The sequence below is a fragment of the Hakea prostrata genome, chromosome 3, assembly GCF_041222555.1.
Source record: "Hakea prostrata isolate BN-2017 chromosome 3, UWA_Hpros_2, whole genome shotgun sequence".
NCBI lineage: Eukaryota > Viridiplantae > Streptophyta > Magnoliopsida > Proteales > Proteaceae > Hakea > Hakea prostrata.
The window spans coordinates 74,397,712-74,463,821 of NC_142602.1; the positions used below are offsets into that span (position 1 = coordinate 74,397,712).

A 66,110-nucleotide genomic window follows, 5' to 3' on the forward strand; every position below is an offset into this window, starting at 1 on the left:
TTTTGAAAATTTTGAATCTTTATTCTTTCTTTAATAGGGTATCTTTTAGTTATATTTTTAGGATTGACAATGGTTTTGCTGATTCTCTAGCGAGGGGTGCTTGTAGGTTTTCTTTAAATATGTCTTGGGTGATTCCACCTTTTTTTCATTGTGGATACTTCCCATTTGTATAGGTCTTTAGATCTTAACTCTTTCATTTAATATATTATTGACTTTATGTTTTGGCCAAAAAAACCTTCCCACTAAATGGAGAGTCAATTTTCATATTCACCTCATTGTCAAATTTGAGCCATTGACATTAAATTCTTATTACACATTCATGACTATTCATGGCCATTACCATGAGTGAGTTGAGGTTGAGTCACACCTTGAGTGTTGTCTTTAAAGTAATTGATGCACCCTACTACCAAGGGTTCTTCGCACCACCACCTCCAAGATAAAGCAACCTCCAACTAGAAGATGAAGTAGTTCTTCTAGTCCCTTCAAGGAGCCAAAAACTAAAGCACAATACTTAGACAAACTCAAAGGAAGAAACTTTTAAAATAATTAACAAATATTGCAAGTGTGAGGAGTGTTTCTATTCTACCCCACATGTAAAGAAGGGTTGGGTTTATATAGGCCAAACCACACCTTACACCTCTTGAGATTCTCAAGGCAATGAATTGGGTCATTGAATAACAATGACTCACCTCCTCAAAAGGGGGAGAATCAATTCTCCACTAATGGAGAATCAATGGGCTTGTCCCTCCTCCACTAATGTGAATAAACCATCTTGACCTAACCTCCCCACTACTTAGAGAATTAACTCTCATATTCACCTTTTTTGAATGAATTGGATTTAATCCATTCAATAACCTTAACCACACTCATTGTAATGGCCATGAATGGTCATGAAGTTAAACTAAGAATTGAAGGTCAAGAGTTAGAATTCATGTAAATTTCACCCTACATGTAAGCCCACCTCATCACCATGATCAAGACCTTTAAGACCAATGACTAATGTCATGAAAAGCTTCATAACCAAGGTCATGAAGGGCCTCCTTTACTCAGGATTCACATCCTCTGTAATTTCTTTCCCTGCAATTCCTTATAATTCCATCATAGGATTGTGCCATGTGGCATTTAAGTAATCAAACAGTTACCCAATTTAAACTAAATTTGAATTTTATTCAAATCCACCCATAAATTTGAATTTTATTTAAACTCTAGTTTGTTGGCTAACCGTTGGATTATTTAAATGCCACATGACACAATCCTATAAGGGAATTGTAGGGCAAGGAATTACAAGAGGATGTGGATCCCCTTTACTCATGGGTGCCTCATTACCGCCCTTATCTCATGGGTCCCACACACTAACAAAATAATTAAATAAAAAATACAAAAACTAATTTTGAAACTTAATATAGATTTTAATAAAAAACCTAACAAGTTCTGAGAAAGTTTCTACTAAAATGCGCCAAATGCATTGTAACTAAGCAATTAATGATCCTAGAGATTTGACTGGTTGTGTAGAACTCAATAGGACACCTGAAAGGCGAAAGCGTCTTAATTTCTTAATTTTCAGGTGGAGTAAGTGAGTTCCCCTTGGAATTTGTAGAGCAATCAATTGATGCCCTGACAGAGATGAGGGGACCCTCACAAATTATGGCGCACTTTAACACAATGATGAACCAGAACCAGAGAGTCCGGGCTTAATGTAAGCAGGAATCATATGTGAGCATTAAGTTTTTCTAAAAACACAAGAATCAAATTGCAGTATCAGCTTGTTTTCTTTATTGTCATCCGATTTCTTCTCCGATTTTCCATCCAGCTTCTTATCACCACCGACGTCTTTACATATTTGTCCTTCTTAGGCAAAGGGACGGTGACGGCGGTGGTCGCCCGTATGGGAGGGTTGAGGTGGTAGGTGCAAGTAGAAGATTGGTGAAGTTTGGCTGTGTGAGAATTAAAATGGGGGTAGATTGATCTTCATATCACAAATTTTAAATGCTTTAAATAAAAGTAAGGGCATTTGGGTAATTTCATAATCTATTTTAACATCAAGGTTAATCATGAGTAACTTGTAATTTACGAGTGGGTTCCATGTAATTTATGAGGCAATAGTGTGTCATCGAGAGTTTTGCCCCAAATATAACGGTTGTTGTGTAATTTGCTCTTAATGAATTTACATGTCTTTCCCTAATTAGCTCATATGTTTGGTCTATGTCAACGTCTTTTGCTTTAAATGTCAAGGGGTTGGCTAGTTTACAAAGATCAATATTTTGTAATATGACATCAATTGACAAAAAAAGGGTATCAATAGCTCAAATTCACTTGGCGTCATGAGCCAAGACTTATCGTATAAATAACATATAAAGTTAGTCCTTTGAAAATGTAGTCGAGGTGCATGAAATGTCATTTGATCCAAACCGATTCTAAAAATAAGAGAAGAAAAGAAAAATATCATCTAGTTTATAATTTCTAAAATAATATATAATATTTCTAGGGAGGATAACTAAAATAAGAAAGTTGTTGAGTGGAATCCAAAGAGGTGCAGGAGAATGTTTTGGAGTTTAAATGTGTCTGAATCACTGATAAATAGTGAGTACCATTGCCAACTAGTTAAGGAATGTGTGCAAAATCTCGAGAGCTTGAATTGAGTAGTTGTGGACCACAGGCTATTAAGAAATTCTTGTTTCCCTTATGATAGGGTTTTCTTTTGTATGAACATAGATACATCTCATTTGTTTGAGTCGGGGTAAAACAAATGTTTTTGCTATAATACTGCTTTTTCCTTCCTAGTGAAAGAGCCATCTCATGGGTATAACATTATTTTCTATTTGTAAAATTAGGATGCAAATTCATGATGGTACAATAATTGTTATTGTGCCTACCTTTCTTTTCAAATTTCAAAATTTTTTTTTTTTTTTAGTACCTTTTCTTTCTTGTTCTTTTCCTGGCACCCAACATTGCCATTTACCATGTTGCTCTACTTTTTCTTTAATTATACTTGCTTTGAATGAGGGTTTCACTCTGAGAATCCAGATCATCACCCCGTCAAGCTCGACGGTTTTACCACTACAAATTCTGTGGGACTCACAAGTAAAAAATAATAAAATATAAAAATAAAAAAAAAAAAACCCATCACCCAACCCCTAGACCCTGTAATTTATGGTGATAAAGCCGTCTGTGCTCTCCCGACGGGTTGCAGATCCATACTCTCACTCAGATATCTAGCTTAATTATTTTCAAATCTTGTATGTCCATTTGACATGCATTACGAGCGCACTGTATAAGCATAAACATTGACGTAATGATCAATAATGTTGGATTACCAAAAAAAAATGATCAATAATGTTTGAAAAAAAAAATACACATTATGACCAATAATCAAGCTCAAATTCAAAATTAAGTTGTGGTGCTTAAAAAATTAAGCTCTACCGTCAATCACTACTTCGACATTTATGCTATAATAGCACAACCGCAGTATATAAGCGCACAATGAATGCAACATGCTTCGAAGTTTATGAACTTGAACCATTGCTTTTCGGCCTAACCGGGTTTAGTTGTAAATTTAACTTTTTATTTTTATATTGTAAGGATTTAATAGTTTACAAATTCACAAAATAAAACCCCTCATTCTACCCAACTCTAAAATCCCCTATTTCGTTTTGCCCTAGCTGATGATTAGCATTTCTAGAGTTTGATTCTTCAGAATCGACGATTCTCCCTTACCCTAGTCGAAGGTTAGATCATGGTGATTCATCTTTTTTAAGAATCATCGGATTTGGTGATTTTCTGTTTGGGTTTGCAGCTCTACATTTGTTTTTCCATTTTTATTTTTAGGTTTCTTTGGTGTTTATTTACATTTTGATCTTTTGTATTTGGGTTCCCTCCAAACCCCCCCCCCCCTCTCTAAGTCAAGGATTCTCCCAATTTTGTGCTTAACTTCAACAATTTGTTTTTGTGATAACTCTCATTTCAGTAAGTCCCTTTGCTGGGATTCTTTCTTAATAGTAGACACATGGGATATATTGTGTTAAGTGGCTCTTTGGTTGGAACATAAATCTCTAATACTTGATGGGAAAGATTTAGCATACAATGTTTCTAAAAGTGGAGGTAACTTCTTTTTTTTCTTTCTTATCTTTGCTTTAAATGTATGTGAAACTGTATTCCATGGTCTCTTTTTAATTTTGAAGTAATGTGTTTCAGAAAGCATAAACAAGGAGCTGGAAGAGTGTAGGGAGTCTTCATCGCAAGAGTGACGGGTTTCATTTGATTATACACCGTCTGATTTTTTTGAGTACATGCTGAAATCTACACCGTTGGCTACATGCTCTAGAGGCTGTAGCAAATAAAAATCCGTGAATCCAGTGAATTTGATGTCTGTAGGAATGAGAGCGTATCAAACAGAAAATGTAGAAAAATAACCATACAAAAATCTACAGAGATAGATATAAGTGTCATCTATAGATACATAAAGAAGGTAGGAGATAAATGTAAATTCTTAATGCAGGACATCTCTCTAATGAAGGTTTGGACGTAAGTGCAAGGCATTTTAATTGCATTTTTCTGGGTAAGGGCGTGGAGTTGCATTCAATACTATAGAAAGTCGGTTTCGCCTCACAACAAAGCAAAGGAAGCCTATTTAGAGCTTTGTATGTAAGGGTGTATTTGCTTAAAAATCGTTAAACCGTACCATATCGAACCGTTTAAACCGTATCGTATCGAACCGTTTTGAAATTCGGTATAGTTTGTACCGTAATCGAATTTGGTAATTCGGTACGATACGGTAACGGTATATGGTGTCATACTGTCGGTAAATACCATATACCGTACCGTTAAACCAATTACCGTTTTTTGTACCGAATTCGGTACCGTATACCGTAAAATTCTTTACACTTTAAACGGATTAATTCAAAGTATCCATGAGGTGTGACTCTTCCCAATTGGATGCCAGTCCAACAGGTTTCTTGCAGTGAGGATTCTAATGAAGTGAATGTAGATTTGGCTTTACTCAAGGACAACTGTCATTTATCATGGCTTATCATATTAACCTGTATTATTCGTGTATGATTTTGTCCCTCTGATTTGATCTCTTGGTTGATGGCATGACGCCCACTGGTGTGATATAGTAAGGAGTATGAAGATCTCTCAATAAAAGCGAAGTCTAAGTTCAGCACATTCCTCCGCGGCCTTTCACAACCAATGTCACTGGGTGAGAATCTCACCGTGAGATGGCAAAAACATGGGGTGTTTGTGCTTGTAAAGTTGTCGACGAATATGCACAACATAGTGGAGGAGGAAGCGTCAGCTCTACATATGGTACTTGGGAGAACTGCGTGAGTGCTGCTTGACGTTCTATATATGTGTTTAGATCCAATGACTTGCTGCAAAGGGGAAGTGGTTTGCGGCAGAGATACGATAGATCCTCTGTACACTAGATATGATACTGCTGCTGATTGAACCATTTGAGGATAAAATGGTGGACTGACTATCATAATTTAATCAGAAGCACTGCAAATCCAAGGAGAGTGATGTAGCTGGATGCCTGATTCAACACTTTAGTTGAATGGTGGTAGTTCATCTTTTGTGCTCTCTTAATTGTAGTGATGATGCAAGGTGGTATCTTGTCTCTGAACTGGTTACACCCATCTTTTTTCAATTTGTGATTGATTCTATATATAGCAAGGGTGAAGTATCCTGGGTGGGTTTGCTTGTAATGCTTCTACAGTTGTGGGGATATTTATCGCCCATGCATCTTAAGGATAAAGGATGAACCCTATAGTTTTTGAAGTATTTTGTTGTAACTGTGTATACTTGTAACTATTGATTTCCCTATATACCACTTTATATCGATTTTCATACCGAACCATGCCGTTTTTTCCATACCGATTTTATGCCGGTTTCATACCATACCGTTTTTTAAAATACGGTTTTCATACCTTACCGTATAAATATGGTACGGTACGTTTATAGTTTGAGGTTTTCAAATTCAATACCGTACCATACCGTACCGAATTGACGCCTTTAACGCCCTTATTTGTATGTTTTGGAAAATCAGTGTGGACCTTGATACTATTCCATGGGAAATCTTTGTGGACCTTGAATCTGAAATAGCATCCATCACACCCCAGCTGAATTGTGTGCAACCTTGGTAGGGAATTGGTATGGTTCTTTGACTAAAAATTTGGAAAGACCCATGAATTCCTTCTACCTAACAATCGATAGTTTGAATCTCAGTTCAACATCCCCAATACTCTTACTAAACAATTGAAACTCTGGCACCATTGATGCCACCTTTCCTCGCCATATGAGGAGCTAAGCCATACTTCTATTCCTCTTAACCAACATTCTTTAGAAGAACATCTTCATTCCCCTCCCCCTCCCCCTCCCCCTCCCCCCTTGATAGGTACCCTCACTTCCAAAATGGTTACAATCTAGTTCTAGAATGTTGTCTTGAGGTGGTCCGACCATGCGTGATGCAGGCATGGAGAGGTCTTGACCAGAAGTGGTAGTGAAGTAGCTAAAATCTCTTTTACGAGCCAGATATGACAACAGGCAAGACCATACAAAATGGCTTGCATTGTCTAGGAGTTGCACCACATAAACTCAGAAATAGCCTGCCTGATGCAAGGATCCATGTAGCTAAAATTTCCTGATTTCCATGGCTATCCTCTTTTCTCCTTCATTTTCCCTGCTCTTACATCATTTTCCTGTGTGGATCTCAGTTACTCTTTGTTTCCAAAAAATCCCCGCAAGTACGTAACCAACCAGATACAGTTATAAGACTATGAGTTGTTAATATCAGAAGCCTTAATTACATGTGTTACCAATGTGGTATAACCAAATAGCCACAAAGAGCCAGCCAAGGCAGAAAGTTGTAAATGATGTTTAGTAAAAAGGACTGCATGAGGTCACTTTCAGGACCTACTCAGAGAGAATGGAAAAAAACGTTTGGGGAGACTATCTGCCTTCCTCAAGAGTACATCAGGAGGTCCTTCAAAATGGCATCAAACAGTATTTCTTGGAGTATATCCAACTTCCAACCATTAACACCCCAAGAAAGAAAATAATCATAACAATTTCCCTCTTGTTCCTGACTGAAAATTTTTGTAACTACAGGAAAGATCCACATTCCGGAAAGTCTCTAAACATTGATCAGCAAAAGATCCCATAGCTCATCATACCGTCTAGAGAAATGAAAAGCAATGGGACACTCCATCAACCAGTCTCCATTCTAACCATTGCGATGTTCAGACAGATGAGCTCATACACTTCAATAACTTTCCTGGACCAAAAATGGCCCAAATACCTTGAGAGGTTAATGCTTGCTGCCTAGATTATATAATCAGCAACATTCCAGTGATATATGCTTGCTGCACTGCACCAAATACCAATTGTAACACACATTTAGCATCAATGCTTCCACAACAATCACTGAAAATGTAACATAGGAGACAATGTGACAGAGGCCTTGGGATTTTTAGTATAAACAAGGATTAATTATAAAAACTAGGCTTCAAGAATAGATTTAGAACAAAACATAAGATCCCCAAAAGCAATGAAATGAACAAATGACAACCACCTCTCAGGAGATTTCATGTTTCTGGAGTCTTCCTTTTCCGATCTGTTGTAATGTCACCAAGGGACTGACCAAAAACAGACCTGCATCATGATCAGCAACATAAGGACCCATAATTAGGAGATGCCACACCTGAAAAGGCTACTAAATGTCCATTGAGATTGAAAAGATACCGTGATAAAGATAAAGTGGAGTAGAAGGCCACACCAAGCCTGTAAATATAACAGGAATCCTTCCCATCATGTCTACCAGTTGTTAATCATGTTAACTAATGACTTCATAGGCCGACCATTGCCTAGGTTTGGGTCCAACCTTCCCCATGCTTGACAGGCCTTATATAAAAAATGGTACATTTCTCATCAATACGGCGAACCTTGTATGGCCTTCTTCGATTTTAACAGTTCCTTGCAAGGTAGTTTTCTAGGGTTTTTTCAAATTTCATTCAAAACTCAACAATAGCACATGGAAAAATTCAAGTGATTTGAAATCTATATGGGTGACTATAAAATGATGTGGACGACTTGCAACCAAATCTAGGCCCAAGCTAAACTGCCATTAAGCAGTTATTAAGGGATTGAGGGAATCGATTACCAGGCATGTTGGATATATGGGCATATTAAGACCCACATGATGAGACTCCCTAATAATATGCCCATTGTAACTCTTAGATCCCTTAAACATGCTAAAACCAATGATCATGCTTTGGGATCTCAATCTCGATAGGGATCTCGGTCCCTCAAAAGACCAAGATCTAGCAAAAAATAAAATAATTATTTATTGAGTGGAAAAATATTTTGACTACGTGAGACAATAGATCGGCCTATGGAGTTCCACATATATTTATTCCACTACCATACAAGACATATACCATGTATGTCTGCTACATTTTAAGTTTAGGAAAATACAATTGTTTATGCCTGAAAATAAATAAATAAATTACTTTGCGGAAAAAAATCCCAACACTGTGCATTTGTAAATTGGCCCACGGTGTTCAACTTACTTAAATTCATACCCATCCAAAAACATTATAGCATGCATTTTGTAAAAATTAAGTTTGGAGAACAACGGTTATCTCTGAGATGAATATCTTCAAGAATCAAGCAAATCAATGGTTGATTAACGCGACACAAGCAATTTTCGGCAAAAATTACACAAGGTCCACCCCTAGATGTTCAAGATCAAAGCCAAAATAGGAACAATAAAAAAAACCATGAGAGAGAAGCTCTGGAAATACCTGTTGAACTTTAGCCAAAATGAGGCAAAAGTTTGTTTGAACTTGCCTCTTTATAGGCGATAAAATGACGATACATCGCCGAGAAAATGAGAAAATGAGAAAATGAATAAAATACAATATATCTCCGAAAACAGGGAATGTTGGATTCGCTGGTGTCATTACTTGGGAACACACCGAAATTTTCACAGTTTCGGCCAAATTTCGCCAATATTTCCTACCATGCTTATACCTAATGGTGTTGGCATTGGGAGGAATCACTACACACAAGGCTTTTTTTAGGCAGCCAAACTGCATCATCCAATCCACCAGCCATACATGCTCCCACCACTGCCAACTGATGCATATGATAGTGGATCAATGGGTAGCTCATCACAGTTCGATGACCCAGCTTCTAGGACTGGTTTCTTCAATATGTTGATGTTGCAACATAGCATATCTTCTCGGAGACTATGACGTGGCATTTATGTGTCTTACAAACAAGTCAAATGAACATCAACTCGACCAGATAAATGTGGGATCAATCCAAGCTGCCATAGTAGTTTCTAGTGGTTAGATGAGTTTTTAGTGCTTTCCTATTTCCGATTGTACTATTCATATAATGATGTGTCCTATTCCCAAAATAAAGTTGTATTTGAGATTTGAAACCTCAAAATATTATTGTTTTAATTATGCGTCATACAACTTTTAACGTGTGGTTTAATGATTTACTTCATTAATAATTTAAATTGCTTGTTATATGCATATTTTTATACTCCAAGAATGTGCACATGTGTTGTTAAATTGTATTGGGTCGGGTCATTACCCGTACCCAAGTAGAGAGGGTAAGGCGGTGGAAATAAGCCTATAAATTGTGGATCATTGTAAAACCCTAGAATTAATGAAAACTAAAGTAGCCTCCTTTCTCCCGTGGACATAGGCCTCTGGCCGAATCACGTTATCACCTCTTGTTCCTTCTAGATCTCACATCTTCTTCGTTGATTTTATATTGATTATACAATTAACATGGTATCAGTCAAGGTTCTCGATATGTCTCCTCTTTAACTGCTGCAATTTTTTTTTCTCCCACCGGCGACCCTTTATTCTGCTGATTTTTTTTTCTTTCTCCCACTGGTGACTCTTATTCTGCTGCAATTTTTTTTATGGCTTCGTTGGCGAAGACATCGCGGTTCCATTGGGGAAGACGTCGTGGCTCACCCAACAATTTGCAACCCCTTTGCATTGGAATCAGTGATTCCAAATCCTCCTGGGCAATCCATAGCAAAGAATAAAAGACAAAAGGGAAGATTATAGTCTTCTATTTTATTAGGTTGGATCCATTGCAAAGAATAAAGGACAAAAGGGAAGATTATAGTCTTCTATTCTATTCGATTGGATCCCTTGCAAAGAATAAAGGACAAATGGGAAGATTCCATTCTCATATTTCATTCGGTTGGCAACATATTAGTGCACTGGTGTGGGAGAAAATTCAAGTTCTTTGTTTTTTGTTTGACGCTGATTGTGGCTGCCACACTTCCTTTTGGCTAGTTTGTCTTCTTTTTTTTTTGGATTTTTTTGTTGCACAAGATGGATGCTACTTTGGATGCTTCTACATCTGCCATTGAATCTGATGGTTATCATTATAATCCGAGTATTACTCTAGTCACTCAAGTCCTCAATGGTGATAATTATCATACTTGGCGACGGATTGTGCAGATGGCTCTCTCTACCAAGAATAAAGTTAGTTTCATTACTGGCACCTTATCTAAACCTTCATCCCCATCTTCTGTAGTTGATGCTTGGATTAGGTGCAATAACATGGTCTTATATTGGTTACTTAATGTTATCTCTCCAGAGATCTTATCTTTAGTGGCTTTTATTGATACGGCCTATGATCTTTGGAATGATTTGGTGGAGCGTTTTACTGAAGGGAATGCCACTCGCATATATCACTTGAAACTGACCATTAGTAACCACACTCAAGGTCAGTCTTCTATTTCAGTTTACTTTAATAAATTGAAAGCTCTTTAGAATGAGTTGGCTTCACTTTCTATTATTCCACAATGCTCTTGTGGAGCCTTAAGGGAATTGACAACATTACAGCACGCAGAGAAGGTATTTCAATTCTTGATGGGCCTTAATGATAGCTACTCTATTATTAGCTCCCAGATTTTGACCACAGAACCTCTTCCAAATATCAATAAAGTATTTGCTATGGTTCTTTAAGAAGAGTGACAACGAGAATTGTGGCTTACTCATTCTGTACCTACTCATTGCAGCTACTCGCAATAATTCTAGCCGTGTGAGTCGTTTTTCTGGCACTCATCGATCAAGGCCTAAATGTGATCATTATGGACATGAAGGGCACTTGAAGGCTCGTTGTTATAAACTTCATGGTTTTCCTACTAAATTGTCAGATTCAGGTTCCTCAGGTTCCTCCTCATCCAGGTCTGCAACTTCTACAGTGGCTCCTAGCTCTAGCCCATCTCTGACCACCAAACAGTACCAGCAGTTTATGCAATTTGTCAATACTGGAAGCCCTCAACCTTCTGCTAATCTATCTGGTGAGTCTATTTGTTGTTCCTCCATTTCTTCATCTCATTAGACAATTGATACAAGTGCCACCAATCATATAACCCACTCTTTGCATCTTTTAAATAATGTTTTACCTTATGCTTATTCTAGATCTATTCGTCTACCCAATGGTACATCTGTCCTAGTGACTCACAAAGGGACTGCTCATTTATCTTCTTCTATTCACCTTCATAATGTGCTTTATGTTCCTGATTTCATTATAATTTATTGTCTATCAGTCAACTCACCAAATCTCTGCATTGTGCTGTTATTTTCTTTCCTAATTTTTGTGTTTTTCAGGACCTCACCACGAAACGGGTGATTGGGATTGGTGAAAAGCATGTTGGTCTCTACTTTTATCGTGCTCATGGTCATTTTGCTTCCTTTGTTTCACAAACTTCACATAATTTTGACACGTGGCATTGGCGATTAGGGCATCCTTCTCATTTGCCTCACAATTTTTTATCTCAAATTGTTTCTGATGTTACCATTTCACCTCAACATTGTGATATTTTTCCTCTTGCTAAACAATCACATTTACCTTTTCCAATGCATGTTGAATGGAGTAATTGTCTTTTTTCTCTTTTACATTGTGACATATGGGGTGATTTTTCTATTGCTTCTTTTTCCGGTGCTCATTAATTTCTTACCATTGTTGATGATTATTCTCGATGTACTTGGGTTTTTCTTATGCGTCACAAGTTTGAAACTCAATGTCTTCTTAAAAATTCCATTGCCATGGTAAAAACACAATTTAATTACCTTCTCAAGAAAACTCGTAGTGATAATGGTCTAGAGTTTCTCTCTCTCTCTCTTCTTACTTTAATAAGTTGGGCATAATTCATGAACGTAGTTGTGTTGCTAACCCTCAACAAAATAGAAATGCTAAACATAAACATTGACATATCCTTGAGGTTGCTCGAGCTTTACGTTTTCAAGCACATCTAGCTTTAACTTTTCACACTGTTGGGGTCTTTCAAAACCAAATTGACCAGAATAAGGAGGTACAGACTTATCAAAGGAAGAAATATAATCGGCTAAAGCAGGTGGAGAAAGGTGATTCATTACCACTTCAGTCTCTTGCTCCAGAATCAGATTCTACTGAGGTATCTTCTTCTGATCTTCCTATTGCTGTTAGAAAAGGGGTCAGATCTTGTACTCAACATCCCATAGCTAAATATGTTTCTTATAACTCTTTGTCTGACTCCTACCATGCTTTTATATCCTCTCTGTCATATGTATCTGTTCCTAAAAGTTGGCAGGAAGCCTATACTGATAAGAGATGGAAGGCCTCTATGGTAGAGGAATGCAGGCAATGAAGAAAAATAACACTTGGGAGCTGGTTGCACTTCCTCCAGGAAAAAAACTAGTGGGTTGCAAATGGGTATTTGTGGTTAAACAAAATATGGATGGATTAGTCAACAAGTTGAAAACTAGACTAGTTGCAAAGGGGTTTACCCAGACCTATGGGATTGATTATTAGGAGACCTTTGCCACTGTTGCGAAACTAAACACTATCAGAGTTCTGTTGTTTGTAGCTGTGAACAAAGACTGGAACTTGCACCAACTAGACGTAAAGAATGCCTTCTTACATGGGGAGTTAGCAGAAGAGGTCTATATGGAAATCCCACATGGTTTCTCCGATGACAATACTGCAAGGAAAGTTTGTCAATTGAAGAGGTCACTTTATGGGTTAAAAAAGTCTCCTAGATGCTGGTTTGGACACCTCCTGAAGGCAATGATTTCTATTGGGTACAAGCAAAGCAATGCTGATCATACACTATTTGTCAAGAAGTCAAGTACTAACATCACACTTCTCATTGTCTATGTAGACGATATTGTCATCACAGGGAATGATGGTGAAGAAATTCAAAAGTTGAAGGACTTTCTTGGCAGAGAGTTTGAAATTAAAGATCTAGGGAAGTTACAGTATTTCTTAGGGATTGAGGTGGCTCGATCAAATGAAGGTATATTTCTATCCCAAAGATAGTATGTCCTAGATCTATTATCAGAAGTAGGAATGTTGGGGTGTAAAGCAGTTGATACCCCTATTGAAGCTGGAGCTAAACTAAAAGAAAAAAAGGGAGAACCAATGGACAAAGGAAGATACCAAAGGCTGGTAGGGAAGCTTATTTACTTGTCCCACACCAGGCCAGACATCGCTTATGTTGTAGGTATAGTGAGTCAATTCATGCATGATCCATATTTAGCTCATATGAAGGCTGTTATCAGAATACTACAGTATTTGAAGGGAACTCCTGGAAAAGGAATATTTTTGTCACCCATTGATAATCTAAAAATAGAAGCATACACTGATGCAGACTGGGCTGGATCTCCAGACAGGAAGTCAATTTCAGGTTACTGTACCTTTATTGGAGGTAATCTAGTTACTTGGAGATGTAAGAAACTGAATGTGGTAGCTTTATCTAGTACTGAAGCTGAATATAGAGCTATGGTTCATGGAGTTTGTGAGCTACTATGGTTGAAAAGCTTGCTGCAAGATATTGGAGTCTAAGTTCCAAACCCTATGATATTATATTGTGACAACAAGACTGCTATTAGTATTGCTAATAATCCGGTGCAACATGATCGAACTAAGCACATTGAAATTGACAGGTTCTTTGTCAAAGGAAAGTTGGAACAAGGGTTTATCTGCATGCCTTTTGTAAGATCTGGAGACCAAGTAACAGATGTTTTCACTAAGGGTTTGAAAGAAAGAGATTTCCTTCCTATTGTAGGCAAGTTGGGCATGACTAATATCTATGCCTCAACTTGAGGGGGAGTGTTGGATTCTATTAGGAGTCTAATAATAGTTTGTATAGGAGTTAAATTAGAGTTTGTATTCATGTAAAATTCTATTCCTTATAATAGTATACTTTCCACTTAATTATAAATAGAGGGCTTGAGATCATTGATCAATAAGCCATTCACCACAATCGTTTCTTTCAACAACAATGATGTGTAGGTCGCTAGCTGAAGATAACAAAATGCCTTTCCCTTGACAAGATTTTAAATAGCGTAAAATTCAAATGCAAGGATCCAAGTGAGGTTTTCTAGGTTTCTTTATAAATTGACTGAGAACTTGCACAATATAAACAATATCAGGTCTAGTGACTGTGAGATAAATCAATCTTCCAACAAGTCTTTTATATTTTGTTGGAGTAGCAAGAATTTCACTATCTTCACTATTCAATTTTAAGTTTAGCTCAATAGGACAATTGATGGGTTTGGATCCAAGTAGACCTGCATCATTAAGCATCTTCAAGGTATATTTCCTTTGAGAAAGGAAGATTCCTTTAGTTGATCGAGCAACCTCAATGCCAAGAAAGAATTTGAGATGCCAAAGTCTTTGATATGAAAGCGATTATGAAGAAACAATTTCAAAGCATAGATGGCAACTTGATCGTTGCCAATAATAATTATATCATCCACATAAACCAAAACGATAGTGATGCTAGACCCACTAGAAGATACAAACATAGAATAATCAACTAATGATTGTTTGAATCAAGCAAGTTGTAGAGCATAAGTGAACTTGGAGAACCAATTGCGAGAAGCTTGTTTTAAACCATATATGGACTTATGAAGACGACAAACTAGATTATTCTCCCCCCTTTCGGGAAAAACCAGGTGGCAAAGACATGTAAACTTCCTCATCTAGATCACCCTGAAGAAAAGCATTGTTAACATCCATTTGAAGAAGAGGCCAACCTTTAATTGAAGCAATAGCAAAGAGGCATCGCACAATGACTAATTTCGCAACAGGGGAAAATGTTTCTTGGTAGTCAACACCTTCAATTTGAGTAAATCCTTTGGCAACCAAGCGAGCCTTGTAGCGTTTAATAGAACCATCAGCTTGATATTTAATTTTGTATAACCATTTACACTGGATAGCGACCTTGCCAGGGGGAAGAGGTTGCAAGCTCCAAGTATGGTTTAGCTCAAGAGCCTTAATCTCATCAGCCATTGCAGCACACCATTTGGGATTGTGGGAAGCCTCAACAAAGGAACGAGGTTCAGAGTCAGTAGAAATACTAGAAAGGAAAGCACGATGATTAGGGGAAAGAGCCGAATACGAGAGGTAGTTATTGAGAGGATAGGGGCAATAAGGAAGAGAAGCAACATTGCACTGATGGTCGTAGAGGTGAGCAGGAGGGCGAGTATGATGAGTACTACGATGAAGAGGGACGCTGGGATCATCAGAGGGTGATTCTAGTAAAGAGGGGGTGGGGTAGGAGGAGGAGGTGATCCTGGATCATCAATTGCAGGACAAGGAAGGACAGGTGGAGAAGAGGAGTGGGGAGAAGGAACGGATTGAGGGAAGGTTGCATGCTGGTATGGAAATATCGTCTAATGAAATATGACATCCCTACTAGTGAATATCTTACGAGTGACAAGGTTATAAATACGATATGCCTTTTGCCCATATGGATACCGAACAAAAATGCCTGGAATAGCACGTGGAGAAAACTTAGATTGATGAGGAGCTAAATTCTTAGCATAACATAAACAATCAAAAACACGAAGATGAGAATACTTAGGTGAAACATCAGCCACAAGCTCATTTGGGGTATTCCCTTTTAACAAGGGGGTAAGGAGACGATTAATGAGATAAACTGCATTCTGAACACATTCCCCCCAAATCTCACAGGAGTGGTCTCCCCCTGGCTAAGTTCTTCACATGGTTCAAAAATCGAAGGGGGAGGATTAGAGTCCTCAAGTATACTGGCCGAAGTCTCCCCCTGGTCAGGAAACTCTTCTGAGACTCCTAAGTTGTGTTGATGTGTGATAGGAAGATCTAGAGTCGGAAAGAACACCTCTCCTCTAGGACTCTCCCCCTGGAGAGGTGTATAGTAAGGGAAAAACTCATGAAAAATTACATCCATGGATACAATGGTTTTCCTGGAAGGAGGATGATAACATTTGTACCCTTTTTGAGTAGCAGAATACCCCAAAAATATGCAGCGTAGGCCGCGGGGAGCCAGCTTATTCTAGTGGGGTGATTCTGGCATAACACACACATCCAAAAACCTTTGGGGAAATAACAAAAGAAGAGGCTCCCTGAAGAATCTCATTAAGACATTTAAAACCAAGTATCCTATTGGGCATCCTATTCATAAGCTAAGAAGCAGTGAGTATAGCATCACTTAAGTATTGGTCAGGTACATTCATAACAATCATAATGGAACGGGCTATCTCTAAGAGATGCCGATTCTTCCTTTCGGCAACCCCATTTTGGGCAGCCGTATCAACGCAACTGGTTTGAGGTATTATGCCAGAGTTAGAGAGATATCTTTGAAATTCACCATCAATATACTTTGTGCCATTGTCACTGCAAAGGATCTTCACAGTAGAATTGAACTGAGTTTTAATCATATTATGAAAATCACGAAAACATTGGAAAACCTCTTTTTTTTTTTTTTTTTAAAAGATAAATCCATGTATAACAAGAGTGACAATCAATAAAACTAACAAAGTACCTATGGCCAATAATAGGCACACGTCGACAGGGACCCCACACATCAGTATGAATTAGCATAAAAGGAACAGGTTTTCTATTATGAAGAGAAGGTAAATAGGTAGAACGAGTCTGCTTCGCAAAAATGCAGGCTTCACAAAATAAATTATCCTCATTACAAGAAGAAACCAAATCAGGAAATATTTTCTTAAGAGTTCCTAAAGGGGGATGACCTAGCCTACGTTGCCACTGATGAAGGTCTAATATTACCGAATGGACCGGATTAGAAGATGTAGTCAAAGCAAAAGTAGATCCTCCAATCGGCTCGAGCAAATAAAGTCCATTGTCTAGTTTACCACGTCCAATCTCCTTCCCCGTGACCAGATCCTGGAAGACACAGTAAGATGGGAAAAATGTCACTTTACAATTCAAGTCATGTGTAAGACTACTGATAGAGAGCAAGTTAGTAGAGAAATAGGGAAAATGTAAAACTTTAGACAAAAAAAGTGATGGAGAATGCTAAATGGTCCCTTTTCCAGCAATAGAAGAATAGGAGCCATCAGCAATGCGAACTTTATCCTTTCAAGAAGTTGGAGAATATTGAAAGAAAGAGGTGGATAAACCTGTCATATGATCTGTGGCTCCTGTATCAATGATCCAAGGAGTAGAAACCGAAGAAGCTTGAAAGCCTGTAAAAGTTTTACCTGAAGTAATGTTTGAAGCTATACCGGCGGTAGATGACTGCATAATACGTCGCAGAATAGCGAACTCCTCTTGTGAAAAATCAACATCTATAGAGGGTGTGGTGCAAACTGTCTCGAAAAGTTTAGCCTTTGGTTTTCCCTTTCTTTGTGCTCGTTTTTGCTCAAAATCAGCAGGCTTCCCATGCAGTTTCCAACAATTTGCCTTGGTATGATATGGTTTGTGACAGTGCTCACACTTGACAATCTCCTTAGCTGGATCAAATTTAGTGCGAACAGACTGTAAAGCTGATTTCTCCATAATAGGAGTATGAAACATGGCTAATCGACGATTTTCCTCACACTGAACAAGAGCATAAGACTGTTCTAGTGTAGGAAAGGGAGAACAACTTAAGACTTGCACTCTGATCTGATCGTACTCCACGTTCAAACCTGCCAAGAAGTCATATACTCGAATCTTATCAATGTGCTTCTTATAAGTCGCCACATCATCTGAATTAGTGGGGTGATAATCCCCATAATGATCCAACTCTTGCCAAAGAGATCGCAACTCAGCATAATAGTGGGCCACAGATAGTTCTTTTTGGGTAGTCTCATGAAGCTTCTTTCGTAGCTCATAAACATGTGCATCATTCCCCAACTGTCCATATGTTTCAATAGTAGCCTTCCAGAGTTGGGCAGCAGTATCAAGTAATAGATATCCACGGGCAATATTTGGAGTCATGGAATTCAAGAGAAATAACATAATAAGAGAGTCATTCGAGATCCATTTATCCTATGAAACGCCTGTGGTAGTAGGTTTGATAGTGGTGGCCGTAATGTATCCAACAAGTCCTCTTCCAGCAATAGTCAAGTAAACAGATTGGGACCAAATCAAATAATTTGTCCCATCAAATCTTACCGAAAGAGGATGAAGAGTGGGGTAATGTCCAGGGCCGGTGGGAGCAATAGTACCATCGATAGTGGCCATGTTGAAAAAATTATCTGCAGTTCTTCAGTCTTCACCTTTTTTAAAAAAAAACTAAAACGTCGCAAAATGCAATAGCCAAACAATTATATGATCAAATCTCCTTTTTCCCTCCTTTTTTTTTTTTTTTTTTTTTTTGGCTAATAGAACCAAAAAAAAATATGGTCTAGTCTACTGGTTTTTTGGCTAATAGAACTAGAGAAAAAAATTTGGTCTGGTCTATTGGTTTTTTGGCTAATAGAATGTGTTGGACAATGAACCAAGAGTTGAACCAAACAATGAAATAAAAACCGAACTAGAAGTTGAACCAAAAAACCAACCAACTAATTCAATAAACCAATCGACTTATCTTCTTCCTCAAACCTGGAATGGGGATGCAAGCAGGCGACGGCGATGGCGACTGAAGCAAGCGACAACAACAGAATCAGACGATGATGGTGATGCTACCCTTGCTCTGTGATTCTATACAGAACTATTTGTGTTGCGCACGATTGGAGCGATTGAGAAGATGATGCAGCAGCAGTAGTAGCAGGGCCTTTGCGTCTACTGTGTTTCGCCTCCTCGCCTCCTTTTTTTCCTGTCGATTGCTGTTTTGCCTCCTTTTTTTTTGTCTGTCGATTGCACAGGAAGTAGCGGCAATACCTCAACAGCGGCGGTAGCAGCAGGTGCATTAGTAGCAGTGGTGGCTCTTCTTCTCTTCTTCTCTTTTTTTTTTTTTTTTTTTTTTTTTTTTTTTTCTGGTCTTCGTTTGCAACAAAAAAGATACTCTTTTTTTTTTCTTTCTGGTCTTCGTTTGCAACAGAAAAGATAGTGCAGCGGTAGATGGTGACCTAATTGCGATGGGTTTGAAAGAGAGAAAAAAGAAAGAAGAGAGAAGAAGAAAAAAAATCCTAATCGAATTGAGGCTCTGATGCCATGTTGAAAGAAACGATTGTGGTGAATGGCTTATTGATCAATGATCTCAAGCCCTCTATTTATAATTAAGTGGAAAGTATACTATTACATGGAATAGAATTTTACATGAATACAAACTCTAATTTAACTCCTATACAAACTCTTATTAGACTCCTAATAGAATCCAACAAATGCCTATTGTGACTCAGATTGGGCAAGTTGTGCCACTTCTCGTCGTTCTACTACTGGCTATTGTGTTTTCATTGGATCAAGTCTTATCTCTTGAAAGAGTAAAAAGCAGTCAACTGTTTCCCAATCTTCTGGTGAAGCGGAATACAGATCCATGGCCACGACAACTTGTGAATTGACTTGGTTGTGCTATTTACTTAAGGATTTAGGAGTTTTGCATCCAAAACCTATGGATCTATTTTGTGACAATAAAGCGGCTATACACATTGTTGCAAATCCAGTCTTCTATAAGCAAACAAAACATATTAAGATCGATTGTCATGTGATTCGTGAAAAACTTCAAGCTTGGCAAATTCAAACAATTTATGTTTCTTTTAAGCATCAAGTGGCAGATATTTTTACTAAAGCTTTGAGTCAAGAACAATATCATTTTCTTCTCAGCAAGTTGGGCGTTCATGATGTTCATGCTCCAACTTGAGGGGGAGTGTTAAATTGTATTGAGTCGGGTCATAACCCGTACCCAAGTAGAGAGGGTAAGGCGGTGGAAATAAGCCTATAAATTGTAAATCATTATAAAACCCTAGAATTAATGAAAACTAAAGCAGCCTCCTTTGTCCTTTCTCCCGTGGACGTAGGCCTCTGGCCAAACCACGTTATCTCCTCTTGTTCCTTCTAGATCTCACATCTTCTTCATTGATTTTATATTGATTATACAATTAACATGTGTGAAAATACATTTCAGATTCAACCTCATCCTAGCAAGCATGGGTGTGAATCTAGAACACCATTGCAAATTTTTTCTAGTGGGGGTGCAAAAATAACCATGTAAATGTGTTATATGCCTTAAAATCAGGTGCTGATGAAGTATCAGATTCTAAATATACTTCAAGTCCACAAAAATAGACTGTTGAAATCTGACAAAGTTTGTACCAAAATTTGGTAGTTTGATCATCTCAATGGAACCAAAATATCGAGACAAGACAAAAATTTTCCACATCAATGGAATATACATCATGGCAAGGGAAACACGGAAAGGGAAAAGAAATGACTGTATCAGTGATGGCAGGAAAAGAAAATAGCAATCAAATCAAATAGCATACCCTAACATGTCTCATAAAGTGGTTGATTAGCAACTTTTAGGACCAAACCAGTTAACCACATTTTATAGGAGTTCAACTGCAACATTTAGAATTAACATGCACTCACCCACAGGTCGAACATTTCTTGTGATGCTTGCAGAATATGGACAAGCAAACTGAGCATATGTACCCCATGTCAATGGTCTTTTTATGACAAAAACACCTGGCAGAAACCACAGTATTTACCAGCTAAAATATCAAAAAAAAATGCAGTTAAAGAAGAAAATCCAAGATAAAGAAAAGGTGCAGTAGAAACATTCTAAAAGTAGATTCAAATGCAAGTATGCAACTATGCATTGTCAAAGCAAAACTTTGTCAGCCATAACACAGACTAAAACTATAGGAAAGTAAAAAGCAAGCATGGAGGTCAGCTGGGGATACAAACAAGAATAAAGTTGGAACCACAAGCATTTGCAAAAGAACCTTCTCCCTGCGGTCATTTTATCCAACAACAATTCAAATGATCTTAATCAAGGTTTAAAGTATCTTATCAGTCAGGCACTTTTAAGAAATGTAGCATATAAAGTATCAAATGGTCCAAGAAACCATAGAAATGCTCAAAATACAGTGAAAGTACACCTTCTGAACAAAACATACACATTATAAAGATGAGGAAGATGAGGTGTTTTAGGTGTCGTGATAGTTTAAGGCCATGAAGAATATTGGATGATGCAAAGAATAATGTTCTACGGCTCCTTGATTAGGTTTTTTAATTCAAAGTGTTAAGAGCCAAGACTAAATGAAGATTTTTAGACTCTTAGCTGAGAGTTTCCTTTCATTTTCCCATTAGAATAAGAATTGTATCAAGTCTATAAGTGAGAATGGGTTTTTGTGCAATGTATCAATAGTCAGTATAAATCGAGATGTATTGAGCTGTATCAGCTGATAAGTATTGGGACAGCCACTGAACCCTATACTGGAAGACTCAATGGCATAGAGATCTATCCTATCATGTATCACATCAGCCTGTATGGCTGTATCAGCTGATACATTTTGATAAAATCCTATACATGCCATTTAAATTAATAGCATACATCTCATACGTGTGGGATTTAACTTGCTAGATGAATAAAGTCCGACCATTTCTCCAAGCTATCATGGGCAGAAAAAGGGGGAGGGTGGGGAGGCTACATCACGAGAAGAACTGCATGGTGAAAACCTCTGTTCCCAAAATATATATCAAATATCCTGTACTGAGCAAATTTACTAGTTTATTCATCACACATAAGGGCTTCAGCAGCCATGTATTGTTTGGGTCTATAGATCCTGAGGAGTAGGAAAACAAAATTATGGATATGCAATATAACAATTATAGGAGTTCAAAGATGAGGTCAAAATCAGAAACAAAACATAAAAAAAAATGCAGGCAAAGAAATATCCAAGAGAGAAACCACTCACGAGGCACGGAAATCCACCCCTACAGGCTTAGGAAGTCGTAAGAAGTTTCGAGACAATAAATCAGTTGCAAATACCGACTGCATACCACAAAACAAACTCAGAAACAAAGAAAAAAAGAAAAGGGACCTTTCTATCCTAACAAACCATAATGATTTTACAAGATAAAAAGATCAAGTGGACATTAGGGATAAGGAACAAAATTCAAGGAAAACAGAAGGCATATATTTCCCTATGTCAGCTGATGAAACATAAGGGTATGTTAGTTGCATAAGTCCATAGAACATAAATCCTTGAAATCATAATTCCCAAATAAAAAATTATTTGGTTTAGAAAAAGTCAAACTGACCTGGATGCCATTGAATCAGGAAATTTCCAAATTTGTACCAAATTTTGGTTTCAGAGGTGGTCTCATATATGCAGTAGCCTATTCAACTCCTTTTTGTCTGCATATTCACTATGTATGGTTCCTCTCTCATGTCATTTCATGGTCCTCCGCTCTTTGCCTTCTTCAATTCATCTTGGTATCCTTGCTTGTGAGTCGTGAGTCGTGACATCATCAATAGTTTCAAGATTCAAGACACTCAACACTAAAAAGATTTCATATAAGCTAGTTTCTTACCTTATCCGTTTCTTATGTGAGTTTTCTACTTTCCACAGTTTATGAGTTTTGCTAATGAATGCACACCATTAATTCTCAAATCTGGAGATTACTATCTCAAGTGTAAAGACTTCAGATTCTAAAAATCTAATAGGTGGATTGAGAATAATTTTTGCTATTATATTTTACCTAGACAAAGAACTTGAATTGATTCTCAGCTAGTTCAAGTCCTCTAATCTTCTGTTATTGCAAATTTCCTGCAATTCAGTTTCTGAACCTGTCACCACCAGCAAGGCCATCGTGGGCATGGTTATGTCCAGCTACTGTCTATAATCCAAACCTCCTCGGACCCTATAAAAGCAGATTTTGTCATTCTGTTAACAATCTTCTTGCTAATCGTAGGCTAGTAGTGAAGTTGAATTTTTTAAGCCTTCTTCTCTGCTTGGATGTGATAAAATTTCTCCTGATGCCTTTGGTGATGGTAGACTTCTATCATAATGTGAGGAACAACATTCTTGTAGTCTTTCTGCATATTTACTTGACAACTTTACGTTAAGGTCTTTAGATCAATGGTAGAGCACATAGAACATGAGAATGTGTCAAGCATGCTCCAAGGGTGACAGAGGACCAGATCAAAGAAGCCCTTGTCTTTTTTAAGAGAAGGAAAAAAAAAAGGTTCCTTTGATCTCTGACCTCCATCAATGGGAATGGTGGTTCAAACACACCAAGATTCTTCTAATTCATAAAGAAGTTTGATTACATAGTATATACAATGATCAAATCTCGCATTAACAAATTTAAGTTTCATAAAGATTAATTATGATGGGTTCAGTCTTGGGAATCATAACTACTTTCAAATATTAAAAAAAAGAGCATTTTACATTTGCCCCACTTAAGCTGGGCCAAAACTTGTGTTGCCTCCCTTAAGTGGCCCAAATACAACTTAACAGTTTCAGTTAATGCCCAGTTAACTCCTCATATGAAGTGAGCAAAATACCCTCACATTTGCCTACAACTTGCCAGAAACCACCGCCGGGAACCACCACATCCCCTCCCCTGCCATCCACCACTGCCCCCACCTTCCCCCTGCCAGAAATCGCCCATCACCACGTTCGAGTAAGCTGCCGGCATGATTGCTGCTAATGCTTCTTCTGTGTCGCTTCCAACAATCCGACATAACTTTGTTTCTGATCACCGGAGTTCTCTGCACGGCTTCTAGTCTCCCTCACTCTTCAGTTTGGGCTTCAAGGTGTCCCACTAATTCATCACAAGATCCCATCTCAGGATCCATGGACCCTTCCTCCAGAAGCATTCCGTCAGAAATCACTCTCCTGTAACTGCTTTTTGTCCTGTTTCCATCAAGAGACATGCTTTGCAGAAAGAAATTGATGGGTCTGTTACATGGGTCCGTGTGAATCTCCCTGATATTAAATTTATCCAAAGTGGGATGACCAATTGACCATACAGTTTTAATTACCATGGCTTGAATGTCCTCTCCATAGAAAGAAGGTCAGGAAGAAGCTTATTGGTTTCAATCACCTGAACAGAGTACCCGCATGAGATTGACATGGTCCATGAATACCAACGATCATAGCAAACAGTTCGCTGCAGCAACCTCGCTGAATCAAACTTTACGGCCTCAAACAGTTTCTGTAAAGCTCATAGACAAGTCGTGTTGGGGAGATTGGATCTAGAGAATCAAAATGGTGAAGAGACACCAATGGTGTTCGGATGAGCTCTCAGCAATTCAAAGGCATCTCCTCTCATAAAAACCATGTAACAGATGAAATTACATTAGAAGGAGAGAAATCAAACTTGGTCTCTGCAACTTCAAATCAGATTCTTTAATAATGAATTAGTACCAGATCACCCTAGTTCACGGCTTAATCCAACACCAAGCTCAGTAAAGCAAGAGAAAATCCTCGAATCACTTCCAAATAGATGAGGGTACCGAACCAAACATGAATCTGGAGTGTTTGCTAAAACTCTTGCAAGAGGATAGCTAATGGCAAAACCTCCACCATCAAAAGCCATATTGAAAAAATTATCGGAATTCTGCTGGAAGCTCTCCGAATCACTCACAAGATAAAACCACAAATTATGATCGTTTTTTGATAATGTCTTCACCAAGTTATCAGCATAGAAGACTCTGTCACCGTCACCAAAGACAAACCATCTGACATTAGAGTGCTTCAGAGCAACAGTCTCTGAAACAACCCTAACCCCACGAATTGCCAATTGATACGCAGCTTGGTTAGTGTAATGGAACCCAGATGTATCTCCAAAGATGCATAAAGGAGGAAGAAGCTCTTCTTTAGATGCAGCTTTCTCTGATATATTGAGTCAACGAAAACACAACCTCGCATGTGAAATCGGACCAGAGGCGTACATATTCCTTCCACTGTGGCCATGATTTAGTAGAGGAACTAATGCCGAAGACAATGTGATCAATGAAGCTGGGTGTTTTCAGGCAGGGAAAAGGTGGGATAGTGGTGGCTGGCAGGGGGAGGGGTGGGGTGGTCTCCGGCAAGGTGTAGGAAGAAGATGGGTGAAGGGGGACTCCCTTCACCCACTTAAGGGTTGGGTATGGAATGAGACACAAGGTTAGTTTAGTAATTTAACATTGGGAGGGCATTTTGATCATTTCATCTTAGGAGTTAACTGGGCACTAACTGAAACTGTTAAGGTGTGGGTTAGACATAATTTAGACAACTTAAGGTAGAGTTTATGCCCAACTTAAGTGGGCCAGACGTAAAAACTCTTTAAAAAATGTAAAGATAGCCCAAAATCAATACGATTCCTTGTATATTTTGTTATATTCCATAGTACTTTAATGTTGTTTCATGCTTTTTTTCTACTTGAATTCTAGAGTGAAGATGGAAGTCAGAGTTTCTATTGAATAAGTTAACTCAAAGAAGCTTTGCCCAACATTTATTCAAGATGAGTTAACCTGAGAGTAGACTGATTAGCACGTTAAGACATGGCTTATGGTTTAATGAATAAGTATTCACGCATCACATGAAAAGAAATGATTCAGACTTTTTAGTGTTATTGTGTATTTTGTTAGCATACTTGAGTGTCTACAATACCCACTCAGCTGGTCCATCTTACCTTTGTAATCAGAGTCTTAGTAGAAAAAGTAGATAGTCAGGAACTCAGGATAACCAGACAGTCATTTACACTGTTTCAGGATGATTTCAACTGACAGAATCAGGACAACCAAAAAGTTTTCCACAGATTTGAGTTGCAAAATCAAGGTAACCAAACAGTTGATTTACGAGGAGTATAATACAGTCCCATAAAATTACATTCAAATGAACTGGTCTCAAAATCAGACAACAATCTGTGGCACTTCATAACAAAACATGCCCAAAGAGTTTCTCTCACACAGAATCCAGAACAAGTTTAGTAGTTTCAAAGCAATGGGACTGCTGAAGTGAATAGATAAGGAAAAGAAATTGATGCTATAAAACTAGAAGTCAGCAACCAAATTAAGATACAATCCATAAACTCAATGAATTTTTTTTTGGATGATTAAATAATTCATTACCAAAGAGAATAAAAGGAAATACACGAGCACAAGCGACAAAGCCCGCACAAAGGGCCTCAACTAACAAGCAACCAAAAAGGCATTGAGCCAAGCAACTACCTAAGAGCAACAATTAAAGAAAACTCAATACACAAGCACAAGTGGCCCGCCAAAGTAAGAGGCATCAAACCTAGCAACCATCTGAGAGCAACAATAAAAGCAAACTAGTTATACAGCACAAGATGCCCGTAGCCATACATAGAAAGGGCCCCAGCTAAACCGACGAAGTCTCCCATTCGATCCTAGCCATGAGAAGCCTTCCTTATAACAATGCACAAAGACCTATGCAGTAGCACAACAATTGCAGCAAAGGCAGCATCACAAGAATCAGACAAAGAACGAAGAGAACAGAACAGAGTTCAAAACACAATCAGAGAGTTCAACAACGATAGTCCTTATGGCTTTCCCCCAAAGCTAGAGAAGCCATCAATGGCTAGAACCCTCGACAAATAGAAGCGAACCCCAATAACAGGAAGGGAAGAGGAGAAGAATCTGGATCAGAGGTTAAGCCTGAAATGGAGAGATCAACAACGATGGCTCTCATAGCTTACCCCCCAACACAAGAGAGGCCAAAGAGGAAAAGAACCCTCAACGATATGAAGCTGATCCCATAAACAGAAAGGGGAGAGGGAGAGTGAAGGAGAGACAGAGAGAGGAGAAGAATCCATATCAGAGTTCGGACTGGAGTAGGAGAGAATGGCAATGATACCCCTTAAGGCTTCCCCCGACACCAAGGAGCCATCAAGACTTTTTGGTAAAGTGACTTTTTCGGTACTCTCCATTTTGTAGATCACTGTTAGGAAACATGATTCAGTAACAGTCTCCAAAGCCATATGAACTCTGAATCCAAGATGATGCAGGCTCAGTGGCTAGGCAATTAGGTTACTGTACAGAGTTTGCTCGGACTCACACAACAGATCTATTATGAAAACTCAACCATGACTCTTTAAATTACAGTAGAACAATAGTCAAGATTTTAATTTCAAAGCTCCAAGAAAGTTTCAAAGCCATCACAGATAATGCAAAAAAAGAACTTCTAACAGAAATTTTTAAAGCCAAACAACTTGAGAACTTACTGAAAGATACTGAAATAGCCCATCCGGCAGTTGAGGCTTCAGATACACACCCCCTGTTATGTAAGAAGCCTGTTGTCCAATATCCATTAGAAGGTAATGAAGAATTCCATAATCACCCGCGGGGGTGAGGGGGGTGAGAGAGAGAGAGAGAGGCACCTGCTGCAAAAAGGCAGAATGCTGGGATCCTATAACACATGAATCAATAGGAACCTGCGAACCAAGTGAGAAAATCAACAGCCTAAAAAATTGCAATAAATAATAAGATGTTGAGAAGACATCAAGGCTGAATTTGGTAAAACTCCAAACAAACACATCTCAAGTATATTTATTTTCTATTTTTTCCTTTTTTTTTTTTTTTTTTTTTTGGTTCTGGAAATCAATAGGGGAAAAAGAACACTGGAAAGAAATTGGTGACAAAAGTTGAACCAGACAACTAGAACAGAAGCATAGAAACACAATAATTAATTGTTTGTTGTTTCAAACACAAATTCAAAGAAACAAATAAAGCCAGCGACAATACCATAAGCCTCATTTCAAAGAGTAAAAACCATTCCCCGATGCAGCAGGGACTTGGTTGGCCAAGGCATGACTATAAAAAAATTTGGTTTCAAGGTAGGTACCAAACTTGACATGTCAAGTACGGTCAAAACTGATCAAGACCAATGAAACTAGTTGAAACTGGAAACCTCCAAACTAGCCAAAATGGATTTAACTTGGTATCTTCTGTCAAAACTAGTTGAAAACTCTTGTCTCAGTTTCTTAGGAAACCATGATTTAGAAACGTCATTGGAACAACTCAGCCTTATACCCACTAAACTATTGACCCTTGCGCTCCAATCATATCTATTCAAGGTCATACTTGATACAATACAAGGCCAAACCCATGCTAAGCATGTCCCTCTTTGGTCCTCAGCTCCTTGCCACTTCTCCAAAGGTCATTTTAGGATGCCCCTGGCTCTTTGTTCCTTCAATCTGAATGCGTGCCTAAGCTATGCATGTCCAGTGTTGAAGCAAAGTTTCTTGCAATGGCTCAAGGGATTTGTGAGTTACCATATTTGCATGGTCTGCCTGAAGATCTTGATGGTGTTCTTCCTCTTCCATTGATGTTCTATTGCAACAATTAAGTGGCCATAAGCATCGCTCATAACTCATTCAGCATGATTGGACAGAACTTGTAGAAAAAGACAAACACTTCATCAAGGAAAAATTAGAAAGTAGAGTTATGTATGTCCTTTGTGAAGTCTAAAGATCGGTTGACTGATGTCTTCACTAAGAGATTGATAGGAAGAATCTTCCCTCCAATCATTGCCAAGTTGGGCATGCGTGATATCTATGCACCAACTTGAGAGGGAGTGTTGTAAAAAAAGAAAAATAGAAAGCATAAAACCACATTGGGAATTGGGCATCGGGAGCTAATCCTGAGATGAGATTTGGAGGGTTATCCTAGTCCCCTCTCCCTGGAGTCCTATGCCTGTTAGGTTTCCTAGATTTCCTAGTTCAATTCTTATTTTATAGCTTGTAATATTATAAATATCCTGTTTCCAAATCAGTAATACAATATATACTAAGATTTTTCCTTCGGTTTCGACAAGATAACAACACAGCTCTTAGAAATGAGACCTTACATGCATTACCAGGCAGAAGTCGGAAAATATCAAGCTATTGATGAAACTGGCATGAAAATGATTACAGTGCATCAGCATTATGCAAATTCATCATCAGATTAGACTTGTTTCTTTATAAATAAAAGTTTAGAGCTTGGGGGGGCATACATATTTGGCCCCTGATCCTAAGGGTTTTTTCTATGTAATAGGCCACTTTTATGGGCCTAACATATGGTAGGTTGCATACAGGACTAGCTGTTTCAGTTCCATACCTAGCTTACTGGGTCACTTTCTTTTTTAGTGTAAAGTCGATGTTAGTCTTTTTTGCTTACGGTTGAAAGGGGGGTAACTGTGCAACATGAATTTGATAATGGAAAGAATGTTGCTTCTCTCTCCCTTCTTTTTTTCCCCCTTCTTTTCTTGGATGAACTGTAAAAAAAAAATTTGGATGAATAATATTGCCTCTCTTCTCTTGCTCTCCATTAAGACTCTTATCTTGTACTCTTGTGTTTAACCAAGGCTGGTGGGATTGGTATTTGATCTGACTAACGCCTTGCGTGGGAAGCCCAGGCAATTCATTGGCTGTATTGGAGTTTATTCAAATCAACACCTTGCAGTGTGAAGCCCCCAGGTAAAACCTGAAGCTTTCCATTATTGTTCTGATATAAATTATTTGGTATCTTATTGTTCCATGCTCATCCTTTCCCAATTAAATTTTAAGGCCAAACCTACTGTTTCTTCTCGTAATCCGCTAAACCACCAAACTAACTCCCCCATGTCTATACATCATCCCCATAACCTAAATTCTGCCCAGACAAAACCAGCCATCAGAACATCACCAAACCAGTACTGAGTCTACCCTACATCCTCTGGGAAAAATCAATCCAAACCCCATCAACTCACAACCCTATACCCTCAAAGCAAACTCTTTTCAAACCCTGGAAAGCAGACTCAAAATTGCCGTAGACTCAATTTAGTAATCTTCCACCATCAAAACTTCATCACACTTTCACTGAAAGCTTACCCCATATAAATTTGATAGAACCCTACGATCAAACTACAGGTCCTACCAAACCTATCCCTAATTTGACCTAGCCAAACTACCTTGTTCATAGCAGTTCCAGACTATGGGCTTTTAGTTGGCCTCTTACCTATCTTGAACTCCATTACAAGATGCATAACTTGACTGATCACCAAAAATACCATCCCATAGCCCCCCCCCCCCCCCCCCACCCCCGGGGAATTCAACTGATCGACTTTAATGATACATAAGAATGGACAAACACATTCAAACTTTAAAGAACATCTCCAAAGTGATATGAAGATGCAAATTGTTAACACCAACATGATTTGCATCCTTAAAGTGTTGGAACCATATGAAAATGATCAAGCCAATAAATTGCAGTCCCAGAAAACGAACCAAAATCCAAAATTTTAAATGCTCATGCATACAGTACCATGGATCGTTGGGCTGAGAAAATTGAGTTCATTACTGCAACATATCTGTAACAATACCCTTTCAGAGTAGCTCAGTACGTAAACACTGAAAATTATCTCATCAAACAAATCATGAAAACATACTGTTCAGGTCCATCTGGTGATCCCTGCAAACACAAAATCTGTCTTTTGGATGTGAGCAAAAAAGGCTCCATAGGCCCATATAGGTTCAGTACAGAAAATTAATCATTGAAGTCATACAAGGGAGTTATCCTGAGGGATGCTTGATTACCAAAGTGGCATAAATACAGATTTAGAAGAATTAATCTGATTCAAAATACTTCTGATAGTTCTGCAAACTCTCAGCAACCAAATTTTTAATGCATTAGTTGGAAATTAACCACTAACCCAAGCCACAATTGCATTGGACAAATTAATAAAATAATTAATGTAAATGAAAAGTTTGACAATGTCCCATATTCAAGGTCTCAAAGGTTAGTGATAACTTGGAAGTCTAATTTAGTTTCACCACCGGAAGATAACTTTCACACGGATCTTTCTATTTCCTCTTATTTCTTCCAGCTTTCCTCTTATTTCTTCCAGCCACTGTCCATTTACCTCTTCCAGGACTTCGGCCATGTTCACCAAGTTGATTTTGAAAGGTAGGTTTTTCTCAGTTTGCATTTGTTGGACTCCTTTCCACATATATAGACCTTTTATATAAGGGAATCTGCTCAAATTTTCATTGTTGTCGCATGGTGACTTGATTGATACAACAACAACAACAAGCCTTATCCCAACTAAATGGGGTCGGCTACATCGATCCTTGCCTTCCAAATTTGCTTTATTTGAGGTCATACCAGATACAAGACCTAGCTCACCCATATCCTTTCTCAACACTTCTCCCAAGGTTATCTTAGATCTACCCCCAGCTCTTCTAGTTCCTTCAACCTGGATTAAATCAAGTATTCTTTACACGGACATTTAAAGGCATCCGTTGAACATGGTTGTGCCACCTCAATCGACTTTCTCATAACTTATTACCTACAGAAGCTACTCCTAGACTAGCTCTAATATGATCATCGTGGGAGATCTCACAAGATCTCAGTTTTTAGCATTATCGAGTTGAGATGGGAGAGATGGAACATCTCACTACGAAATCTCGCCATCTCATGAGATGGCGAGATCTAGTCTTTTTAGGTTGAACCACATGGTTCAAGCCTTTTAAATGGCCTTATCTCGACTCTCTCTCGCCTCTCGCCTCTCGCCTCTCTTGCCTCTCTCTCTCGTCGGATCTCACTGAGATCCCAAAAAAATACTGTTTTTGCCAGAATTAAGATTTTTCCCCAAATTTGAATTTTTTACAAATAACATGTTCAACAATTGGTGTGTGAGTGTAGTGTATGTTGATCTACTAGCTTCAATCTATACTTTCATATAAACAAGTTTACTTTTCTACTATTAATTCATTTTTTTTAATTTTTGTATTTAAAAAAATATTGTTTCTACAAAAATAAAATTAAAAAAAACCTATGACATGAATATGATTCTAACTTATGTTGGACTATATTGAAAGGGCTACAATCCCAAGTAGTCATATTCTGATTATCATGCTTGCTTTACTTCTTTTTTTTTTTTTCAGATTTAAATAATTAAGAATAATTATAAAAAATAATATTTCATTAAAAAATTATCTCTTTTTTTTTCTAAATTATGCGTATGTTATGTAGTTTATTTTAAAAATACAAACATCTCTGTTTGAGCATTGTATATATGTTATCTTAGAACAAAGTGTATGTTTTGTTGTTTTATAAATTATCTAAAAATTATTCAAATGATTATTTGGGAACATTCATGTATGTGTTTAAGTGTTGTAGGCTTGTAACTTAAATGGCAACTAGTGGGAGTAGCACTTGCAGTGGGACCCAAGACACTGCTGACAAGAAAAAATATCGATGCAAGTATTGCCTCAAGGCCTTGAATTCTAGTGGTTCAACCAGATTAAAGAACACTTGGCTGGTGACTACAAAGATATTGCCAAGTGCTCCAAGGTTCCTAATGAAGTGCAACAAGCAATTGCAGCAACTTTAAAGGGAGGGAGACAAAGAAAGGATGAGATGGCACAAAAACAAAAAGAAAGAATTTGAGGATACAGTGCCACAGAGACCTTCGTTGACATTGATGAGGAGTCAGATGATGATGAGGAGAGGAGGAGGCGTATGGGTATTGAGTCACAATCCGAATGGAGACAAATTAAGGCTGCAATGGAAGCTAGCACACAGTCCTTACATTTTGAGAATGTGAGGCAATATGAACAGACAAGAGGAGTAGTGGTTCAGGGTCAAGGGCATCCATACCACCTAGACAAGTTTTCACAGAAGTGGGGGAAGTGAGAGGACTGAAAGGAGGAAGACTGCACATTACAATGCCACATTTGACCAAAACCCCTTCCTCTTCAAGCATTAAGACATCTATCAAATAAGCATCCATATATGTTTGTTGGAGGTAAAGAAAGCAATAGGGAGGAGGAAGCTAGGTTGGCAATCAACAAATTCATACTCTACAACAACATTGCAGCCAATGTGGCCAAAACACCATACTACCAGGGGATGATCAATGCAGTTGCTAGGGTAGGTGTAGGGGTTCAAGGCCAAAAAGCTTGGGAAGTGATGAATAAATATTTACCAAAGGTGAAGAAGGAGGTGGAAGAATACATTGGTTCATTAAAGGAACGATGGACAACATATAGTATTACTGTGATGGCTAATGGATGGACTATTCCTACTAGACAGTCCATCATTAAAATTTCATGGTGAACTGCAATGGAAAGATAGACTTCCTTAAGTCAACGGATGCCTTAGATAAAATCAAAGATGCTGACTACCTTTAAAAGCTTCTTAGGCAGGTGGTCCTCGAGGTAAGGTCAAGCAACATTGTCCAAATTGTCATGGATAACAGTGCTAACTTCAAAAAAGCTAGTGAAATGTTAATGAAGAAGAAGAGCAGCAAGATCCACCTCTTTGGACACTATGTGCAGCACAATCAATTGATCTCATATTGACGGACTTCGAGAAGAGGAAGTCAATCATATTGTGGTTGAGAGGGCTAGAAGGGTTAGTAATCTTATTTATAACCATTATTATGTGCTGAAGATGATGAGAAACCACTGTAAGGATGATCTAGTCAAACCTGGATTGACTAGATTCGCCACCAACTATGTAGCTCTGAAAAGCTTCCAAAAGAAAGTGGTGGGTCTACGACACATGTTTGCAAGTGAGGAGTGGTTTGATTGGCATGGATCTAGCCATCCTGATGCAGTAGTAGTCCAACAAACCATTGTTGATGATTCCTTCTAGAGGCAGCTGAATAGGACAGTGGAATTTTAGAGCCAATTGTGTTTGCTTTAAGGAAGGTGGATTCGGAGAAGAAGCCCACAATGGCCCATATATGCTACCCTCCAACAAATGAAGGAGCTAGTTAGAGCTACTACCTCTGGAGCCCTTCAAATCCTATGAGAGGATCATCAATGAGACATGGGAGTTGCACTTGATGCAACCTTTGCACTTGGCTAGTGAGACACTTTTAGTCTTTAAGTTTTTGTTGCATACTTTAATATATATTGTTATAATCAAGTAAACAACTAAGTCACTAACCAAGTTTTTTATTTCCACAATACAGGCTTACCACCTTAATCCAATGTACCACTATAAGAATGATCTGGGGTTAATGTAAGGTTGATGAATGCGGTGCAAGACATCTGGAGAAGCTCATACCAGATCCTGTCATGCAGGGGACAATTAATGGAGAGGTGAGAACTTATTCAATTGTTTCTTCAACTTCTTGTATAGTTGCATATACAATACAATAATTGAACAGTTGGTGTACAGATCAAGGAGTTCAGGGATGCCTCTGGGAGTTTGGGAAAGCGTTTTGCGGTTGCAACTCGGCATAAAACTGATCCTAGTAAGTAGTCCATTGCTATAAGTGATATTTGATAAGTCCATAAGACTATAACCTATAAGTTATATAGCTATTAAGTATTAAGATTTATTTACCTAATGGATTCTTATATTTGGTTATGCAACTGACTGGTGGGTTTTGTATGGATCTAATTCACCGAATCTCAGGGGCATAGCAATTAAGGTCCTCTCACAGACTTGCTCATCCTCTAGTTGCGAGAGTAGCCGGAGCACCTTCTCACTCATTTATAGTAAGGTACGGAACAGACAAGGGAGTAAAAGGCTCGAGGACTTAGTGTATGCACATTACAACATGAGGTTAAGAGTAGGGCACATACAAGATGATATAGATGACGAAGGTTAGGAACCAATCAAGTTGACTAATATATTCCACAAGACCCCTGCAATGGATGAGGAGGATGATGTCATACATCAGTGGGTTAGGGATCAAGGTGGCTCTAGTGCTAGATGGGTCAGGAGGGGAGCCGAATCCTACTATTGCTGCTGCCATGGGCCCAAATGTTGTGGCCAAGCACATGTCTTCTGATGGGGGTCAGGCTGCTGCAGCTGCATCAGAAGGGCCAAGTGTACCATTTGTGGAGCCACCTGGTCGACTTGAGCCGAATGAGGTGAGGTCTCGTAGGAGTTCAGATGATAGCGATGATACCATTCCTTCAAATCAGCCTTCGAGTCATGGAGGCAGTTAGGCTGGTGGTGTTGCTAGTGGAAGTCAGGCTAGTCAGCAAAGGAAGACACCTCCACCAGGTCCTAGTCGTCCGACATAGGCAACACAGGATATGGGTCGTGGTTCCCCTACAGACAAGACTGATACTAGGAGTAAGAAAACCAAATCAAAGCGAGGACAGAGGAATGATGATGCAAGAATGCAAGATCTTGTATTGAACATAGGGAGCATAAGCATAGATCATAGTCATAGTGGTTCACAACAAGAGAGTTTGGCCAATTGACAATCATCGGAGTACCTATACAGGTACCACACTGTTGGGTCAGATTACATTGGGTACTCTTCTTGTGGAGGTCATGCTATTCCTTAAGACCCTGCACCTGAAGAGTACGTAAATGGGAGTGAAGGTGGGTTGTTAATTGAATTCTTTAGAAACCCCTACCCATATATTCAGTAGCAGCACAAACAAAAAGAGCAGTAATGGCTCTTTCACCCACCCACGAGGCCACAATTGACGGTTACCTCACAGTATGACTCCTTCAGCATTCTAACGTGGCGACATATCAGAGCCACATAAACTAATATCTAACATACTACAGTGATGAGTTGACTTGGGAGTCGTATGTGGCCACCATTCAGAATCAGTTGATGGAGAATGTTGAGCGATACTAACCAATAAACCAATCATTAGGTTTCAATATTCAAACTTTTAAGACTTTTACATGTGCAGTTGTGTTACTTGTGTACACCTAATGTAGCACTCTCAAGTCATAATCGTTGATTTTAATTGAATATGCGATGTGGCTTTATATTTTTATTTATAGGCATGGAGGACAATGATGTTGTGTGGCAACATGGTGTCCCCGCAACACGAGGCCAGAAGATCATATACAACTACCATAAAAGAGCCCTCTATAGAGGAAAACGCCGACTCAAGCAACACTTAGTTGGTGGGAATTGTGATACACCCATGTGTCATGTTGTCTCTACTCCTGTAAGGGAATATATAGCAGCCTACCTTATGCAGATGGAGGGCCGACATTTAGCTGCCAGTGTACGCCGTGGTGCTACTAGAGTTGGTGGTGGAGTTGATGCTAGAGAGCCTAGAGTTGGTGGTGGAGCAACTAGAGAGGGTCTTAATTGAATTTTTATGATTTGATCCCATATTCTCATTCCATGATTGTCTTGTACTCTTGTGAAATTATCACTTATGGATTGTGATTTATGACTTACTAGTTACTAACTTACTATAACTTCTAATGGTTGTAAAATTTTGAAGACATTTAAGTTCTTTGATCAATGTTTGATGTATTTGATAGTTGATACACTAGCTTTTCATTTATATGCATTAAATATTCCACATTATATAATGTCTAACCTTACATTCCCCAATCCTGCAGTATTTCGGTTTTACACATAGGGTCGACTTAAAAGACATACTCAGGGTTATTTTCTCACAAATTCAAAGCCACAAATGTGTTCAAAAGGCCTTAAATAGGCTAAATACCAAGTTTTAGCCCAACTGGGACCCTAAAACCCACCAAGATAGCCCACCAAGTTGACGCAAAAAAAATGGCATATCTTAACCGAGATCTCGCCATCTCGGTCGAGATCTTAGTTTTTTAAGGTAGCGAGATCTCACTCAAGAGAGATGAATATGATCATTCCTTACCTTACCCTTCCTAGTTTTGCCACTCATACTTCTTAGCATCCTCAATTCTACAAAACTAAATTTATTTATATAATATTTCTTAACAAACGAACACTTTACACCATACATCATAGCTGGTTGCTGAATGGTCCTATAAAGTTCTCTTTTTATCTTTAAGGGAATATGTCGATTACACAAGATCTCCGAAGCACCTCTCCACTTCATGCACTTTATTTTAATTCTTTAAGAGATAGCATCCTCTATGTCTCTTTCGCGTCAAGTTTTGCAAACTCATCATTTGTCGGATCACTACCAAAGTTATTGTTGTTTGGTTTGGTTCTATGAATGGTTTGTTTTATTTATTTATTTAGTTTCTTATTTCCAGTTGCCCAAGTAAGGGTAATTATGTAATAGTACAATGTTTACTCCATTATAGAAGGGCTTGGGATCACATTGATCAATTCAAGCCATTTTACCACAATTGATTTTCTCAACATGATATCAAAGCCAACTCTGATCCATCACTAAGGACCATCAGTATGTCCATCTCTTACCCATCTTCTTTCAATCGTAAAGCATAGAAACAAAGAAGAAGAAAAAATTTTAGAGAACCCATTGCTACCTGGACTACCACACTACGCCACCATTGTAGCAACCATTGACCTTCTTTTTGTTTCTTTTTTGAATCGCAGGAACTTCACAATCTGAAAAATAGAGAAAGACAACCTGCGACAGCTTCATTCACTGCCACCCACCCACAGAACCTTCAAAACCATCGTCTGCAACCTCCATCGCCTGCAAAACAACCTTCAGACCCATCATCTTTGCTTCCCTCCACTAAAACACAACCAAACCATTAATCGAACCCTCTCCAACCATCGTTTTTTTGGTTTTGGTATTCCTCTTCAATCGTCTCTGCACTTTGTCACCTACTATGTTGCTCCTTTTTTCCACCTATTTTCCTTTGCAAACCATCGCTTCATCTACAAACACCTCAACTTCTTTGTGTTTTTTCCTATTGCCTCTCCTCGGTTTTCTCTGTCATACAAAGAAGAAAGTGGAACAATGTTGTTCCAATAATACCCTACTCCAAGTATTTTACATATAGGCTGGTTGGTGCTTCCATGGGCTATAAACTGCATGTTGGGGTGAACTTAGTAGTGGTCCCTTAACTCTTTACCCAAAAAAAAAAAAAAAAAACACTAATGTTGTTCCTTATCCGATGAATCCCTAAATTTATTTGGGTAGTCAAGCTATTCAATTCTGCAATGTTTCAGTTGTTTCGAAAGGGTGAAAATTGAAGAACCGCAAAAAAAAATTGAAAACATGGCAACCACCAATGGGATTACTATTCCCACTGGCTCCGAACATTTTTCCTACTCTTCCTCCTCTTTCGGTAAGATTTGATAGGACAAATTATTTGATTTGGTCTCAATCTGTATACTTGACTATCGTTGAAAGAGGACTTATTATCCACATTAGGAGCACTACAATCAAGCCTATAGTTGTCAGCACTTCTCAAGATAAGTGGATTTCGAATGACTCTCTCATCATGTCGTTTCTTCTAAATTCCATGAATCCAAATATTGCCAAGGGATATTTATTGCTCGATACACAACCCAAACCTGGAAGGCAACAATAGAGACACATGGCCAATTTGGGAATGATGCACAAGTGTATGAGCTATAGAAGAAGCTTTATGAGACTACTCAAAAGGAACGATTGTGGCCCAATATTATGCTAAATAGCAATCTCTTTGGCAGGAGTTGGATCATTATGGGGATTATCACACTAATAATCCACATGATGTGGCTACTTATAAGAAGCATGTTGATAAAATTTAGATATATGACTTCTTGGTTAGTTTAAATGTAGAATATGATCAAAGCAGGGTACAAGTGTTGAGTCATTCTCCCTTTCCCATGCTAGAACAGTCTTATGCCCTTGTTCAGTGTGAGGAAAGCCATCGATTAGCCACGTCTCATGCTTTTATTATGGAGAAATTAGCCCTCCAATCTGTTTGCATCAAATCTAATTTGATCAAGGAGATCGTCAAGTGTGAGCACTATCATAAACCATATCATACCAAGGCAAACTATTAGAAGCTCTATTGGAAGCTTGGAGATTTTTAGCAAAAGAAAGCACAAAAGAGGGGCACACTGAAGGCCAATCTTTCTAAGACTGTTCCCACGGCACCTCCTGCAAACATTGGTTTTTACCAGGAAGAGTTAGCTACTCTTCGATGTATTTGCAATCTTCTACTACTGGTGTTGCCTCTACTGCTTTTTCCACTTCCCAAACCAATTCTTATCGTACTACATCAGGTTACACTTTTACAAGCTTCCATGTTTCTTCTATTTTCGTCCTTCGATTGTTGACACAAGAGCTACAGATCATATAGCAGGTCTAGCATCCTCTTTCTTATATTATTCTCCTACCTTAGGGAAAGATAAAATTTGCATTGTTGATGATTCTTATTCTTCCATTGCTAGAAAAGGGACCATTCATCATTCTCCCTCACTTTCTCTGTCTAAAGTTTTGCATGTTCCTTCCTTCTCTAATAATCTGCTTTCTATCAATAATTTTACACATAGACTTAAATTGTAAAGTGACATCTTTCCCTTCCTACTGTCCTTCAGGATCTAATCACGGGGAAGGAGATTGACGTGGTAAGCTAGATAATGGGCCGTACTTGCTAGGACTGTTTGGAGGATCTCCTTCAGCTATGACTACATCTCCTCATCAGGTTCATTCGGTTTTGCCAGACCTTAATTAATGGCATCATAGGCTAGGTCACCCCCCTTTAGGAACCCTCAAGAAAGTATTTATTGATTTAGTTTCCTCTTGTCATAAAGAAGATTTTTTTTGTGAGGCTTGCATTTTTGCGAAGTAGATTCGTTATACTTAATAATAGAAAATCTATTCCTTTTGGGTTGATCATACTGATGTGCGGGGCCCTTGCCAATGTATGTCTATTACTAGTGATAGATACTTTGTCGCTTTCATTGATTTTCACCCTCGCTCTTCTTGGATTTATCTTTTAAAACGAAAAAAATAAAGTCTTCCTATGTTTTCGAGATTTTCATAATATGATCAAAACTCAATTTAATGCCACTGTGAAGATCCTCCGCAATGACAATGGTGCAGAGTATCTTGATGGTAAATTTTAAATATATATTTCTAACTCTAGCATAATACACTAGACCAGTTGTGTCGACACGGCTGCCCAGAATAGGGTTGCCAAAAGAAAGAATCGATATATATTAGAGATAACCCGTTCTATTATGATTGCTATAAATGTGTCTAACCAATACTCGAGTGATGCAATACTCATTGTCTCTTAACCATATGAATAGGACGCCCAATAGGATACTTGATTTTAAGTGTCCTAATGAGATTCTCCAATGAGACTCTTCATTATTATTCCCCCAAAGGTTTTTGGATGTGAGCTATGCCAAAATCACAGCCCCCTAGAGTAAGTAGGCTCCCTACGCTTGCATATTTCTGAGGTATTCTACTACTCAGAAGGGGTACAAATGTTATCATCCTCCTTCCAAGGGAACCATTGTGTCCATAGATGTAATTTTTAATGAGTTTTGCCTTTACTACAAACCTCTTTAAGGGGAGAGTCCTAGAGGAGAGGTGTTCTTCCCAATTCTAGACTTCCCTACCACACATATAGACTCACACACACCACCACAGCACAAATTATAAGTTCAAGAAGAGATTCTTAACCGAGGGAGACTTCGGACAGTATGCCTGAGGACTCTAATACTCCCCCTCTTTTTTCTAGACTTCGTGAGGAACCTAGTCAGGGGGAGACCGCTCCTGTGAGGAAAACTATTAAAGTCTTTCAAAACAAGATTAACCAGAAAAGGAAGGTGCAAACAAAGAATTATAATCGGCCAAAGCAAGTGGAGAATTGACATGTTACCACTTCAATCTCTAGCTCCAGAATAAGATTCTATTGTTCCCCCTGAGATATCTTCTTTTAATCTTCTTATTGCTATTAGAAAAGGAGTTAGATCTTGTACTGAGCATCCCATAACTAAGTATGTTTCTAATGACCTTTTGTCTGACCCCTACTATGGTTTTATATCCTCCTTATCATCTATTTCTCTTCTTAAAAGTTGCAAGAAGACTATGCTCATAGAATATGGAAGGCAACTATAGTAGAGGAAATGCAGGCAATGAAGAAAAATGATACTTGAGAGCTGGTTACACTTTGTCCAAGAAAAGACCCGTGGGCTATAAGCAAGTGTTTGTGGTTAAACAAAATATGGATAAATCAATCAACAGGTTGAAGACTAGGCTGGTTCCCACACCTATGAGATTGATTATCAAAAGACTTTTTGCCCCTGTTGCAAAACTGAACATTGTCAGAGTTCTGTTATCTGTAGTTGTGAACAAAGACTAGAACTTACACCAACTAGATTTAAAGAAAGCCTTCTTGCATGGGGAGTTAGAGGAAGAAGTCTATATGGAGATCTCATATGGCTTCTCTGACGACAACATTACAGGGAAAGTTTGTCAATTAAAAAAGTCAATTTATCGGTTGAAGTAGTCTCCTAGATGTTGGTTTAGACGTATATTGAAGGCAAATTAGGTACAAGCAAAGTAATGTTGATCATATACTGTTTGTCAAGAACTCAGTTACTAAGATCACTCTTTTTATTGTTTATGTGGACAATGTTGTCATCATAAGGAATGATGGCAGGGAAATACAAAGGCTAACAGACTTTCTTGGCAAAGACTTTGAGATTAAAGATCTAGGGAAGCTCCAATACTTCCTAGAAATTGAGGTGGTCCGATCAAAAAAGGGTATATCCTATCCCAGAGGAAGTATGTTCTAGAGTTATTATTTGAAGTGGGATTGTTAGGATGTAAAGCAGTTGATACCCCTATTGAAGTTGAAGCTAAACTCAAAGAGAAAGAAGGAGAACTAGTGGACAAAGGAAGATATCAAAGGTTGGTAGAGAAACTTATCTACTTGTCCCACATCAGGCCTAACATTTCTTATGATGTGGGGCTGGTGAGCCAGTTTATGAATGATCCATATTCAGCTCATATAAAGGTTGTTACCAGAATATTGCAATATTTGAAAGGAACTCCTAGAAAAGGGATACTTTTGTCACCCACCCCCCGGGAAACATTCCCGCCCACATTCCCGGTTGGGTGTTGTTGTGGGGGTATTGTTTTTGGTTTTGCCAATAATCTTGTGCAACATGTTTGTTGAAAAAAAAAAGAAAGGGAAAGGGGAACGAGGGCCGGGGGGTGGGGGGGGGGGGTGGGTTTTTTTTTTATGTGGGGGGGGGGGGGAGGTGGGGGGGGGGGGGGGGGAGGAAAAAGAAAAAGTTGTTTTTTAGTAGGGGAAAGAAAAAAAGGGGGGGGGGGGGGTGGGGGAGGGGGGTTGGGGGGGGGGGTAAAAAAAAAAAACACACACCCAAACCCAAATGTGGTGTTGTGTTATGAAGAAAATTTATAAGATCCAATAATCTTGTGCAACATGATTTGTTGAAATACAATGTTTGGCAGAATGGCTTATTGATCCATGATCTCAAGCCCTTTATTTATAATAAAGTGGAAAGTAGACTATTACAAGGAATAGAAGTTTACATGAATGCAAACTCTAATTTAATTCCTATACAAACTCTTATTAGACTCCTAATAGAATCCAACACTCCCCCTCAAGTTGAGGCATGGATATCACACATGTCCAACTTGACCAAAAAAGTATAAAACATCTGTCCAGGTAAACATCAGCAATTTGATCTTCAAACTTATAGATTACGTCTGCCTTACAGACTTCCATTTGATTTGTCCTCATCTTTACTGCAACTTTATGTCTCCAAGGAAGAACGCCCAAGTAAAGAAGTAGAATCTTCAAATGTTGAGAAGACTAAATTTCTGCACAAATTTGAGGGAAAATATATTTTTGGGGTAACAATAGCTAGGGAAAAATAGCCAAAGTGAAAGTTTTGATTTGTAGCAATGTTAGATCCTTTAAAGGGAAAGTTTGCCAAGGGGCAATCTCCAAAGGTAGGGGAAAATTTGTCAAGATAAGTGACAATCTCCAAAGGTAATAGAGATCAAGTTCTGCAAAGGTCAAACGACAAGTCTTTTGCAAGGTTAGATCTCTGAAGGGAAGATGTCAAGTTAAGGGGCAAATCTCCAGGGTTAACAAAGATCAAGTTCTGCACAGTCAAAAAGATAGATCTATAGCAATGTTAGATCTCCAAAGTGGAAGATTGCGAAGGTAAGGGACAAACTTTCAAAGGAGTAGAAGATTGCGAAGGTAAGGGACAAACTTTCAAAGGTAACAAAGATCAAATTCTGCATAAGGAAGTCTACATGAAAGGCTTTGAATTGTAGACATCTTCAATCTCCCCCTCACGTGTAGCGTTACACGTGGGAAGATAATAACAAAGGAAATTCCAATGGGGAAACTTGGAAAGGAAGAAATTGTAATGGTAAGATAAAAGTATCAGGAAAACAAATCTAGAGAAAATGACAAAATTTGAAAGGGGGTTGACTAAGCCTACGGTGCCACTAATGAAGGTCTGATATTACCGAATGGACCGCATTAGAAGATGTAGTCAAAGCAGAAGTAGATCCTCCAATTGGCTCGAGCAAATAAAGTCCATTTACCACGACCAATCTCCTTCCCCAGATCCTGAAGTAGCTAGGTAGGAGTTGGTAGGGGTAGTAGAGGAAGCAGTGGTCGAGGCTGTACCGGCAGTAGAAGACTGCATAATACGTCGCAGAGTAGCGAACTCCTCCTGCGAAAAACCAACGTCTGCAGAGGGTGTGGTGGAAACCGTCTCGTAAAGATTAGCCTTTTGTTTTCCCTGTCTTTGTGCTCTTTTTGCTCAAAATCAGCAAGCTTCCCATGCAGTTTCCAACAATTTTCCTTGGTATGATATGGTTTGTGATAGTGCTCACACTTGACAATCTCCTTAGCCGGATCAGATTTAGTGCGAACAGACTGTAAAGCTGATTTCTCCATAATAGGAGTATGAAGCATGACTAATCGACGACTTTCCTCACACTGAACAAGAGCATAAGACTGTTCTAGTGTAGGAAAGGGAGAACGACTTAAGACTTGCACTCTGATCTGATAGTACTCTACCTGCCAAGAAGTCATATACTCGTATCTTATCAATGTACTTCTTATATGTCGCCACATCATCTGGATTAGTGGGGTGATAATCCCCATAATGATCCAACTCTTGCCAAAGAGATCGCAACTCAGCATAATAGTGGGGCACAGTTAGTTCCTTTTGGGTAGTCTCATGAAGCTTCTTTTGTAGCTCATAAACATGTGCATTATTCCCCAACTGTCCATATGTTTCAGTAGTAGCCTTCCAGATTTGGGCTGCAGTATCAAGTAATAGGTAACCCCGGGCAAAATTTGGATGCATGGAATTCAAAAGGAATGACATAATAAGAGAGTCGTTTGATATCCATTTATCCTATAAAACACCTGCGGTAGTGGGTTTGATAGTAGTGCCCGTAATGTATCCAACTAGTCCTCTTCCAGCAATAGTCAGGTAAGCAGATCGAGACCAGATCAAGTAATTTGTGCCGTCAAATCTTACCGAAAGAGAATGAAAAGTGGAAAAATATTCGGATCCAGTGGGAGCAGTAGTATCATCAATAGTTGTCATGTTGACAAAATTATCTGCAGTTCTTCAGTCTTCACCCTTTCGAAGTAACAGAAATGTTGCAAAATGCAATAGCCAAACAACCCAAACAGATCTACCTCTTTTTTTCTTTTTTTTTTTTTTTTTTTTTTTTTTTTTTTTTTTTTTTTTTCGTAATGACAAATATGTCCTTGAAAAAACGGAATTTGCAAATAAATCTCAGAACTTATACAAATTTACATATAAGTCCCTGTAAAGCAAATTTACCAAAATAACTCAAAACTTGAATTCAAAACTTAAATTCAAAAATTGAATTCAAAACTTGAATTCCCCTGTAAAGCAAATTTACCAAAATAACCCTCAAAACTTGAATTCAAAAATTGAATTCAAAAACTTGAATTCAAAAATCAAATTCAAACCATAACAGATCCGTTATGGTCTTTCACAGGCTTAAGGAGAACAGCCCCAGTCGAAGAACCTTAATAGCAGAACCCCAATCGAAGGTTTCAGATGACTAACCAAGCTTCAGAATCGCAGGCTTCAGATGAAGAATCAGACAGAAAAAATTGCAGAGAAGCTTCGAAGTTGTTGCGAAGCAATGGAAGTTGCTGATTTCTTCTTCTCTTCTTCTCTTCTTCTTTCCTCTGTTTTCTGTTCTTATTCATTGAATCGAGATGGAACAGAATCGTCTTCTTCTTTCTTTTTTTTTTTTTTTTTCTATTTCAGTTGGCAACCAAGATGGTACTGAAAAACTGCCTAGAACTGAAGATTGGCGATGGGTTTGAAAAAAAAATCAGAAGAAGAAGAAGGTAGGTCGCTTCCCAAATCGAATTTAGGCTCTGATGCCATGTTGAAATACAATGTTTGGCAAAATGGCTTATTGATCCATGATCTCAAGCCCTTTATTTATAATAAAGTGGAAAGTAGACTATTACAAGGAATAGAAGTTTACATGAATGCAAACTCTAATTTAATTCCTATACAAACTCTTATTAGACTCCTAATAACCCCCCCCCCCCTTTTTTCCCCCACCTTAATTTTAACACCCCCACCCCTACCCCCTTTTTCTCCCCCAAAAACCCACTCCCTCCCCTCCCCCCCCCGTAGGGGTATTTTTGTAAATAGTGTACTTTTCACTCCATTATAAATAAAGGGCTCGAGATCACATTAATTTATTCAAGCCATTCTACCACAATCAATTTTCTCAACAGTTACACACTAAATATTCCATCTTCATTCCACTTAGTTTGGAGCCTTCTTATTCCAAAGTTTCTCTCCATGATTCTCACTTGGTATTAATCTCTACAAACAATATCATCAACAAAAAGCATACACCAAGGAACCTCATGTTGAATGCCTTTGGTTAAATCATCTATTATAAGTGCAAAGAAATATGGGCTTAAAATTGATCATTGATGCAACCCAACTGTAATCAAGAATTCATCACCTATCCCCCACATTGTTCTTACACTTTTCATTGAATCACCATATATATCTTTAACTATATTCAAATATTTACTAGTAACATTTCTTTTCTCTAGTACTTACCAAATTAATGCTCTAGAAACTCCATCATAAACTTTCCTTAGGTCAATAAAGACCATATGAAGATCTTCCCTACAGTCTTTATAACTTTCCATAAGTCTCCTAGTAAGGTAATAGCTTTCCATTGTAGATCTTTCCATCACAGAACCAAATTGATTCTCCATAACAGTGTTTTCTTGCCTCAATGGGTTTCAATTATTCTCTCCCATAATTTTATCGTATGACATAGCATTTTATGCCTCCATCTTTCAATATCTCCTTCATTTTGGTAAATTGGAACCATGATGCTTCTCCTCCATTCATCTGACATTTTCCTTGTGCTCAAGATCTTATTATACAACTATGTTAGCTAAGCTAGCCTAAAGATTCCTAAACCCTTCCATGCTTCTATTGTGATTCTATCAGAACCTTGTGACTTGTGATTGATCGTTATAACTATATCGCAGTGTTGGATGATATAGAGTCATCCACTTTTATGTTTAATTATCTAAATTAATATAAGGTACCAGCCATAGCAACACATAGCATCATTTAAACTTATCTCGATGAAGATCCACAACCAATTTGAGCTTCTAATTAGTAAGATATGCCTAGGATCATATAAGGATTGAACCCTCAACTCCAAGGATCTACTTGATAATGGGCTCCTCTATGGGGTAAAACTTGTGTACCAAGGTGGCACGAATTTAACGTTTTCAATTAGTTTAATTATATTTTAGAGATAATATGACCACTTAAAGACATATAACTAAATCAGACTTAGTTTGAGTCAGTTATAGGTAAGCTAGAAGTTAAGAACTCCTTTTGTAATAGAATTGAGATACAAAGTTAGTTTTAGGACACCTAATCAGCTAGCTTTAGCAACTCAGTTTCAACAAGGAATTGAGTCAACTTGTCTATTTTAGTCTGAATTTGTTTCTAACCTCCTAAGTTGGGGTTTGTTACATGAGTCAACTAGATAGTACCTCTGCTTATAAAAAGACTCCTCTCCAATAAGAAAAATTGAGCTTCCTTTTTTAACTTGGATTTGTATTGCTGATCATAACCTTTATTTATACACCCCCATGAGTTGGGAAGAATGCACAGGCTGAGTATATGAAATTTGAATTCCTCTTTGAAGCTTTTTGCTGCCGCCTTTTGGTGAGATTGAGCGTGCAAGTTTGGAACTCTAGTGGCACTGAGGTTGGGAACACATTCCAGTTTGTTTCACGGCCTTCCTTACTGGTTTTCCAAAAAGACTGCAGACTTGAGAAATCCTCAACTTATGCAAGAAATCAAGCCCCCCATCTCCTTTTACTATCCTCCTTTAATTTCGATAATCACTTCTGGAAAACCCCCAATTAAAAGGGGGAGCCGTTTGTTTTTGGAAAAAAAAGAAACCCATTCACAGGGATTCAGTTCAGCACAAATTCACCATTAGAATTCATTCAAATTCAACCCATGGCACCCCCATATCACAACCTTCATTCAACCTACGTTGCTGCCCTGTCTAATCACCATAACCCCTAAGTTTCAGTTTCATCCTAAAGTTATTTATTCCTTAATTTTACATTTACTTTGCATATAACCATTAGAACCCTTCCATATTTGGACAACATTGTCTCTGCATCCTCCTAACAAAAGCATTCAAATATTATTGCAATTTGAGCAGCTGAGATGCTAGAATTGGATCTTACCAGTTTCTCAAAGGAAGAGCCAATTTCAGATCTTTACATTCAAATCATCAGATTTTGGCTAATTCATGGACAGCATATCTTTCCCCCTACTAGAGTTCAACTCAAACCTCAGCACCAAATTCCATGTATAAACCCTAAAGCCCCAAATTTTAAATGTCACAAACTGTAACCAAGTTAGTTCCGATTCAGATCCGGGTTTTGGCCCTTAACAATCCTATAAAGGCTACACCATACCTTTTCCATTGACAAGTCAGCAAATTGATAATCGACTAGTTTCCTTAGAAGAAAGTTGATATGATAAAAAATGATCAAATAAGTTCTTAGTATGAAATTTCAGCAAGAGGAGTACAATGTCAATGGGCATTAGTTTCTTTTAGAATTGAAAAATGATGAGGTATCTGTATTTACCAATTTTTCCACGAGGAATAGCTAAAGGCCTTCAATTTTTTTAATTACTTGATACCTTGGGTGTCTAGCATAGTCAAAAGTCTAACTCCTTAGAAGTAGTGGGAATTAAAAGAAATTGATTTTACACGGGTTACAGGTATACATGATAAATATGGATTTATGGCTTACTTTCTTTTTTTCTTTTGGCTGTCAGGAGTGAAGGCACTCATAAAGTCGTTACAAAACTCGCAAAGAGATCAAAACATTAACAGATCTCATACAAGAAGTTCAAAAAAGTGATGAAAAAAGACAAACAAATGCAATAATCCCATCTTTGAATTAAACATTTAGATAAACTAATGAAGGAACGAGAAATGCTCACCCTAGGCTGGGGATGGAGAGGTCCAGAACGAAACACCCTCTGTATATCTGTTCATGATGGAAGTCAAAACAAAAATCCAAGAAGATACACTAACCTAAAATATCAGACCAGAATCAAGCTTAATTGCCAGTAAGGATACAGCAAAGAGCCAGAGACAATGATCCTGACAAAAGAGAAGACACAATCCCTTCCGGCGACTTATCCTCACTCAACCTTTCATCCTCAATCACAAATTCCTCCAATTTTGACAGTAATCTTGAGCAAAGCATGGGAATTCTCCCATTTTCTGAACTATCAGCTGTCATTGGTAAAGGGTAAGATGAGTCATATATGTAGTCACAAGAATTGATTCCAGTAGCAATAACCACAACTTGGTTGAGTTGATTGAGGAGGAGTATGGAGTTCAGGAAAGAGAGGATCTGTAGAGAGAAGCAAAGATGCAAAACAGAACAAAAAAAACAAAAACAAAAAAAAAAGTGAGTTAGATTTCTATGGAGAAAAATGCAAGGGCTTCGTATTTCCCAATTCTCTGTAAAGTCAGGGAATGGGCTCACATGATTAAGGAAACTGGGTAAGGGGAGGGAGGTAGTGCTGGTGTTTGCTCCAGTCCAGAGGAAAGGATTTGTGTCAAGTAAAAGCACAAGGAGGCTAACATCATCTGCAGAATTATAAAATTAAAATTGTAAGGTAGAATAAGCTGGTGCATGTAACGGAAGGGGTAGCAAACAGGAAGAGAAAGACTAAGAGAAGAACCTGAATATAACTTTGATGGAACAGACGCCATCAATGTGAAGAAATGGTCAAAATTTTGAAGAGCACGAAGACTGAAATAGTTTACACTTAAGCAAGGATTTGCTGCATATATAAATATTGCACAAGCAGTATAGTGGTCAAATCCATCTCTATGATGAGAAAACCCTCATAACAGCTTTCGATTCCGAGACAAGTTAACTCAGAGCTTACAAAAGCCTGCAGCCACTAAAAAAAGAAAGAGTTTGTTCACACATGATATGGAATTCAATAGTTCCTATACTGTTCAAAACGAATGGAGAAGGCCTGTACCAGGCAACAAAATTGATCGCAAAAAAGTACATTAGTTCATGACTGAACCAAACAAGCAATTGCTAGTTAGGGTTTGCTGATTCCTCACAATGACTAAAAAGTAGATTATATACCTCAACATTTTAGCACATGTTATTCTCACTCAGCACAAAAGTTTTCAGTGTCTCATTCTGGAGCAAGCAATCAAAATCAGAATAGAATAGAAAAAACTCTTGTCTCCTGAGATAATTCAAACCTTTGAACCTAAGAAATCATGGACAATTCCCAACAAAACTCTTAATTCTGCAAAGAAGTTTGCAGATTATATAGTGATCATTGAATGACATCTCTCTGCAGCAAGATTGCGAGAGGGTTTTTGCAAATTGTACTCAAAGCAGAGAAACAACAAAGAGACTTTTCCCGGGGTAAGCCAATAAACCACAGTTTTTATTTATCCAATTTTATAAACCCATCCTACAAAATAACCTATTAAGGAAGATTTTTCCCATATTTTTGAGATCCCCAATTTACTCCTCATTTGTTAAGAGTAACCAGAACTATGATATTTATCAACAACAACACACCTCAATGTGACACTGACGAGACCTGAATCGGTTTAAATATCATATTTGTTAACTGAAATCTGTTTGAATGCAATACAGGAACGCAAAAGGTAGGGATTAGTTCAATCTAAATTATTTTCCAAACAAGATGCAATGCTTCTGACGAAAAAGAAATCGAAACAGCAACCCAGTCGCTACAAACACAAATCTTACTTTGTGTACCTGTTTATCCTTCAAGTTGCATATATTAATGGAGTTTCTATGTATGTGACAAATAGTGAAGGTAGAAAAGCTGCTAGGAAAGGATCGAACTTCATCTGATCAAATTTGATTCTTTAAAACTACAGAAATGTCGAGTAGGGTTTATGGGTTCACTAGAACAGCAGTTTCGCAATGTATGCAACGTTCCTGAACAAATAAAACCATAGCATTCATTCCGCTTTCAGGAGGATACCAAACTAATCGAACTGTAACAATGGCTTATGGCTGTCTGAGAGGCAGCTCACTTGTAAATAAGGGTAAGTGTAGTAATTTACTTCATTTATAGTCGGGGTGAGGTAAAAATAAAAAGAAAGGTTAAAAAAAAAAAAGAAAAGTAAATTAATTTTAATACGGCCGACAAGAAAAAGAAAAACAGGAGCAAAGGAATTTTTGTTTGTTCTGTTTTTTTTTTTGTTTGTTTTAGCTTATTTTTTTGGTGTTCATTTTTTTTTTCTTTTTTTTTTTTTTTTATTTATTATTAAAAGAAAGAAAAGAAAGGAGGGGGGGGAAATAGTGTGTATTTATTTTTTTTTTTTTTTTTTTTTATTTTTTTTAAAGATATTTAAAAAGGAAGGGAAAAGGAAGAGATTAAAAGGAAAAAACGGGGGGGTGGCCGGCGCAAGCGCAAAAACAAGGGGGGGGAGGGGGAGGAAAAGAAAAAACAGCAAAGGAAAAAATGGTGTTTGCTTTTTTTTCGGGGTAAAGGGGGAAAAAGGGGGGGGGTGGGGGGATTTTTCACTAATTATCTATTGAGGGGGGGGGGATTTCGTTTGATTTTCTCTCTCCTCACCCACACCATCCAGAGCTTCTCTCTCCTAGTTCTAGGTGTTTTGGCCATATTTTCGTCCGATCTTCGACATAAAATCGCAGTACTCACTTCATTCTTGACGGGTATAGCCTTATTCGCGATGATCAAGCGAGATTTCACACAAATCTGGGTGTTTTTCATCTAAGAGGTAAACTGTTCTTCACTAAACTGTTTTTTTTTAAAATGCATGCCATAATATTGTTGGATGGGTATGAAATTAATATATGTTGAATACAATAGGCTGATCTACAAACTCACGGAGTCGAATTTTTTTTTTCACTAAGTAATTTATTTATTTATTTTCGGGCGTCAAAAATTGTATTTTTATACATTTTAAATGCTTGCTTTTTGCATGATATATGTGTTGCATTGTGATTGAAAAAATATATGTGGATCCCCATGGGTCAATCTACAAACTCACGGAGTCGGAATAATTTTCGACCCAATAAATAATTTTTTGATTTTTTGAAATTTATTAAAATATGAATATAAAATATAAATAATTATGAAAAAAGAGAAACAATTAGGAATAAATAAGGAAAATGATTTTGAAAATTATAGAAAATTATAGAATACCTATATAATTATTTTTAAGTGCTTCTTGTATGGTTTCATTGTCGGTTTTGATATGGTAGCCTTTTCTTTTGTCGGAAAAAAATTTATATATTGTTTAAAATATTATATTGGTATTGTTTAATTGTTTGTGAAATCATTTTTGTTGCAACGGACCAACGGTTATCATGTCTAGCGGTGGGAGAGGAGCAGGTTCACGGGGCCGGGACGAGGGGACACACACGGGAGAGCGGCGTGCGCGGGGAAGGGGAGGGCCGATCTCGCATGGCAATCTTGTGTTGCAATCGATGGAAATAAAAGTAAAACAAGATGCAACTTTTGTGGTAAGGAGTTGAATTCGGTGGCATAAGTAGGTTTAAGGCTCACATTCTTGGTAGTTCAAAAGATGTGGCCACCGCACTTTGAGGTGAATGCGGATATCGAAAGGCGATTAGGGAGATGGAGAAAGACAAGGGGAAGAAGAAACAAGAGAGGAGAAGGGTAAATGAAGCATTGGATGAGGCGGTGCGGGCACCATCATCTTATAGAGTTGATTCAGATTCCGATCGGGAGGTTGATCCCGTTGATTTGAGAGAGCGGGAGGAGAGGGATGTTAGACGGGCGATGGGCGAGAGTAGGGCGATGCGGTACCGGGAGGAGGAGAGGGCCGAGCTAGATTTACGGAGGCTGGTACCTCTAGGCTCGTAGGGGGCTGGAGCATCCGGATCGGGGGCTGGAGCATCCGGATCTAGGGACGGGGGTGGTATACGTGATATGTTCAGCCGATCACGAGTTAGAGGGGTCCCTTCTACGGCTGATGTACGGGGATCACGTCCACGTGACTATCCACGAGGTCGGATCCTATCCTAGAGCAAGATCCCGATATTTTCGAAAATAAGGGGGCCAAGCAGCCCAAGATCACGGGTGCATGGAAAGGGATGGCGAAGAAAGTGAAGAAGGCGAAGTGTCGAAGTGGATGTACTACAATGCGGTTCCAGCCACATACAACACGGGGTCCTTATTATAGTAATATGGTTGACACTATTGCAAAGGCGGGTCCTGGACATCCTGGTCCTACCCCTAAGGAGGTGTTGACCACTTTCTGGCGAGGAGAAGGAGGAGCTGCAAGAGTACATCGATGGTTTGAGAATATTTTGGGAGACATATGGATGCACCATTATGTGTGATGGCTGGACCGGTCCGACAAGAAAATCCATCATCAACTTTATGGTGTATTGTGATCGAAAGATTGTCTTTATAAAATCTGTGGATGCTACTTTGGGCGGACAAAAGACCACGGGTATATTCTTGGACTTTTGCGGGATGTGATTGATGAAGTTGGGAAGGAGAATGTGGTGCAGATTGTCACCGACAATGGCGCCAACTTCAAGAAAGCCGGTGAGGTCTTGATGAATACAATTGGATATAACCTATATTGGACACCTTGCGCAGCTCATTGTATCGACCTCATGTTAAAGGACATCGGCAAGATCAATATTATCCAGAGCACAGTGGAGAGGGCCAAGCAGGTAACAAATTTCATCTACAATCATACTATTGCTCTGAATATGATGAGGCAGGCATGCGATGGTGAGCTAGTGCGACCCGGTCCTACGAGATTTGCCACGAATTTCATCGCTCTCAACAGTATTCAGGAACGGAAGTCGGGCTTGAGATCCATGTTTTCATCAGAGGAGTGGTTCTCATGGGTTGGATCAAAGTAAGTATTTTTATTTATTTTTTATCTATAGTCTTTACTATTTGATTTAACAAGTTGTTAACTTCTTATACATTTATACTATGAAATATGAATATCTAGTATGTAGTATTTAATTATTTATTACTAACTTAATGTGTTTGTGATAATTCAGTACTAGTAGTGGGCGCACCGCACATACGACAATCTCGTCTGATGACTTTTGGAGGAATGTGAAAATTGTGTTGGAGACCTTAGATCCTATAATAAAGGTCTTACGTATGGTTGATTCCTCCCTCGGGGGCCCACTATGCCGCACATATATGCAGCCCTGGAGAGAATGAAAACAACAATCCAAAGAGCTAACCCCGAGAGGTTTTGTTGCATATTTGAACATTGTTGATAGTAGATGGACCGCTCATCTGATGCATCCGATGCATAGGGCGGGTAAGTAGTTAGTCAGTGTTACTACTTATTATTATAATTTGTAACTTGTAGTAAATATTAATTCTTTGACTGTGAGTTTGTGAATTATGCAGCCTATTATCTCAATCCAAAATATCGAAGACTGAAAATTTGGGATTGCGGTCGGACTCTACTCGGTGCCGTTATGGAGGTTATTGGGAAATTAGAGCCAAACGTAACGGTCCAATCAAATTGCCATATGGAGGTAAGAACTTACAAACTTAGAACTTAGTACTTGCTTTTTATTTGTGAAAGAATTTAGCTAACCATCAATACAAATTATTGCGAGATAAAATACTTTAGAGATGCACTAGGGACCTTTGGTTCAGTTCTCGCTATTCAAAACCGACAAAATTATGATCCGGGTTAGATGCATGATTACATTTACATTACATTTTACATATAAGTGATACAAGTAGGATTTTTGTTAAGAATTAAAGTATTAACTTGCATTATTTGTGATAATGCAGTGAGTGGTGGATTCTATATGGGGGCGATGCGAGAGAACCTCCGAAGAGTGGCGGTGCTGAAATCCTCTCCCGGACTTGCTCGCCTCTGGGTGTGAGAGGAATTGGAGTACTTTTGGGATGATTCACTCGCGAGAGGAGGAATAGGCTGGGAAGTCAATGCCCGAATGACCTTGTGTTTTGTCACTACAACATGAGGCTAAAGTTAGAGAACACCCGTTTAAATACTAACAATGGGCAAGACAAGGACATCCAGGCTCGATGATATCTTCGAGCTCATGCAGATGACCAACATCCACTCACGGATTGGTTGTTGGATAGGGGCGCAGCTGTTAGACCAGCACGGGAGGTAGGCCGACCCAATCATTGCTCAAGCTGCGGGAGTTAATATAAATGAATACATGGCTTCTCAAGAGGGGCGGGTACATCGAGTGCGGCTGCCACCACGGCGGATGAGGATTGGATGGTGCTGCCCGGCACGCAAGATGATGATCCGAGATGACACCCTTGCTCCCGGTCCCGGTCATACTCGGAGGGATGATGATGACGACGGTGGTGGTGGTGGTGGTGGTGGTGGTAGTGGTGGTGGAGGAGTACGGGAACAATATCATGTTCCATTATCGGAGGCACGGGATCCCCCCCGAGAGATACACCTGGAGAGACTCGGTACACACATGCCACCCGGGATGACGATCATGGTGGTGAGCTTTATCGAGGTCGTCCTACGAGTTACAATCGGCCGGGGAGGGGGGAGTTTCGGGGGGGGGAGCAGCGGCATATGCATGGCCACCATGGGTATGGGTCGTATGGCTATGGTTATAGTGATGATACTCGATCATATGGCTCATACGGCCATTTTGATCCGATGGACGAGTTGTCGGGAGTGATGGGGTCCATGACCTTGGAGGAGTCTGTAGGCTCCACACCCTTATGGCTATGGTGTCCCTTCTGCTTATGGACACGATGATATGTCGTATAGGAGTTCGCACTATGGATATAATGATGGATCTTCCATGAGCTTGGCATCGCAGGAAGGCAGTACATATGGTGGTTGGGGTAGTGATGTTTGGGGTTATCAGCATCAGGGTGTCCCGCTTATGCCTCCATTTGGCTCACAGAGAACTGCTATGTTGGAGGCAACATACGGATATCCTTTCGACGCTACGATGTCAATTGAAGAGCTCCGTTCACGTTACCCCCCGAGGGGAGTAGTTTTACCGTCATGGATGATGAAAACTACGAGAGGCACTGGTTTCCTTGTATGTCAACAACCATCAGCATGACATGTCTTGGAATGACTTCAAGAAAATAATGGAGCGGAAGTTTAATGTTGTAGCCTATGGGCCTTGTACCCAACTATCAACGGAGACAGAGTGGAAGACATGGATCCACCAAGGCATAGTACTTGGTATTGAGTAGTTGTATTTGTATTTTATATACTTGTATTTTTCTTACTAATATAATAGTTTTGTGCTTATTTATGTTAGTTTAATTGTTTAAAATAAGGTTGTAAAATTACAGTTTTACCGGTATATACAGTCGATTATATGCCGATCCATAACACCAATTTAAGTGAGTTTTTAAGCAAAACCAACCATTCCATTGTGTTTATTGGCATCAAATTAGGCTACCCACCAAATTTCAACTCATTTGGACCAAAAAAACCCATCGAAACATGAGGGGAAAAAAATGTAAATAAATGGCAAAAAAATAACAAAAAAAAACAAACGGCCAAAAAAACAAAAAAAAGAAAAAAAGCCCTTTATTTCCAAAAAAAAAAAAAAAAAATTTATATTAAAAAAAAAAAAAACAAAATTTTTTTTTTTGGGGGGGGGAGAAAAAAAGTTTTTTATATAAAAAAAACCCCCCCCAAAATTTACAACCTGGAGAAGAGTCCAACTACGGGGGAGAGGATTGAGAAGTTACAAAAGAGCTTGAGTATTCGTTTCTTGATTGGCTAGGCGATCTGTTACGATATTTCCTTTTCCTAGTGTGTGATTGAAGAGGACATTTTCAAACTTGATGCAAGAAGCCTAGTTTCATGATTGATTGTTTTTAATTTCCAACATGGATTTTTTTTCTGATGTTTGTGTAGATCAAAAATATCCAAATTGTCTCTTTCAACCATGAAATGTGAGAGGTTCAGATCCTTGGTCAAAATTAAGGCTTTTCTAATGGCTAATGCTTCAGCTATCATTGCAGGCTGATCATCAAACCCCTCGTTGAAAGAGAGCACCATTCTCGCATAATGATCTATAAGAATGCCCCCATTTCCTGCTGAGAAGGATTGATTATGTTGCTGCAAATGAGACCCATCACATTGAATTTCAGCCAGCCTTCCTAAGGTGCTTCACATTTTATTGAAGGAGCTGTGGTTGACCATAGAGATGGTATAAGAAGACTCCATACCTGCTTACTAAACTGACATAATAAGAACAAACTTTCGGCTGAATTTTTCTTTGTAGCACAGAACAGTTGTCATGTATATCACAAACACTAGCCTTCAATAAATCTGGGGTTGATAATTTACCAAGAAGAACCTTCCAAAGAAAAATCAAGAAAAATCAAAACCTTGGAAGCTAATTGAAGGTGCCAAAAATTTAACCCGACCTATGATTTGAGTATTTTCCTGAGTTTTCAAAACCCATGCTGTACGAGATGCCACTGAGAATGTTTCTGCAGCAGGAAGTGACAAAATGATCGTATCTTTCAAATTATGATTTGGTAAAAGGCCTGTTTGGTTACATGAATCTTATAAGATCTTCTGATTACTGTTTGGTTGGGAAAACCCCTAGATTTATGAAATCTAGAAATTCATCTTTTTACACTAAAATTGTGAATCTGTAGATTTATGGGTATAAATGTCACCCCATACTATAAAAGCGCTAAACATTTGTGCATTCACAAAAATCAGCGTCAACCAAACAACTTTTCAAGATGAATCCACACTTTTCATTCCACAGATTTCAAGTTAAAACCAAACAGTTAATTTTATGAATTATGACTCCATAGATTTGAAATCTCTAAATATTTAAAATCTCAAGACTCATGCAACCAAACAGGTCCTAAAGGAATTCAAAAAATTGCAGCTTCAAAATCTGGAGGACACCATTACTTGGATCTCAGATCCAAGTTCCTTATTGTGCATTGATGAAGTCTGAAACAGTAGATGGTGCATTCTGTCTGCTGTAGAGGAAATAGTGCTGTTAACATTGAAGTACTGAGGGATCCAAAGTTCCTTGTAGTGCATCGATGAAGAAAGAGACAGTAGATGGTGCATTCTGTCTGTGGTAGAGGAAATGGTGCTGTTAACATTGAAGTACTGAGGGATCCAATTATCAAGCCAGGTGAACGTTTTCTCCATTTCCTACAAGGTGCAACTGACCTTTCACGAAGTCCCTAGCTTGGATGATTGGCTCCATCCCGAAGAACAGGGAGTAGTCGCTTTTGCTTGCAAGAAATGAGAGTGCTTGAAGTATTTATGTTTCATTAACCTTCCCCAAAGTGAATCAATGGGATTGAGGAGCTCCCAACCCTTGGGAGACAGAAGAGCCAAATTCACTGCTCCCATGTTTTTGAAATTAAGTCCACCCCATCGCTTAGAACAACAGGAAGATCAGCTGATTGTATGCACCAAAGAACCGTCTCCATTCAACCAAAGAAATCTCTATTGGCTTTATCAAGTTCTGATAGTGTTGCCTTCGGTGGCTTGAAGCATGATGTAAAGTATGAAGAGCATTGTTGAGCTTGTTGAAGCTCTAAACTCATTTGGAGAATTTTCTCTTCATTGCAAGGAAAGATGAACAATAAGAGAGTGGGAAGAACTGAGAGAAAGAGAAAACATTCAGGGATGAATGGGTTTGGCCCAGGAGGGTAGAGGAGCATGGAATACAACAGGGAGACCAGTCACAGGGTGATTCAAAGATAAAGTCTGAGCGTGAAGGCAATGGCCTAGCCATGTCTTCCCTTTCCATTCATGAGGGCCTTCATACTTCACATCCCCACAGATTGGTAATCCCAAATACCGACAATGCAAGCGGATTTGATGTGTTCTACCACTTTGAGGATTCGCTCTTATCAAAATCTCATCTTTCTTACTCTCAACTGTTGAAGAGACTTCCACACCAACATCTTCCACAACCAGCATTTCTTCTTCTTGTTGATCAGTTCTTGAATTCGTAGTTGGGTCTTTGAACCTTTCTCCTCCGTTCACTGATAGCACTTGGAATGAAGTTTCCATGCCCCTCACTAAAGAACCTCCAGGGAGCGATCGACCCACATCAGATGCGGCATAAACTCTCCAGGCACCATGCTTGGATCTTCCATGACCAGACGTTATACTGATGTTATCCCAGTTTGGGGCAGAACCGCAGCACAAAGCCACGTATGTCTTTGAAACTTTGTGATCAGTGAATGCCTTAACGAGCTTCCCTGCTACTTTATGAGATTTGGTTATGAGCATTACACCGCTGGTGTCGCGATCCAGCCGATTTGCAAGATGGAATTCTTCTGGGGTTTTCATTTCAGTCCCTGAAGATTCAGCAACTTCAATCTCAGGCAAAATTTCAATAACTTCATCGAAGAGAAAGGTGAGAAATTGGAACACTACCTTGAGAATCGTGAAGAAGACGAGGGATTGCTGACAAGACGGTCTCGCAGTAAATTCCTTGAGGCTTATTGACCACGATCAGATATTCGTCATCGAAGACAACATCGCTCCATGATAGAGCAAAGAGGGATGATTTCGAAGATGCAGAGAGGGCTCTGTCCAGTTCTATCTGCTTCGATATCAATGGCAATGGGGGAGACAATGGAATTGGGTAAATCAAGGGTTTCGGGTCGTCTGCTTTTGATGGATTGAGATGTGTAAGAGGTTTATTATCCTCCATAATTGTTACTAGAAATCGAAGGTGATGAGAAGGAGATGAAGTGCAGAGGAATCGGGAGATTGTGGTGGAAAGGGTTTTGCAGGAGAAAAGGGGAAGGAAAGAGCAGAGCATTGCAAGTAGGGAAAGAGCAGAGGAATTTGGAATCGCCCAGTTGGAGATATTTTCGTCATTCTGAAAAAAAATCAAGGGTAATTTGGGGAATTAGAGGATACGGGTTTTTCTTTTTATTGAAAAAAAATATATCACTTTAAATAAAATTACGTGAGTCATAAATGTCTTAACAAATAAAAGTTGTACGGTTGCCAGTCCTATTTGCTAGACCTGTAAACGGACCGGATTCGGCTTGGATAAACCAATATCTAAATCCGAATCCAATTAGCAAATCCGCTATCCAATCCAAATCCTAGTCCGGCAAAAATTTAGAGAAGGCATCCGAATTTGAATCGAAACTTTATTCGGATATCCGATAATAATCCAATCCGATAAAATATCCGATTATTGATTGATAATTGTCACTTTTTTACATTTTTTATTATAAGTTTCTAATTTCCGATTACTGAATACCGCTATCTAAATCCAATTACCGGTATTCAAATCTATGTATCATCTATTTTTAATTTTTAAAGAAAAAAATGTTAAATACTTTACTCTATCCGGATAAATTAATTTATCCGGATATTATCCAATCCGATAAGTAATTATCCGAATCCAACCCCGATTGCTTAGCGGATGGATACGGATATTTTCCGGTAAGAAAATTTTCGGATACGGATACCCTTAAACGAATATGAATGCGAATTCGGAGGCGGATTTTAGCTGTCCATTTACAGGTCTACTATTTGCAGCCACATTAGCTAAGTTTGTAAAGCTAGATAAAAGTGATGGGGATTCAAAGGTACAAAAAGATGTTCCAACATATTTTGTCAAAATGTTGAACAAAATTGGTGTTAGGGTTATTGGCGAACCTCGACATGGTTTGGGAAGCAAATGTAGGGTTTCATCTTGATTGCACCATATTTGATGTAGGGTAATATGCAGAGATGCTACCATAGTAAGACCTTGTTAGATTGTCCCCTATAAGGCCTCCAATATTCCACCTTTTATCATCTACCCAACACCCATATATTGAATGCACCCATTTTCTACAATCCCCACACACCATCTTGCGTTGTTCAAAAGTCTGTTATATACCCTTGCACACAACAAAGTGGGTAAGTGCATTGTATTTATATGTAACTGTTATCAACTTCTTACAATGACCAATCTTCATAGTTTGCTTCATTCGATAGTGTTTGACCAACATCAATGTGATTAGAATGACATGATCTAAGCTCAATTATCCATTTAGTGACATTACCTAGTACCATGTGGGGGTTTGGTTTTTGTTTGTTAAAGATAACTCTATTTCTTTCATTCCAAAGAAAATAACAAGTTATTACAAAGATGGAGAAAACCACTTATTTGTTTTCATATCTAGCTATGTATCATCTAGAAAGTTGTTGCACAAATGCAGGATTGAGCGATGGGCCAAGTGGCCGTTCTCAATCCAATTGGTCTTGTAGTTCAAATTCTTTTGGTCCATTCGCATGAGATGAAGACATGGCATATCATCTCTGCCTTGTCACCGCATTGGTCACAAATAGGGTTTGTCTCTGACCACTAGGATAAGACAAACTTAATTGGTATGCATTCACAAGACACCAAAAGAAAGTTTTAGATTGAGGGTTTAGTGGTAATTTTCAAAAAAAGTTCCACCATGCAGTAAAGTCATTGTAGTCACTCGGGTATCTTTGTTTCAACAATGCTCGCCTCGCTAGTTTGGCAGAGAACTAGCCATTGGATGCAATTAACGATACCCATTTGATCATTTGCACTAGAAATTGAAAGTTCTAAAGAGATAGATTGAAAATGTGTGAGGCTTAAGAGATACTCTCTTGTTCATTTGGACACTTCTTACCATTTCAATAACAATGATTTTCATAAACCATATATTAGTTTAAGATTCAGCTGCAAAGATGTTGGGTGAGTTTTGGCATGGGTCAAACCAAAAAAAGATTTCTCTCCCATTCCCAACCTCCCTCTTTACCATTAATTCTAATTGTGGGATTTTATTGCATATGCTCTTCTAGGGCCAATACCCACTTTTTTCCCTTACCCTTGGGTTGAAGAAGCTTTTCCTATGGAAATACTTTGCCTTGAAGGTTGCTGTGAAATCCAACCATATCCTAACCCTGACCCCGACCCAGATCCTTTGATGTTTGTAGGTCCGAAGAGAGTGGTGGAACAAGAGACTTGTGGGCCCTCGTAGTTGAAGATTTGGTGTATGACTCAGAGCCTATGGATATTGATAGTGATGCCCCTTACTTGGATACACTATCAGTGTTCGGTGAGAAACTGCACCAAGAAGAGGGGAAGCTTAGTTGAAGTACTTGATGCACTTCGGTCTTGTTTCGAAGGTATTTCTCTAATCTAGACTTGTTGATTGACTTGTAGGAGAAAACCCAACTCAATTTGGATCAGTCTAGCCTTCCATTTCCCTATTTGAAGTTGTTGTCATGGCTTGGTCGACTGGCCCAGTCGATCAGCAAATTATTAAATACGGAAATTCCAATTTTCTTGATTATTTTAAGCCTACTTATTGGGACCTCGTGAATAGAACCCTACCCTAATCATTTGGGCTCCAGAGAATGAGGAGTGAGCTTCCCAAAGCTATCTCTTGGAGTTTGTGAAGAATATTGGTCTCAATCATTGCATTTCATCTCCATTTGCTTCCTCAAGGTATGATTTCTCTCTCTCATCCTCTATTCTACTCATTCCTCTCCTCTTTCTTGCTATTGAGACCATGACTGAAGTGCTGCAACCTTGCAAACACTTAGTCTTGTGTTTCCCCGTTCATTTCCATTAGTTTCCTTCCATTCTTGCTATGCTATGCTTCCATTTCAATCACTAGCATTGCATTTCCATGATTTTCTTCATTCCAACTTGTTCTTTGATCTAAATTGATGTGTATATATGCTAGGTCTGATTTGTTGTTGGTTTATGAGTCTAATCTACTTCTTATCATTCCTTTAGCTAATTCCCCATTGTTCCTTGCCATTGCAGCAAATTCCAATTCAATTCTTGATGTTTAGCATATAGAACATAGGGTTTCAATTTGGGTATTCCTAATTGGACCATTAGATTATGATAATACTTGCTAGGTAGTGTTCTTATAATGTTCCTAACAATCCCTCCAAGTTTCGGATCGATCCAAGCACCGGAAGTTAGGATTCGGACCAAAAATCACTATTCTGAGTCAGTCAACCAATCAGTTGACCAGCTAAGAACAGAAATCTTGTTCCTGCTTGATTTGCTTCGATTGAACTCCGATTTGATTGTTTCCTTCTCTAATGCTGCTCATATGTTGTCTAGGGTACAAGCACTGATTTGGGGACTATTCTAAGTGATACTTGGTATTATTTTCGATTTGATTAAGGTAAGGACGATTTTTGTCATAATTACATGATTTATGTGAATCTTGCCGCTATGTTGGAAATGTGGTAGATTTACATTCTTTGTAATACTTTAAAAACATCTTGTGACTGCTGTATACACCTCATAACAATAGTACCATATTATATATCATTTTGGATTACCATGCTTACTTATTTTGATAATGACATAAGTGATCAATCGTGTTACATTATATCTCTTTTTATATGATGAAATGTCAATCATGTATGATATGATGGAATTGAGCATGTGATTGATTAAGTATGATTTGGGATTGGGGAATGTCCTTCCGACATTTCTGTCCTTGGACATCGGAGGGAATAGTATGGGATGTTCTCTGAAGGTGCCTATCGACACTTTCCCAAATGATTGGATGACATACATAGGACTTGTGTAGATGTGTTTGGCTAGGATGTCCTTGTCGTATCAGACCCAAATTGGAAGGGCATTGAGACCGAATGATCCGTGGTAGTAGTATGGTTTGATGGGCGCTCAAGATCGGTAACCAACTCGTGAGAGGACATAAATCATACTACGGATACCTGAAAGGGGCCATTTATTGGTAGGGTTGCAAATAGCTAGACTTGGGCTCACGGGCGCTAGTGAGTCATATCCATGAGAGGACGTGAGAGCTTCCCGTATACTATTTGTGGATGACCAATAGAGTCGATGAGTAATATCCGTGACTCTAGTGTGAAGGATACCGGACAGGATCCCGGGATGGGAGGAATGGACATATCTGGATCTGACATGATATGGCTGAGTAGATGACTTGCATTGGGCTAGGCTTTACCGTGACATGCGCCAATACTTAGACCAAATGGAGGTGTGAGAGAGCGGTGACCTAAACCCTAGCGATGGATTTGTCCCGAGGGATGCATGACCCAATTCCCACCAGCTTGAGTGATTGAGACCTACCCAAAGAAGTATGGTGCTATGACTTAAAGCATGTCTACCATAGAGACTAGCATATGTAGAGTTAGAATCATATTTGCATTATCTGTCTCATATCATTTCGGATCATGTTATGTTTTGTATCATATGACTTGTGTATTATGGAATAACTGCCTTGTTGAGTTCTTTTGAACTCATTCCTTTCTATGCAATTGTTTTGTTAGATTTCTCTACAGGTACTGAAGAAGCTGATGGCTCATACCTCGAGACGGACCAGGATCTCGCATACTACTCTGAAGGTCCTAGCCACTATGAAGGTTATGGTGAAGATACCGAGGGTGGTTACCCTCCGTACCAAGATTAGCCCAACCTTGGTGTGGGAAAGGCCCTGCTTAGTTTCCTTCGTGTACACCTATGAGGACATATTGTATAAGACCGAGGAGACCTTAGCTTAGGCCTTTATACTGTCATTTTTTGAACTTGGATCTGTAACTTTAACTTTCACTGATATACTCCTTTGAATTTTTGGATTTGTAACTTAACTTTGATTGACTACTTTCTGCTGCCACTGAGGGAGTGACTTCCGCTCACTCTCTCTCTCTCTTTTTGGATTATTTATACATTGGGTATCTTTTATTCCGCACTCTGATTATCTTCTTCTTCTTCTTCTTTTCTTTTCTTTCTTTCTTTCTTTCTTCTTCTTCTTCTTCTTCTTCTTCTTTTTTTTTTTTTTTTTTTTTTCAAATAATCCTATTCATGATTATTTTATTATATATTTTTACCTTGATTATTATTGTTCATGATTGTGTTATTGCGTATGTGGGAGGCATGGTTGCTCGATACTTGATCCTTGGGATTGTGGATCACATACCCGGGTATGCCTGGTAGGGTACCGACTGGGTGGATGTGACAGTTGCAGCCCATAAAGTTGTTGGTTCACTAATCAACTCCATCCTTGTTTGAGTAGAAGTGTTGTATTGACATCTTCCATTCTTCAGAAGCCCAATCCCCCAAGGTGTTTTGGGTGGCAGCATTTGTCCCATGGGATGGGAGTAAGGTGTTTACTTTGATTAGGATTGCCAAGCCAGAATCTTTGGCAAAGAGAGTCCAATTGTTTGCACATGGATCCAGGGAATCTGAAGCATTGCATATGATACAGAGATAAAGGTTGCAGCATAGATTTGATAAGAACTTTTCGTGCAAAGGACAGAGAGCTAGCTTTCCAAGAAGCAAACCGGGCCTTAAATTTCCTATGTAAAAAAAGGCTTTTTGTGTGTGTGTGTGTGTGTGTGTGTGTGTGTGTGTGTGTGTGTGTGCCCTTCCTTGAAGAAGATTAGTACCCAAATAAACAACATCCTTTTTTTTAACTCAGAAATACCCAGCATTGACAGGATGTGGGCCCGATTCTGTCTACTAACATTTCTACTAAAGAAAACCCCACTTTTCTCAAAATTAATTTCTTGCCCAGTTAAATCTGAGAAGAATTCAAATGACAACTTAAGTGTGAGAATATCATACTTTTCCTCTCTACAAAAAAGGAAAATGTCATCTATATAGAATAAGTGAGAAATTTTAGGAGTATGTCTAGCAATCTTAACCCCCTTAAATAAATTCAGAGCTCTGTACTCAGTAAGCAACATGGATAGAATTTCCATAACTAGGAGAAACAAATACGGGCTAAGAGGGCATCCTTGCCCTTGCCCTCTCAAACCAGTGAACCAATGGTAAGGGCTACCATTAATCTTAATAGAGAAAGAGGAAGGGGCTATCAATTTGTTCACTAAGGTGCACCATGCTGATCAAAGCCTAAGAAAGAAAACAAATTATTGATAACCGACCATTCAACCCTATCATAGGCTTTGGACATGTCTAGTTTCAAGGCAATATATCCAGTCTTCCAATGGGCACGGTTCATAAAATGAAAGATTTCATGAGCCAGGAAGATATTGTCAGTGATTTGTCTCTTGGGTACAAACACTTATTGTAAAGGAGAGATGATAGTAGGCAACACAGGTTTCAATCTTTTAGCCAAAATTTTGTATGTGACATTGCACAAGCTAAAAGGTTTGAAATTCAACACAAACCTTGGGCTATCTTTTTTTGGAATAAAACATAGTAAAGTGTGGTTAACACCCCAAGGAATGAAAGAATCAACAAAGAATGAAGTAACAAAATTCATCACATCCCTATGCACTAGTTCCCAAATTTTCTGGTAAAAGCATGCACTTAAGGCATCGCTTCTAGGAGCTTTGTAAGGACCAAAAGAAAACACCACTTCCTTAGCCTCCTCGAGGGTTGGTTGCATGGAGATCCCTAGTGGATCCCCCTACAAAAGCAAAGGTGGAAAAAGTGCTTCCACAAAAGAGGGGTCCAAAGGGTTAGAGGTGGAATATAGGTTTTGTATGAAATTTGTGAAAACCTCTACAATCTCATAGGGCTCGAAAACAAGTCCATCACTAGTTTCAACAAAATTGATTTGTCTTCTGTGGGTATGTACTATTGAGGTAAGATGGTAAAATCTTGTATTGTGATCACCATCCGAGATGTGCATGGTTCTAGACTTCTGGAACTAAAACATCTCTTGAGAGTTCAGAGCCCAAGACAAGTGGATTCCCCTCCCCCCCCCCCGAATATGCTCCCAATCTAGGTTTGGGCC

At 38.7% G+C, this 66,110-nt stretch overlaps 2 protein-coding genes across 7 annotated transcripts; both read right to left on the minus strand.

The window, feature by feature from the left end:
* Nucleotides 1–6,402: 6,402 nt before the first annotated feature.
* LOC149023073 (general transcription and DNA repair factor IIH subunit TFB4-like) lies at nt 6,403–50,478 on the minus strand. 6 transcript variants are annotated; one of them, XM_089150921.1, is made up of 13 exons: nt 50,153–50,478; nt 49,080–49,295; nt 48,881–48,984; nt 48,466–48,745; nt 48,327–48,373; nt 30,543–30,580; nt 30,419–30,464; nt 27,514–27,567; nt 27,358–27,426; nt 22,095–22,171; nt 20,764–20,859; nt 7,568–7,647; nt 6,403–7,363 (listed from the first exon to the last, which is right to left on the minus strand). In XM_089150921.1, the coding sequence occupies exons 2-12, from the start codon at nt 49,108–49,110 to the stop codon at nt 7,581–7,583; spliced, it is 909 nt and encodes a 302-aa protein (XP_089007047.1). In that variant the 5' UTR covers nt 49,111–49,295; nt 50,153–50,478; the 3' UTR covers nt 6,403–7,363; nt 7,568–7,580. The 6 variants fall into 6 exon arrangements, with proteins under 6 accessions (XP_089007047.1, XP_089007046.1, XP_089007049.1 ...); XM_089150920.1 differs by having other exon boundaries at nt 49,080–49,304; XM_089150923.1 differs by having other exon boundaries at nt 30,543–30,565; nt 49,080–50,478.
* A 6,158-nt stretch (nt 50,479–56,636) lies between these two features.
* LOC149023074 (Pseudouridine synthase family protein) lies at nt 56,637–59,219 on the minus strand. The gene is made up of 2 exons (XM_089147405.1): nt 58,789–59,219; nt 56,637–58,709 (listed from the first exon to the last, which is right to left on the minus strand). The coding sequence occupies exons 1-2, from the start codon at nt 59,177–59,179 to the stop codon at nt 58,024–58,026; spliced, it is 1,077 nt and encodes a 358-aa protein (XP_089003531.1). The 5' UTR covers nt 59,180–59,219; the 3' UTR covers nt 56,637–58,023.
* Nucleotides 59,220–66,110: the final 6,891 nt, after the last annotated feature.

Coding starts and splice junctions, on each gene's coding strand:
- LOC149023074 (XM_089147405.1), bottom strand. CDS start 59,179: ATGCTCTGCTCTTTCCTTCCCCTTTTCTCCTGCAAAACCCTTTCCACC. Junction 58,710..58,788: donor TCTTCTTCACGATTCTCAAG/GTAGTGTTCCAA, acceptor CTGAATCTTCAG/GGACTGAAATGAAAACCCCA.
- LOC149023073 (XM_089150921.1), bottom strand. CDS start 49,110: ATGGCGTCTGTTCCATCAAAGTTATATTCAG. Junction 27,427..27,513: donor ATTCTGCCTTTTTGCAGCAG/GTGCCTCTCTCT, acceptor ATTGGACAACAG/GCTTCTTACATAACAGGGGG. Junction 20,860..22,094: donor GGGGTGGATTTCCGTGCCTC/GTGAGTGGTTTC, acceptor GGTTTCTGCCAG/GTGTTTTTGTCATAAAAAGA.